This window comes from Antechinus flavipes, chromosome 4 (genome assembly GCF_016432865.1).
Source record: "Antechinus flavipes isolate AdamAnt ecotype Samford, QLD, Australia chromosome 4, AdamAnt_v2, whole genome shotgun sequence".
In the NCBI taxonomy this organism is placed as follows: Eukaryota; Metazoa; Chordata; class Mammalia; order Dasyuromorphia; family Dasyuridae; genus Antechinus; species Antechinus flavipes.
The window spans coordinates 50,655,453-50,727,541 of NC_067401.1; the positions used below are offsets into that span (position 1 = coordinate 50,655,453).

Here is a 72,089-nt window from a genome sequence, read left to right on the forward strand (position 1 = left end):
GAAGAGAAAAAAATCTGAAAATGAGATTTTTCTGAGGCTGTGGCTGCCTGAATTATTATAGATTCTGTTTGAAACTGTCAATAGCCATATATACACATAAGCATTTCACACAATAAATTAGGATTTTAAGTGTTTACACTAATACAATGGGATGTTGATAAGATGGAATAAAAGTTTATTGTTTTTTTACTGAGACACTTGGATCTAAGTGATTTGCCCAGGGTCACACAGCCAGGAAGTATTAAGTATCTAAGGTCACATTTGACCTCAGGTCCTCCTGATTTCAGGGCTGGTGCTCTATCCACTACACCAACTAGTTGCTCCCCCCCCCCCCCCACAAACTCTTAACCAATTGATGTGGTTGTAGCTTTGCCTAGTTTAAATGGACAAATAGTTTCAGCTAAGAAAAATTCCACATCCTCATGCTTCCCACATTTGAGTAAGAAATGGATAATAATAATAACCATTATAAAAAAGGAAATAAAATTACATGGCAACAAACAAAACACATTTTTGTTTAAGAACTTTAATGTCACAAAATATCTGAAAGCCAAAGGCCAAGAGATTTCTCAGGACAATAGGTAGATAATTGTTGGAATGCCTGGAGAAGAGATTGCATTTTTCAGTTGTAAATTGAAGGAATGTGATGAGGGATATGGAGTGACTTTCTGGTCTTGACAATGCAGATATATCACTATGGAAATGTGCCACGTCCTTTGGGACAGTGTTCCAGCTCTATCCAAAACAGGTTAAAGAAAAGCTGCATGGAACGCAATAGTGTTGATCATGTAGGAAGATAAAAGTGTCCTCTTAAGAATTCAGATTTCTTTACAGTTTCTGGGAAAGTGAAAAATTTTGTAAGAAAGGAATCAATTTATCCTTTGAGATAGATTTTTTCAAACTGACATAAGTGCCAGGAAAAACAGCTAACATAAGAATTTAAGATCTGGTCATATATATATAGACAGTCTATCCTGAAATACTATATGCCTTTCTTCTGTAACTTAAAATATATATATATATATATATATATATATATATATATATATATATATATATATATACATATATATACATATATATATATTCTTTCCCATGGCTTCTACTGAAAGAGATTTTTCTCTTTTGCATGTCTACATGGAACAAGTTAAAAGCACAAGAAAATAAAATAAAAGCACAAGAAAATAAAAAAGAAACTTGGCTGATAATCCACAAACAAAACAAAACAAAAACGTCAGCATAAATACTATGGGGGGAAAAAAGAATGCCAGAAACAATCATGGTAGTCCTCTTCTTGGAACTGTGACTTACTAAGTAGTGGACAAGTTATTTAAATCCTCCAGAGATTTGATTTCCCCATGTGTAAAATAAGTGGAATGGACTAAATTAAGATTAAATGAGGGAAAATTAGCAATTTTAAGAAATCCTAGAAGAAATTATATGAGGCTGCTTGCTGCCTGGTAATCATAGCTACTGGGAAGGTTGGAGTCAGTGTAGCACTTGAGTTTACAAATTCTCTGATTTCACTAAATCCAGCACCAACAAGATTAACTCAAGGGCAGGTTAGGCAAGAGATAAATGATCCACCTGCCTGCCTAAGGAGGTGTGAACCAGACCAGGGTGGAAATGGAGCCTGAGCAGACCAAAGCTTTCTTACAAGTCGGTAGTGGGATTGGAAGGAGGGAAGAAGAAAGAAAGAAATGGAGAGAGAGAGACAGAGACAGAGAGTCAGACAAAAGAAAGAAGGATATGAAGATCACTTTTCATTTTTGCCTGAGGTCCTCAAAATCTTCAGGAGATTACTAATGATCCAGAAGAAGCTTTCCCATTGATTTATTATTTTCTTAAGAAAATAACCCCAAACGTGAGTATTTCAGAAAAGGTAAGGCCAGATTAAAACTTTGGTTTTTGAGCCGATATTTTCTCCAAAACAATGAGCCCCTCCTTGGACATGAAGTAAAGGATAAGTAATGTTATAGACATTTAAAAAAGTTTTCTGGAGGAAAGGTACAGAAAGAAGTAGGGATATTCCCTAAATAACTTATGTATGAGATAAAGTCTTTACAGAAGGGGAACTCCCTAGAACTTGTCCTAGAACTAGAGGCAGTGAGCTGACTCAATGGATGGAGAACTGGGCTTGAAGGTAGACCCAAGTTCAAATTTAGCACCAGAGCTACCTAACTGTGCCATCTTGGGCAAGGAGTTTAATCTCTTGTCTGCTTCAGTTTCCCCAACTGTAAAATGGGGATGATAGCAGCATTTTTTCCCAAAGATTTTGAAAGTCAAATGAGATAAGAATTAGAAAGCACTTAGCACAGAGTCTGGTATACCATAGGCACTATGTAAATGTTTATTCCTTTCCCTGCAACTGTTTTCTAACTGACTGAACTTAACAATACCCAACAGTCAGAGAGCACAGTAGTTCCTGAAGGTCCAGTATGGAGGAGAGGGAATATTTACAAGACCTGAAACAACACATCCAAGTTTAGCATTTCTCGTACCTGTTACTTATTATATTCACAACTGTTGGCTTCTCTGTGGACAGGTTCTTCCTTCCTCTTTTCCCGTGTGAGGACTACTAGGGGAGTAGAACTATGCTTTCTTTGCCAAAGTTGGTCTTCACAATTCTCAAAATACTGATTTTTCCATGTTGAACAGCACTAGATCCAACTATCCACGTATGTCTGTATAGCTCAGAACACATTTCCACACTGGAAATTCACCACTCTCACTTCTCATGGGCTACTAAGTATTTATCCACACTGCATATGCCCTCAATAATCAATCAACATTTATTAAGTGCCTACTGTGCGCCAGGTATTATATTAGGAACTGTGGATACCAAAAAAAAAAAAAAGGCAAAAGATAACCCCTTCCTTTAAGAAGTTTATAATCTAATAAGGGAGTCTACCAGCAAATAAACACACAATGCTAGATATACATAAGATAAGTAGGAGATAATTAAGAGAAGAAGGGCACTAGAATTAATAGATAATGGGGAAAGCTTCCAGTATAAGAGATTTTAGTTGGGGCTTAAAGGAAGCTAAGGAGGTGGAAGAGATAGGCAGAGGGGGATGGGAGTGGGGTGTGTGTCTGATGGCAATGACATCTCTACCTCTTGCGAAACTTCTCTCCTGCTTTACTTGACTCAAGAAAGTATTCTTGTACACGGTAATACATCATTAACGTGCCTCAGGGCCAGATCTCATACCAACCTGTCAACAAAAAAATCCAGGCAAATCTAGGGGAGGGAGTAGGGGGGAATTGGAACACAAGATTTTACAAGGGCTAATGTTGAAGAATTGTCCACACATGTATTTTGAACAATAAAAAGCTTTGATTAAAAAAAAAAAAAAGAAAAAGAAAATCCAGGCAAAAAAAGGTCCTAATATTCTTTATAACCTGCCTATAAAGAAGGAGGAATAAATCTTCCCAGATGTGGAAAACTCCAGTGACTAACTTCTCTAGGACTTTTGACTCTTTGCAAAGATATCCTAGTGAGGTTTCATGTGATATAAGGGGGGTTTTATGCAACAAGATATATTAATTAGTTACTGGGAAACTGTGATAGTTGTGTGGTAACATTATGCAGAGCATTACTGTATTTCTGACTTTTTTAATGGCAGTATTAGAAGGCACTTAAATATATGTAGCTCAGAACAACAGGAGTTTGTTTTTAAAGCTCTTTTGGGTTAAGGCAGAGAGAGAATAAAAGAAGGAACACTGGACTGGGGTGGGGTTGGAGGTGGGAGTGGATGGCACAATGATTATAGATGACTGCTGTTAGAACTACCCGAATCTTACTCGCTTTTATTTCTCTCTAAGGAGAAAATCTCTTAAAAGACCAAATAAAAATGAATAATAGATAGCTGAAACACAAGATAAGTAGACAGAGAATATGAATACACTTAGTTGCTCTCATTCAAGTCAGCAGGCCCATAGACCAGGGATTGGAAGGTGTGATTACTGAATCCCTGTTGATTTACTTTGAAAAATCAGGGAGTCAAGTACTGTAGGAATGGAGAAAGGCAAATTTCCAATTTTCCCCCAAAAGATAGAAAACAGAATATGTAAATTCGAAGTCTATGAGCTTGATTCAATTCCTGGCAAAATTCTGGAATATTTAAAAAGATGATTAGTGAAGTTCTAGAAGAGGAAGCAATGATTGTTTAAGGACAGGTCTTTACAGATTAATTTCATTTCTTTTTTTGATGAGCAATCCCTGACTCACAAGAATACTTCGAGTATAGTTTACTTAGACGTTAGCTGCACATTTCAGGAAATCTCTTATCAAACCTTTATAGGCCAGATGAAGCCATGTGGGTTATGAGATACCACAAGTAGACCACTGAATCTTAGGTAGAGTCCTGGGCTTGGAGTCAGGAGTCTTTGCGGTCAGATCTGCCTCCCACACTTGCTGGAGGGGAGGCTAATTAGAAAGAAGACACCAGAACTGCTCCTCCAAACTGTTTATGCTGCTGATCTTGATCTTTTCCTTGGGCTGCTTCCTCAACCAGCCTAACCTGCTAGGATACTTGCCACCTGCCCCTCTGGGAGCATCCTGTACCTTGTCCTGTTATACTCTCATTTGTCCTGTACTTACATGTTGCTGTCTTATCTGACTTTTGAGATAGATTATGAGCTCCCACTGCCTAATAATGTCTAATGAAAAGCCAGCAGGCAGTGGATAAACTTTTATTGTAAATATTTTCATTAATGGCAAGAATTTGCTCTTCTATTTTGCATCTGGACTCCTGGAACTATGTCTTCCTTGTAAGCCCACTCTGTTTTAAAAGGATCTCTATAAAGGCATTCTCTATGAGAAAATGTGGAGTAGTGGATAGACAGCCTGCCTCTGGGGTCACACAAACAGCATCCAACTGCCTCTTGTGACAAATTGGCCATATGATCTTAGGATGATCTCTGAAATCTGTTTGTGTTCTAGGCAACTTGTTAAAATTAAGTTACAATAACAGAATATTTTTGTTCTATAAGAAATGATCAGCAGGATGATTTCAGAAAGGCCTGGAGAGACTTACATGAGCTGATGCTAAGTGAAGGGAGTAGAACTAAGGGAACATTGTACACAACAAGAAGAAGATCAGATGATGATCAATTCTGACGGACATGGCTTTTTTAAACAATGGGGTGATTCAGGTCAATTCCAATAGACTTGTGATGGACAGAGCCATATGCATAGAAAGAGGATCATGGGGATTGAATGTGAATCATAACATATTATTTTCTATTTCTTTTATTTTTTAAATAACTTTTTATTGACAGAACCCATGTTAGGGTAATTTTTTACAGCATTATCCCTTGCACTCACTTCTGTTACGATTTATCCCCTCCCTCCCTCCACCCCCTCCCCCAGATGGCAAGCAGTCTTATACATGTTAAATAGGTTACAGTATATCCTAGATACAATATATGTGTGCAGAACCGAACAGTTCTCTTGTTGCACAGGGAGAATTGGATTCAGAAGGTATAAATAACCCAGGAAGAAAAACAAAAATGCAAACAGTACATTCATTTCCCAGTGTTCTTTCTTTGGGTGTAGCTGCTTCTGTCCATCCTTGATCAATTGAAACTGAGTTAGATCTCTTTATCAAAGAGATCCATTTCCATCAGAATACATCCTCAAACAGTATTGTTATTGAGGTGTATAATGATCTCCTGGTTCTGCTCATTTCACTTAGCATCAGTTCATGTAAGTCTCACCAGTCCTCTCTGTATTCATCCTGCTGGTCATTCCTTACAGAACAATAATATTCCATAATGTTCATATACCACAATTTACTCAACCATTATCCAGTTGATGGGCATCCATTCATTTTCCAGCTTCTAGCCACCACAAACAGGGCTGCCACAAACATTTTGGCACATACAGGTCCCTTTCCCTTCTTTAGTATCTCTTTGCGGTATAAGCCCAGTAGAAACATTGCTGGATCAAAGGGTATGCACAGTTTGATAACTTTTTGAGCATAGTTCCAAATTGCTCTCCAGAATGGCTGGATGTGTTCACAATTCCACCAAAAATGTAGATTTCCCACATCCCCTCCAACATTCCGCATTATCTTTCCCTGTCATTCTAGCCAATCTGACAAGTGTGTAGTGGTATCTCAGAGTTGTCTTAATTTGCCTTTGTCTGATTAATAATGATTTGGAGCATAGTTTGATATGTCTATAAATAGTTTTAATTTCTTCATCTGAGAATTGTCTGTTCATATCCTTTGACCATTTATCAATTGGAGAATGGCTTGATGTCTTATAAATTAGAGTCAATTTTCTATATATTTTGGAAATGAGGCCTTTATCAGAACCTTTGACTGTAAAAATGTTTTCCCAGTTTATTGTTTCCCTTCTAATCTTGTCTGCATTTGTTTTGCATAACATAGTATTTTCACCTTATTTTGCTGTTGTTTGCTTGCTTCCCCCCTCCCCCCTTTTGAACTGATTTTTCTTGGGTAGCCTGATAAATGTGGAAATAAGCTAAGAAGAATTGCACATGTTTAACCTATATTGAATTATTTGTTGTCCAGGGAAGGAGGGAGATGAGGAGAGAGGGAGAAAAATTTGGAACACAAGGTTTTGCAAGGATGAATGTTGAAAACTATCTTTGCATGTATTTTGAAAATAAAAAAGCTATTATCAAAATATAAAAACATAAAACTAAGTTACAGAGGAGTTCAATTTTCAGAAATGAAGGATGTTTCTATACCTAGAGCTCTTGATTTTGAGGAAATGTAGAAACCAAAAAATTACTATTATTTAGCACATTATATCCAATTATTCTATTTCTTTTTTGTTTAGATTTTAAACCATTAGTTTATTTAACACAATTCATATAAAGACCCAATAAAGCTAGTAGTAATAGCTAGCATTCACATAATCCTTTTCAGTTTGCAAAGACATTATAAATATTTTATTTGAATCCCATAAATAGTGGGTGTTATTATTGTACCCATATATACATTCTCAAGATGAAGAAACTGTGCCTGGAGAGTCAAGTGATTTCCCATTTGGTTCATACATACAACTAGTGTCTAAGAGTAGATTTGAACTCAGGTCTGTCTTACTTTAAGTACTGTAGTATTCTCCACTGTTCCATCCAATTGCCCCAGTTTTCTGTTTTTCTGACCCTAAAAAGGGGACTAAAGTCCATGTACTTGAATCTAAAACTCAAGATTCATGAATAGAAAAAACAGATATAGAATCTGACCAAATCCATACAAGAATCAGCCAGTGAGTGGTATTCCCTTCTTGCTAGCCTTTGCACAATGACCTAGAGTTGTGGACCAGGAGAAACTTTTGATACCCTCAGCGGGGTACCAGGTACCCAGCATCCCCAGACTGGGAGAGGGGGAAGCTTGGGACTGTTTTCCAGCCAATCTTTTACAACTGGGCAAACAGGTACCCCATGGTGCTTGAGAGCTCAGGGAGGATCTCACCCATTGGTCAGACCCTGTGGCAGGTCACACAAACTGAAAGGATGCTGCTTGCTGGACAGCAGTGTTCTGCAGCATCTGAATGGACTCTAGGATACAAACAGTCCCCATAGGACAAGTTAGGCTGGAAATACTCTAGCTGTGGGTTTGGTGCTGTATCTGTGGGCTCTGGTGCAGCAGAGCTCTGTAAAGTCAGCCCAAGGTGGACAGTGGCAGTGGAGTCAGCTTTTGTTATTTAGTCTGCAGCAGGAGGAGAGGGGAGGGAGAGGAATTTGGTCAAACAGTACATTTTGATTACCAGGTTATTTTTTCTCCCAAAAGATCCTCATGGTTCATCTACACGGACTTGACTCTGGTAGCATTTCTGGGAGTAAAGGTTATTATCATGTCCATCTTCAAGAACCCAGTCTTCACCCTGCCAAGAGGCACTGTGCCAGGTCCTCTATTATGGCAGGCATCCTACAGAGGCAACTGGAGATAATTTGATGATGAAAGTGATCGAGTCCAAGGCTTCTATCAGATGAAATCCCCTGCCCTCAGATCACAGTGCTGCCAGCTAAAGATAGGGCATGAAGCTGGCAGGGCCAGGGTGAAGCTAATCTGGGAAGGTGCTCACTTCCACAGCAATCTCCTAGAAAGGTTTCTCATGTATGTGGGCTTGGTGGGGTACAACTTATTAATGGTTTTAAAGACTGTTTTTTTTTTTTTTTGCAGGTCGAGGAGACCAGCTTTCTCAGGTCTGGCCCCTATTCCTCCAGCCACAATCAGCCTATAAGAGATCAAGGGAGGTCTCAACCTAGCCAAGGGCCAGCCCCTTTTTTCCCCATCTCCTCCAGAAGTCCCACAATCCATGGGAGCAGCCATCAGGGCTCCTTCTCTTTTGATCCTCTCTTAGATCAGTCTGCTTGGGCTGGGCTGGGAGTTAACTCTGATGAGATAAAGGACCACCACTCCTTCCTTTCTCTAACTTCTGAAGGGCCCTTGTACATATCATCTGATTTATGTAACCTAAGGACCTTATCATCCAACCTACTTTGGAACTTTCAGAATCCCCAGGCCTTTTTTCTCCTATGTTTCTCCTCCAATTAGAGTGGGAACTCCTAGAGAATAGGTGACTATTTGTATCCCCAGCACTTAGCTTGGCATGTGGTAGTGCTTTTTTATTCATTTATTCATTAACTCATTCACTTTTCTGGGTAATCAATAATTATGTTAATTATAGCTAGCAGGTAATAAAATGGTCACTGGCTTTCCGCTCTTAAAAACAAACCTCAGGGGTCCTCTGAATGTTAAAAAGCCTTTGGAAAAGAGGTTGTACCTAAGGGTAGAAATCAACTTTTTAAAAAATTGTTTTATTTTTTCTCTGTTATATATACATTAAATTTTAAATACATATTTCTGTTTTTTTCCTTTTTCTGAGGCAATGGGGTTAAGTAACTTGCCCAGGATCATAGTTAGGAAGTGTTAAGTGTCTGAGGCCAGATATGAACTCAAGTCCTCCTGACTTCAGGGCTGGTGCTCTATCCACTGCAACCACCTAGATGACTTTAAATACATATTTCTTTATGAATCATGCTAGGAGAGAAAAATCAGGACAAAAGGGGGGAAACCACGAGAGGAAAAAAAAAAAAAGTAGGAAAAAAAGTAACTAGCATGTGTTCATTTACATTCAATCTTCATAGTTCTCTTTCTGGATGCATAGAATTTTCTATCCAAAGTTTATTGGGATTGCCTTGGATCACTGAAGCACTGAGAAGAGCCAAGTCTTTCATAATTGATCATTGCACAATCCTGCTATTACTGTGTACAATACCTTCCTGGTTCTGCTTGTTTTACTCAGCATTAGTTTGGTAAATCTTTCCAAGCCTTTCTAAAATCAGCCTGTTCATCACTTTTTATAGAATACTATTCCATTACTTTTATATACCATAACTTGCTCAGCCATTCCCTAACTGATGGACACCCACTCATTTTCTAATTCTTGGCTACCACAAACATTTTTTGTACATGTGGGCCCCTTTTTTATGATTTCCTTGAGATGCAGATCCAATAATAGCACTGTTGGATCAAAGGATATGCACAATTTTATAACTCTATGGGCAGTTCCAAATTGCTCTCCAGGACCATTGGATCATTTCATAACTACACCAACAACTTAGTGTTTCAGTTTTCCTCACATCTTCCTTCAACATTTATCATCTTTTGCTGTTGTCTTAGCCAGTCTAAGAATTATAAAGTGGTACTTCAGGGTTTTCTTAATGTTCATTTCTCTAATCAATAGTGATTTAGAGCATTTTTTCATGACTATAGATGGCTTTAATTTCACCATCTGAAAATTCTCTGTTCATATCCTTTGGCCATTTATCAACTGGGGAAACTCATTCATTCTTTTATTATTATTATAGCTTTTTATTTACAAGATATATGCACGGGTAATTTTTCAGCATTGACCCTTGCAAAACCTTCTATTCCAACTTTTCCCCTCCTTCCCCCAAAAGGCAGGTAGACCAAAACATGTTAAATATGTTAAAGTATATGTTAAATACAATATACGTATACATATATCCATAGTTATTTTGCTGCACAAAATAGAAATAAGGTAAAATTAACCTGAGAAGGAAATAAAAAATGCAAGCGGACAAAAACAGAGGGATTAGAAGTGCTGTGTAGTGATTCACACTCATTTCCCAGAGTTCTTTCTCTGGGTGTAGCTGGTTCTCTTCATTATTGAACAAGTGGAACTGATTTGGTTCATCTCATTGTAACTCATTCATTCTTGGTGAAGTCCTGCTGGCCTGGAGCATCCAATGCTGGCGATATAATAGTCATTGGTTTCAAACTTCCACATAGAGACATGTCTGTGGAGATGTGATGCTCCTGCTGATTGATTCTCCATTTATGTCATGACTCTTGGCTGTGAGTTCCCTTTCAAGCCGTTTGGTACTCTCTAAATCTGTTATTTTTTTTTTTAATACAACTATTTAACATACTTGATTTCCTTTGTAATCCTATGTACTTTATTTTGTGCATTTAAAAAACATTATTCTGAGATGGGGCCCAGAATGAACATTTCCTTTTTAGCCTTCCTCTCTCTCCCTCTTTCTCTCCCTCCACCAAGAGCTTTTGAGACGTTTCAAACTGGATGCCTTGTAGCAATCTCCAATGCAACATGTCCAGAGCAGAGCTCATTAGTTTCCCCCCTACTTTCCAGGGCAGCCAGGTTTCCAACCCCAGTGTCATCCTTTCTTCTTCCTTCTCACTCATCCCTTTTACCCCTTCAGGTGCCAAATCCTGCCGTTTTTACCTTTACAACATCCCTCTTACCCGGATCCCCCTCTCTTTATTCACACTCAAATACCAGCTTCCCTTCTAGACTACTGAAATAAGCTTCCAATTGGTCTGTCCCCAAATATAGGTGCCAAGCCCCAGTCTGACCACGTGTCACTCCTCCCCATTCAAAAAGCTCCAGGGACGGCCGTTACTTCCAAGCCCAGAGCATGAAATGCTCTCTTTGGGAGCAGGAGCCCTCCCCCGTCGGAAGCTCCCCCCCAGCCACGCCGCGGTCCCGGGCTCCCAGAAGCCATTCCCTGCGCCTCCCCTCTCCAGGATTTGCCCCCCACCCCCTGGCTCCGTCCCTTTTCCTCGGCATCCTCCCAGACTCAGACCAAGTGCCCTATTCTGCGGCACTCCCAAATGCTCGTGTTTTCTCCTCCCGAATGTCTTTCCTTCGACTCTAACCTCGGACACTCACTAACTGTATGTACCCCGTGCGCCTCAGTTTCCTGGTCTGTAAAACGGGCAGAAGTTGACGACGAGCCACTGCAGTGTCTTTGCAGCGGGACCGCGGGTGGGGTCGGGAAGAATCGGACTGGGATCAGGTCTTGCATGCACCTAAGGGCACGTAGAGGTTTTCCCCGTTAAGGCGCGAGCTCCTCCGGCGCAGGGGCTGCTCCTTAGGGGTCCGAGCACGAAGTCCGGCACCTCGGAAGCGCTTTATCCGGGGGCCCACGCAGAGTCCCCCTCCTCAGGGCTTCCCCCGCCACGCTTCTTTTCTGAACATCACCAATGCAAACTTCCCTTTGGTGCGGAGCTGGGGCTTACCGGTGATTCCTTGTAGGGAAACTCCCGTGGCCCGCTGGTGTGGACATTAAAGCGACTTCAAGTTCGGAGCGGGAGGAGGCGTCTGGAGGTTGAGGTGAGTTGGGCGCTGGGACTTGCTCTTCCGTCTCCTGTCTTTACTCAGCGAAGGAGTCCACGCGCGTGGAAGTGGTAGAGAGCAGTAAGCGGGGATCACGTGGCGGGGCCGTGGGGAGACTCGTGTGAGTGTGCGTGTGGACGTGTGAGCTGCTCTGGGCGGGGGTGGGGGTAGGGAGGGGGTGCGGAGGTGGGGGGTGCAGAGAAGGCGGAGCGGCCGGGAAGCTCCGCCCCCTGTGCGCATGCTCCCGCCCCGGGCACATTATAAGGCCGTAGTGAGAAGCTCCGCTGGCAGAGTAGAACGGGCGCTGCGGAGGGGAGAGGGCGCCGGGGCCTCGGGGCTGCTGCCGCCGGGGGAGGGAACGAGCGACGTGACGTGACGTGACGTGACCCGAGCCTGGAGCTGAGCCCAACAGAGCGCGAGCCCTCCCCGCCCACCCGCGCCCACGCTCCCTCCAGATCCGCGCACATAACGGTTAGTTGGGTAACGGCCACCTCGGAAGCGGTCCTTCGGTCCGCGCGCGCGCGCGTGCCCCTCGACTCCGTTCGGCGTCTCTTTTGCCCCTCCCCGCAGCCTGGAGCGGACTGGGGGGTTCTGAGAGCGGGGAGCCGAGTGCCCGCTCCCCGAAGGAGGGAGATATAGGAAATGGTGTGTGGGGAAATGCACGCAGCTTCCCCCCCCCTCCCGCTACCGCTCACAAAGGGTGTTAGGGGGATGCAGGCTAAACGGGCACCTGTAGAGTGGCGGGGGACCCGTGGAGAAGTAACGCCCCCTCCCGGGCTGCACCCCACCTTCCCTTTTCCCTCACCCCCCGGAATGTGTGCTAGCATCCTTCATAAAAGCGGGATGGTGCTCCTCCGGCCGGGATCGGGGCTAACCCCGCGCGGGCCTGCCCCACGTGGCGCCCGGGCCGGGTTCCAGGCACTCTCTGCTCCGACGTTTGTAAGTGAATCTCAGCTCGAGTTCGGTGCCGAGGCGAGCTGATGGGGGAAACCTATCGTGTAGTGCAACGCGATGTCTACGAAGGGCTTTTTGTGCCATTCCGCCTCGTGAGCTCGGGGCTTTAAAGATGAAAGAATCCGACGGTTCGCTTTACGGCGGGGGAAACCGAGACCCTTAGGGTCGAAGTGGTCACTCGGCCAGTAAACGACCTGAGGTATATTTGGACGGGCGGCCTCTTGGCGCTGGTCATCTTTGCACATCAAGGGAACGTGACTCCCTGGGCATCCTGGGAATGAGTGACCAAGGGATCACTCTAAACTGGGCAGCATTGTAAAGTCCGCTGGTCGGCGCGCCCCGATCGGTGCGTGGGCTGCAGTTTTGTAGTTTGCACCGCATGTTTCTGCTGGCCTGGAGCCGGGGTCATCCTAGACCTAGTGGCTCCGTTGGGGGCATTTTTTGGCAAAGATACTGCAGAGGTTGGCCATTTCCTTCACGTTTTACTGGTGAGGAAACTGAGGCCACTTGCCCGGGGTCCACTAGGACTCCCTGCCCACTGTGCCACCCAGCTTTTATACGACTATAATTTCTAAGTACCACATGATTATAATTTCTAAATACCTGCCCACATAAAAAGGATGGGCCCACTTAATGAGGACTTGACTGTATTGGGATTTGAGTCAGACCTACGTCTTGAACTTGCTATAGAACCCTTTTCCTTAATAGAAATTGTAGCTTTTTGCACATTGTAGTTACTGCCCATTCTAGTGAGGTGAGGTATTTGCCGTGCTAGTTGAGTTTAACAGCTAGGGGAATTCTTATTGCTGTGTAATTTAGCTAAAAGTCAGTTAACCCTATTAATGAAAATGAAACTTTTTAAAGTTCCTATTTTCCTTTCTTTGGGACATAGTTCTGAACTTTATTCCACCACCCTTTCTTAATTACCATTTTCCATAAGCTACACTGTGTGGCTTTTTGTTCAGGATTGTTTGTGCTTGAGGAATAATACCATTTTAATAGCATAGTTTTGGGGTAATAGTGATTGAGGTCAAACTCCAGTTGATTGCTGCAATTTAGTAATAATGGACAGGGCTTTAAATTCTGTATTTTTAGATAGGTTTTAGTATAGCTAATATTAAGTCATGAGGGTGGGACAACCTGGGAGCTTAGGTTAAGGTAAATGTAACTTTACATGCCTTCAGATAGGTTAATAAGGTTTCAAAATCTAGTTAGTTACACTTTTGCTATAATCAGCTTATCTCGACCTCAAAAATACCTGGAGAAAGATTTAAAATGTCTTGACATGTGAGGATAAACTCTAAATGGCATAGTAGATAAGGTGCTGGACTTGGAATTAGGAAGAGATGGGTTCAAAATCTTTCTATTCATTACTTAGGTGGTGAGTAAATTGGTTAAGTAAGTTACTTTTAATTAAATTATTTTATTAAATTATCTTGATTAAGATAATAATACTTGTGGTAGTAGTAATAATAGTAATAGTAGTAGTAGTAGTAATAACAGCCATGATAGGATTTGTGAGGCTTAAGTGAGAATGCCAATATAAGGTGCTTTGCTAATTTTTAAGTGTACATAATTTTAAACACAAGCTTCTTGTTAGTAGCAATATTCATTTCTTTTAGCCAATATATATGTGTGTGTGTGGGTGTATAAATAATTTTAATCAGAATAATAATGGAATTGAGTCTCAAATCTTGAATATACTTAAGGATAAACTCAGTCCAAATTCAAAATTTACAAATGAGGAAATAGACCCCATCCCCATCCCTGACTTCTATTTAAAATTTCCTTTCTTACTAGATCAAGTTAGTAAACATCTTCATTCAGAAAATATTATCTGCCTTTAGCACACAGTTTCCCTGTGAGCTCCTAGAAGTGTTTTGGATGTGCCTTAATGTGATAGTTCACTTTAAAAAGTTCATTTAGAGCTTTATGTGGACATTCTAAGTCACTTGGCCTTTGAAAGCTTGAAATACTCCCAAGGATATCCAAAATGTGTAAGGATGGGGTAGGTCTTTTTTCCCTTTCTTTCTTTCTTTTTTCTTTTATAAACTGCTGATCTTTTAAGTACCTTTTGCAGGCCTTGAGGGGGCCTAGGGAGAAGGATAGGGCTGAAGACCGATATTTTCATCATAGTACATTCTGTCTTATTTTTAATCTAAAAGCGGAACCTCCTAGCAATTGTAATTATTAAGAAGCAAAATTTAGCAGTCTCTATTTTACCTTATTTCCTTTTCTACTTCATTAAGTTCCATCCAGCTCATAGTAGCTCCTTCTTCGCTCTTGTCCTTGTAAAGTTAGCTCTGGGCTGTGATGCAACCCTGAAAAGTTTGACTTGCTGTGTCATTTAGGAGCGGTACAGGTTTGTTATACAAATATTCATTGGTTTATGTGGAAGGTTATGAATCTGGCTGATATGAAGGTGGTTTGGGCTGGAAAGGCTTCTACAGGTATGGTATGGTGACTCATTTGTGTATTTGCCCTCTGAGGACTCTCGTGCCTTTGGTGAGGTGTTTATTACCAAAAGACAGCCATCCCAGCTCCTCCCCAAGGTGAAATATTTGGCCACAGAATTTTATGAAGATGATTTCTAAAGTGCAGAGGGTTATGCCTGGGAAGAGGAAAGTAGGAAATACTCATGCCAGTGAAATCATGCACCTCCTGAAGTTAACAATCATTTATCTGGTAGGAGTGTGTATTTATTCCTGCAAGTTAGTCAAAATAAATAAAACTTTAGCCTACTTCTATTCTAAGGAAGGCTTTTAGGTGAAGCTTATTTGGTAAAAGTCAGTAGATACATATGAATGATTTTAATTTATTATTTTTCTGAAGAAGATTTTTCAGTTTGGAGAATGACATTGCTCTGGGAAAATTAATTTACTCCACACATTTTATAAGCAATCTTAGAAGAAAAGAAATATTCTTTGTGGAGGTGAAGTGTAAGCACCCCACTGTGCTTTTTTAGAGTAGGGTGGCTTTATTTCAGTCAGTTGTGTTTCTGTGATATTGCTGTCTGTATTTATCTATGTTCCCTGGAAAACATCCAGAGGGAAAGTGAATTCAACAGGCTTTTTTTTTTAAGTTTCCAAGAATATTAAATGAGTTTGTCTAAATTTCTAGGTACAGTTCCAATAAAGAAAGTACATACTGATTTTTATTAATATTGGCAAAATCTAGGTGTCCTATTGTTAGCATTTTAAAATGAGAAATTATACTATTTATATAAGAAACCATATAAATTTGGTACCTCTTTATCAAAGAATGCCTTAATTTCTCTCTCTGTGTGTGTGTGTGTGTGTGTGTGTGTGTGTGTGAGAGAGAGAGAGAGAGAGAGATTGAGACTGAGATTGAGACTGAGACTTGGCCTCTCACCATTACCCTGGCTGGAAATAGAATGGCTCCTTCTGGGTTTGATTTGACTGGCCATCAGCATGGAATCTTTTGTCTTTTTGACCTGGGCTGATTTAAGCCCTCCATGGCCACATGGTGGCCTTCTGTCACAGGATCCACAGAATCAGGCTTTTTAAATTCTTCAGCTTAGAACTCTTGAATTTTGGTGATCCACAATCCTCAGCTTCCCCAGTAGTAAGAATTACAGGCTTCTGCCACTGCATCCTGCCAAAGCATGCTTTCTAAAACTAACTTTGTACATTACCACTTGCCCAAAATAATGATTTGTGCCAGCAAAGTCTGGTTTTATTACTCACTCTTTTTACATGGTATTAAAAAAATACACCACTTAATTCTTGTTGATTAATCGGTAACAGGAGTCAGAAATAGAGTGATATTCGAAATTTTCAACTCCATTCAACATTTGTAAACTTTCAATGTGTATAACTAGGACTCCTAAGACCCAAAAAATAAAACTAGGAAAAAATAGGAGGAAAAAACCTTCCCTACCTGCCAACCCTTTTCCTCCCATTGGATTCTGGAGGGAAGTGGAGAGTATTGGAAATGTGGAATTAATTACTTTTTTTTTAGGTTGATGAATAAGATAATATATGTTCATTTCCTTTGTTCTCTAAAATGTTTTCTAGAATTACACAAGAGGATGAGTGACTTGGGAGACATAAATATATTAGATCATTAGAATTCCTTTCTACACAAAACAGGTTGTATTATTATTCTCTGTGTGTGTGGTGTGTGTGTGTGTGTTTCAGTTGGGAAAAAGTGACTTGCTCAAGTCACACAACTAGGAACTGTGAAGTGTCTGAGATCATATTTGACTTCAGGTCCTCCTAACTCCAGGGCCAGTGGTCTTTTCACTACACCATCTAGTTGCTCCAGAACAACACATTGTACCTAAATAGAAAAAAAAGATATAATTCCTCATTCATTTGCATAAAAAGAAGTAAACAGTGCCATCTTTGCTCGTGAACTTCTTTTTGGTGATTTTTGATCTACTTAATACACACATACACATATACACATAATACTTCACGTACATAGTAAATAAAGACTTCTTACATGAATGTTTCTTATCCAACTAATAAGACATCTCAGGATTAAGAGGATAGTGACCTTTACTAAAAGACAGGCTGGTACCATTCATTTTTTACAGCATTTTACAGTATAGAGAACACTATAACATTTGTTTCATCTATTTTGTCCTGACAACAAGGATGTGAGATAAACAGAGCATATGTTATTACTCTTTTACAGATGAGAAAACTGAGGACCAAAGAAATTAGTATATACCTCACCTCTGAGGCAGGCAGGCAGATGAAGAAAAGAGTCATAAATTAAGTGATTTGCCTGGTGTCATATTGCTACTAAGTGATGAGTCAGTCCTCATGTATTAAGTGCTGGATTATGTTGCTGGGTATTGATGATTGAAACATAAAAGTGAAATCATCCTTGTGTTCAGTTTAGAAACACATAGAAGACAGTTTGTGTCCCATGACATTTAACTGCATTGAAGGAAACTAGGAAGTCTGAGGTTTATAGATGAGGAAAGATTCCAAGCCAGGGCAGCTGTACAAAAAAGCTGTGTGTACATGCATGTGTGTGTATGGCTGTCTGTCTCGTACTAGTACCAGTTTGATTAGACTCTAAGATAGTAATGTAATAAGTAATAAGGTAGGTTGGCTCCAAGAAAGATGGGAACAAAAGCTAGAAGAAAAGAGGCCTGCAAACTTCTTTTCCTTTCTACTTTGCCATGTTATCTCATATAATTGATGATTTTATTGAGTACAGAATTTGACTGGATTATAAAACTTATACCCTACTTAGAAATCTAGGTCGAAGATGGTGTGTTGAAATGTAAAAAATAAAGACGGATGTTTCCAGGATCAAGTCTAGGATTCTGCCACATGTATCTTATAACACATACTACCTCTTACCTTTATCTACAGTGTATGAAATGTTACATATTTAGAAATACAGCAATATAAGCAATAAACTAAGAAGTGAAAAGGTAGAGAAATTTAGTTCAATCCAGGCAGGCCTTCAGTTTTCAGAAATCTAAAAAGATGACAAAAATACATCATGAGAAGCAGAAACTATTCATAATCAGAAAATGAGACATCCGGACAAAAAAATGTTGCTTTTTTTCCTTTCAGCTTTATTCCTCAAAGTATATGTCTTTTTGATACTAATGGATTTTTAGAAAATAACTTTATAGTGCTGATGGTTTCTCTTTTTGCTTCTTCTAAGCTGGTAAAAAGGATTCTTTAAAAGTTTATTGTTAAATATGAATATACACATCAATAAGCTGGATACAAAAGTAATTCTTGTCTTTTAGGGATTTAAAATTTAGCTATTTGTGATAACACACAGGAAATAATTAGGGAACAATTAATTACAATAAAAAATATGGTCATTTGTAAAACTGTAATATAAACCAGAGGGGAATGAAGAGACAACATGGTAAATATAAGCTGTGTAATATACAACCCTAACTTTTGCATAAGAAATAGCATAAAAATATTAAGAATGTTCATAAATGGAAAAGGAAGTGGAATGCTACTCAGATTGGTAGGAGATAAATCTGATCAGGAAGATTAGTATTCTTAATCTGATTTTAAGTGCCCTTGAGTAATTCTTTTAGGGAGGATGTATGCAAAGATGTTGGCCAAAAATATACAATGGGAAGGATTTCACTTTACTTTGATATTTCATACATTTGTCTCATTCTAATTTCTAGTGGGATAGAATATTAGAATGTTATATAGGGTATGTGAGGGGAATGTGAAAGATCACTAGTAGTATAGTACTTTGATTTACAAGTGAAAGTGATTCAATGTTAAGTGATGCAGCTGAACCAGGAGTCAGAGCCCGTCTCTTAATAGAGACCAAAGGCACAATTCAGTTCTAGTGTTATTAGGGAAGATTATTTTTTGGGGGAAGTGGGGGTTATTTTTGAATCAGATTTTGAAAAAAGTGATTACATCTGTGCATAGGGAAAATTAGTCTGTTAGTGGCATGAGAAATTTATTGGAGATAAGAGCACATATAAGGAAACTAATGCAGAATCCAATAAATGTAATATATGGGTCTAAACTTAAGTGGTGGTATTGGGAACAGAAGAGAGAAGTGCAAGAGATACCAAGATGCAATAGGATTTGATAATTAATTGTACGGGAGAGAAGGAACAGCCAAGATCAATTTCAAAGATTTAAACTTGGAAACTCAATAGGTGACGATTTCATAGATAAAAATAGTTAAATCTGAAAAAGGAGCAGGTTTAGGGGAAAGATGAGTTAGGTTATTAAACTTGTTGAGTTTGAGGTGTAAGTGAAATGTTGGATATGCAGATCTGTAGCTCAGAGAAGTCAAAACTAGGAAGAGGACTTTTATCATAAAGATTGTCAGTAAAATTTTCTTCAGACTCTCTTGCTTGTCCTTTTTAGGATTGAGGATATTTGAGAATATTTAGGTAGATGAGAATGAATCTGTAACGGGAGAGAAATTGGAGGTGGGAGAAGAAATGACGGCTGGAATAATATTATTAAAGACATAAGTGAGAAGTAATTAGTCTACTAAGCACATAACAAGGCTCTCTTCTTCAAGGAAGTGGGGAGAGGATGCTGCTGTGCTAAGGTTTGAGCAATAACGGGAAGAGAGCCAGCCAATCAATAGTGTCACCTGTTGACCAACAGAGGCAATTGTCTGGCCCAGTATCTCTTCACCTTTGGAGGGAATCGTAGTTGTAAACATGTCCTCTTCACCCTTTTTCCTTTTCATTGTTTACAGTTCACAGATTGTCTAAATTGGAATTTGTTCATTTGTACCTATGTCCTATTGAATTTTGAAATTTCTTAACCCAGATAATGGAAGAAAAAAAATCTGTTGCCCTTTCCCCTTCTGTTTTTAAACAAAATATTTTAATAAAATGTTATCAAAGAAAAGGAATGGGTAAAATGTTTTGCATAACATGTATAACTTATATCAAATTGATTATCCCTGAGAGGGAGCAGATAAGGAAGAGAGAGAAAATTTAGAATCCAAATTTTTTTTTAATGTTAAAAACGGTCTTTATATGTAAGTGGGGAAAAATAAAATATTTTAAAAAGGAAAAGTAAAGGAACACTATAACTGTTGAGGTGAAAATCAATACAATCAGTTCTGTCATCTTCTAAAACCCTTGGAAATAATAATTGTCCTTCCGTAGCTCTGAGTAGTTCTCTTCTGCCTCATCTTTTAATTGACTTCACAAATGATTTCTCATTCAGCTTATTTGTTTTTCTGTTTTAATTATTACTATTGAAAAATAATATGCTTAGTATTTTCTTTTCCAAATGTAGAGGATTTCAGCTTGTAGACTAGCCTCAGGGCCTAGAGTTAACATTTCTGGGGAGAGAAAGGCTATCAGAATTCCCCAAGACCAATTTATAAATGAGCTTTTAGAACTCAGCTTTTTGTAAAATGAGAACCTTTAGTTGAAGTAACGGATTTTTATCTGACCACCTATAAATAATGAGTCTTGAATATTCAAAAGTTGGCCCTATATATTAGAACAGAGACTTCCTTTTCCCCAAGGCTCACATTGTTCAGTGAACATTGGTAGCATCTAAGGCCGAAATGTTTTCACATCTCAGGATTGAAGGGAGCTCTGAGGTCATCTATTCCACCTCATTTCCACAAAGGAATGCATGCTATAACATACTCAGCATATGGTAATTCAGCCTCTGTATGCATAACTTTAATGAGGAATAACCCAACCCTGGAGGCAGGCCTTTCCACTCGAGAAAGCCTCTAATTGTTAGCAGATTTTGTTGACTTTAAGCCAGACTTGGGGCCAAACAGAACCAGTCTGATCCGTGGTCTGCAGGATGGGTCCTCAAATACTTGAAGAGAGCTAGCCTATCTCTTAAAGGTGATTATTAGATTAAACATACTCAGTTTCAACAGAATTATATATGCAGGGAAAGGAACACTAAGGTTGTTGCCTTCTTGGTTACTAAGTTGTCAGGTCCTTAAGCTTTTTTTGACAATTGGTAAAACCTGTGGACCTTGTTCTTGTAAGAATGTTTTAAAATACATCAAATAAAATACTTAAGATTAAGTTAAGAATCCCTATTTTATTAAATGTACATTCACAGGTGTAATAAAATCTGTGTAAGCCAAATTCCTTTGGGTTATTATACATTTTTTCCCCAGATTTTGCAGTATCCTGAGATTTGATAAAGTAGGTTGAACTCATCGGGGAAAAGGTAGTATTTGGAGGACTCTCCATCAACATGGAACCTCTTTTCCACCTGGAATATGTTAGGTCTCATCTGTCACAGTGGTGAATTTCTTTGACCATCCCCCTGTCAGCTGCCAACCTGACAAACAGTGACATCCTAGGTTCTTGATTGGGCCAGCTGAAGATTTCTCTTTTTTGGTGAGGCAATTGGGGTTAAGTGACTTGTTCAGGATCATACAGACAAGAAGTGTTAAGTCTCTGGAATCAAATTTGAACTCAGGTCCTCTTGCCTTCAGAGCTGGTGCTCTATCCACTGTGCCACCTAGCTGCCTGGAGGTGAAGATTTCTCAAAAGTCTATAAGATAGAGTAGGTCAGACCCTAAGTCTAAATCCCACATGATACCTATTCTTGGAGGTTTATAGGGCAGAAAGGGTCAGAACCTAGGCCTAAGCTTCAGCAAGTAGACAGCACAGCTGACCATTGGTCAATGGTTACTTTTCAGTCCATCCAATAAACCCAAGCCTTTTTCTATTTAACCAAATTTACTATTTTGGTTCCCTAGGCCACACACAATGCTGGGAGATGGGAGCTGAGAGGCTTTGGGCCTCTCCTTTCACAGACCAAATAAATGCTTCCCCTTTGTATCTAAAAATGCCTCTGAGTAGTTTATTTAGGTGAGGGGTCTAGCACCCATCCCACACATTCTCCATACCTTTCAGTCACTTGAGGGTGGTAACAATATGGTCCATTGCTGATTGTTGCTTGTGAAAGCCCACTTGTTCTTGAGTATACTTAATTTTGAATGCTCTTAGTGATTGATTAGATGACCCTCATAAAGATTTTATACAGAAAGGACGCACTCAGATTGGTGGTGGTTGATATTTTCTCAGCTAACCTTTTTGGGGTAACTATCTTTTAGGGACCCCCCATACCTTTGGCATTGTCATCTTCAGTTACCTCATAACTTAGTCCCTCAGTGACTATCATTTTCTTGCCTCCAACATAGATCTCCTCTGTTTCAAATCTAAAGCTAGCTGCTTTTCCTGCTTTTGATTTTTTTAAGGCTATTTCCACTTGTCAAGATTGCCGGTGATGTTGGGCTTTGTGGTGATGTTGACCGGTGTGGTCCCCGCCTCTGGGGAGACTGGTAGGGCCAAGGCTAATAACCCTTTTCAGTCTCATGCTAGATTGGTTAATTTCTCTACTTCCTATTCCTTATTTCTCCACTTCTTAAGCAATTTAGCAAATACTTTCACTTTGCTCCTCCTATGCACAATAGGGCAAGTCTCCCGTTGGTGTCATACTGACTGTCTCAAATGAGACTAAGTGTGACCGTGAAGAGCTTTGGATTTTGAATTAGAGCATGGCTACTACCCCTACCTACATGCTGCCCACAGCTGGAAATTACAGCTGGCCTGGAGACACCCACTGAGACTGTCCCTGTTAGCAACTGTTCTCTTCATCTTGTGAGTAGCAATGTTAGTTACAGTTATCTTTGTGTGGGCTGCTGCTTTTTTATCCAAGCTCCTCTATGCTATACATGTGTTCTACTATTCTTGATGGAAAAAAAGTTTCATGTAATTTTTGCATATCTTTTCCATTTCTCTAATATTTTTGTTCTTTTCTAGTTTTTATTCTTGAATACCCTCGAGATGACTTTGTAGATTTGCATATCTTTCTCTGATTTCTTCAGATTAGTCTTAAAATGAATTACTTCACTGCTCTGTAACATGATTGTATCTGACTCTTTGGGACCTCTTTTGAGGTTTACTTGACAAATATGCAGAAATAGTTTGCCATGTTCTTCTCTGTCTCATTTTATAAATGAGGAAACTGAGGCAAACAGGATTGAAGTGACTTGCCTAAGATTACACAGTTGACAAATATATCTAAGGTGGATTTGAACTCAATTTTTCCTGATTCTAGGCCTGGCACTCAATTTACTGTGCTACCTAAGTATCTCTTATAAAATGATAGTTTTTAACTGACTATCATCCTTCTTTGTAAGATTTTAGAAATGAATTTATATTCTAACTTGTTGGGTGTGGCAGCCTTCTCTGTAAGTCAAATGTCTAACTGACTTAAGGGACAAAGAAGCCCTTCTATGGGTCTCCTTTTCCCTCCATTCTAACTAAAACACACAGAGGACATTTTGTTATTTTTAGTTTTACTCACTAGTCTCAGCTCATCCCAATAATATTTTTATAAGACCATGCCATACTTTTATATTCATACTCTTATTACCTGGCCTTATCTCCATTTTCTACATATTTCTTTGTGAATCTTAATTGGTTGTTGTGTTCCTTGTGTATCTACATTAGTCTCTTCAGATAACTCCCCTTTTTCTTACTGAAATTAATTACTCTTCTATCTTTAGAATTTCATTCTTTAATTTATTATAATTTCTGGCTAACTTCTTCTTCTGGAATTTTGTTTTATTTCTGCCTGCTTTTCCTCTGAACCCTTAAAAGTTTTATTTCTTAAAATCTATGGTTTATGACTAGCTTTCTTCTCCTCTGTCACAAACTCTAGGAGGAAGTGGACACTTCTTAAAGTTCCCAGTAATTTTGAAACCAGCAGCCAGGCCTCTCTTCATGAGCTTCAAATCCAGAACAAAATTTCCCCTTGTTTATTTTGAAGGGTAAAATTATTTTCAGGGCAAGTCGAGACATTATTAGTTGCTCTGTTTTTGACAAGAATAATTTCAGCTGGTAGAGATACTTCAAATTTTCCATAACATCATGCCTCTGTGCCAGACTTGTAATCTATTTTTTCCTTTTTGTAAAGTTCTATAGAATACATCTCTAAGAAAAATCTCTTATGCTTCTTTCCAGATTGAGATTTTACCCAAATACTCTTCATTCAGAGAGGGTGTTTAGGACTAGAATTCTCTGACTCCTAGTCAGTTTCTAACTCAATTTAAACCAGCAAAATTTTTGATAGCCTTAAGGTTTTTCCATAGTTGACATTAATTTTAATTATTCCAAAATAACCATATTCTTTGATTTTTGTCTAGTACAGAAATCAATTTATATATGAGTATACTTTTTTCTTTTGCTGACCTAACAAGAACTTGCAATTTTGTATTGATCAATCTTTGTCCTTTGAGATCAGAAGGCTTATGATCTGTTTAATGGATCACCTGCTTAATTATAATTTGTGCTTAATTATAAAAAGGTAGAAGAGCGAACATGGTAGCTAACATTCATATGCCACTTTAAGGTTTGCAAAACATTTTGCATAGCATATCAGGAGAATTTCCTGACATCCCAGTGAAGGAAAGTCAGGTAATAGAATATGAATATAAAAGTGTGGCATGTACTTCTCATTTATGAGGTAGGAAGAAGGTGAAAGTCAAGAAACTACTTTTTCAGGATCATACAGATAAACAATGTCTAAGGCAGAATTCAGGATTCCAGGTCCCTTTTTCTATAGGCCACTTAATCTTTATATGGTGAAATGAGGCCATGAAGGAACACTTTTTCTGTGTCATGTATACAAGACAAACATTACATCAGATTATGGCTTTCTAGAGATTATATAGATGATAAATCTTTGGAATTTATAGAATTATTAATGATTTAAATTTTGTCATGAGAGGTAACTTGCTGGTTATCACAATATTTTAAAATTCTGTTTCATGGCAGTCACTGTTTCTGTATTTAGCTCATCAGGTTCTTAGATCATAAACCCAATCTGTATTAATCCGACCATACTTAAAATCTGATAGTGATAGAAGATGGCAGATTAGTTCACAATATCTTTAATGCCCATAAATAGTTAACTTTATAACTAAAACATTGAAAGTTTTTTTTTAACAGTCTTGAAACTAGAACCTTATAGTTAACAACTTAGGTCCTATTGCTGTATTTTGTTAATTATCTGGCTTGGAAAGTTTTAAAAATCCTATTAACATTGGAAGCTTGCATAATTTTCTTCTATATAAGCATTTAAAATTTTTTTTCTATGAAGTCTCAAATTTAGTTTCAAGTTATTGAAAGGTCATGTGGTTTTATTTTTGTTCAAATTTTTTCATTATCACAGTTGAAAAAGTAAATGGAGGTCTGTGACTCATGTTTTGAAAAGTAAGAGTTCTTAGAACATTTTTTAAAAGAAAAAAGTATAAACTTCGTGAATAACTGTTTGCCTTAGCAATTTATGCATATTTTATTTTTCAGAAACTACATTGATATTAGTAGGAAAAGGACAAGGCAGGAAAATAGACCTCTGAAGTGAAGAATGAGAACCTGTGATTCTCCAGTACCTGTCATTAAACTTCTCTTGACTAACAAGGTTTCCTAACAAGTATTTATTTAGCACCTGCTATATGCTAAGCACTATGGTAGGATCCTTTTCTGTCCCCTTCCTACCATAAAAGATTATCAGGTCTTATTCTGATGACCCAGCATTATCTTCACTGAAATGGTTAAAAGTAGATTAGGTTTAACATTATGGTTGATACACTACTTTCCTCCCAAGAATCTGGAAGGGAGAATGTTGTTAGAAATTTAAACTGTTCTTCTCCCCTTCTCCTCTTCTCCCCTTTCTTCCCCCATGTAAGGAGAGTAGGGATCTGGATGACAGTGCATGTGGCCAGACTACCCTCATGCCAGCTGCTTTTTTCTTTAACCAGAGAATATTAATTCACAGATGGAACAATATCATTTCAATGTTTGGGAACTAAAGTGGGCCAAAGCAGGGCTCTGGAGAATAAAGATTCCAAAGGAGTTCTTTGCAAGGTCTGAATTCAGGATTGAGTTCCATCTAGCAGATCTGTTGACCCTCTCTTCAGCTGTGGGTCATAAATGCAGAGCAGAGAGAAATGGTTGTGAGTATTGTCCCTTACTCTATATACACTGAGCTGGAAGCAAACAGTAACCATGTGGTTCTGATTCCAAGAGCAAAGCAGCAACTTAGTTCTAGTTTCTGGCCTAGCACATAAGCCTGCAGTGTAAATAAACCCGGCAGGAGTTCCAATACAAAGGGTGGCAGGCAACTTCAGTTGCTCTACACACAGAGCCTCCCAATGAGCTAATAATGTTCAAGTCTAGCTAGACTACTGAAACTTCTTTTTTTTAAATAGTGGAAGAAATATTTTAAAGTTTTTATTTTCAAAATATATGTATAGTTTTTGTTGTGTTCAAATTTTTTCTTCCTTCCTTTCCCCCACTCCCTAAGATGGCAAGTAATACGATATTTGTTAAACAGGTGCAGTTCTTCTATATGTATTTCCACAATTATGCTATACAAGAAAAAGCAGATCAAAAAGGAAAAAAGAAAGAAAAACAAAATGCAAACAAACAACAGAAAGTGAAAATATTATATTGTGATCCACACTCAGTTCCCACAGCCCTCTCCGTGTATGCAGATGCCTTCATCACAAAGTCTATTGGAATTGACTTGAATCACCTTGCTGCTGAAAAGAGCCACTTCCATCAAAATTGATCATCATATAATCTTGTGATGATCAATGTTCCCTTGGTTCTATTCACTTCACTTAGCATCAGTTCATATAAGTCTTTACAGGCTTTTCTGAAATCAACCTGCTGATCGTTTCTTATAGAATAGTATTCCACAATTATTTATATATCATAACTTATTCAACTATTCTTCAATTGATGGGCATCTACTCAGTTTCCAGTTCCTTGCCTCTACAAAAAGGGCTGCTACAAGCATTTTTGCACTTGTAGTCTACTGATATTTCAAACCCAGGATAAGAGATCTAAATCTGGGTCAAGAACTTGAAGAGCTTAGATCAGGAGGGCAGGGGAATTGACTTCATTCCAGATCAAACCAGTTTGGGAAGACAGAAAGTTTGCAGGTCCTTTCCCCTTATTCTCCCACACCTGAGGTGTGAAAGCAGAAAAACTGCATGAGGACAGACAGTCAGACCAAATAGCCTTACAAGAATTCAGAAGGCAGCACTATCATAAAGCCCCAAGTCAAGGAGTGAACTGGAAAAATGAACAAATTAAAAAAAGAATCCCACCATAAAGAGATTATGGCAACAAGGAAGCACACAGAAGATAATGACTTGAAAACATTTATAAAGACTCAAAGAAAAGTGCAGCATGGATACAAATCCAACAAGGATTTCTAAGTTATTTGAAAAGTTTTTTTTTAAAAGTTAAAACCAAGTGAGAGCAGCAATAAAGGAAAAAAGTGGGAAAAGAAGTGATCTAGAGAAGAAATTTAAGAATAGCTTAGAAAACATTTAAATTTTCAACTAAAGTAACTTTTTGAAAAGTAGAATTGGCCAAATGGAAGCTAATAATTTCATAAATAACAAAGATTAGTAAAGCAAGTTGAAAGGACTGAAAAAATTTAACTATTTCTAGCTGACTTGAAAAATATATTAAGAAGAGATAATTGAAGAATCATTTTATTTCAAAACAAAAAAAAAAGGGACAGATAGATGGTGCAGTGGATAGAGAAACATCCTGGATTCAGGAGGACCTAAGTTCAAATCTGCCTCAGGCAGTTAACACACTTGTTGTCTGTGTGATCCTGGGCAAGATCCTGGGCAAGTTACTTAACCCCAATTGCCTCTCATAACAAAGTCATTTATTATGTGAAAGCCATGAGCTAAAAAAAGGAACCAAATATTTCATGAAATCATAGAAGAAAACTTACCCAGATAACATAATTAGAAATGAAAAAATGCAGTAGTCACCTTCTGAAAGAGCCTTCTTAATGGAAATTTCCAGAAATATAGCCAAAATTAGAGCTTCCTGGTGAAGAAAAAAAGACTGGGAAGAGAGTAGGGGTGGCAATTTTAGAAGAGCCACAGTCAGGATCACACATTTAACAGACATCTCTATAAAGAAATAGGAGAGATTGAACTGTGGATATTCCATGTGGCAAAGGATCTAGACTTTAAACCACAATAATTTAATCAACAAAACTCAGTATAATGCTATGGGAAGAAAGTGCATCTTTAATCAAATAGAGGACTTCCAAGAATTACTGATGAAAAGACCAAAACTGAGTAGAAAAATTTGACACATAAACAAAAGTGACAAAAGAAGCACAAAATATAATATATTATACTTTGTTATATATATTATACTTGGACTTAAGGTACCAACTTTTTTTTTTTTGCTGAGGCAATTGGGGTTAAGTGACTTGCCCAGGGTCACACAGCTGGGAAGTGTTAAGTGTCTGAGGTCACATTTGAACTCAGGTCCTCCTGACTTTAGGGCTGGTGCTCTATCCACTGCACCACCTAGCTGCCTCTTCCAACTCCCAAACTATACTATAAAATTGTAATTGTCAAAACAGATTGATATGGGTAAGAAATATGTTTAATCAGGTTAGTACAATAGATTATATACATTACACAGAATCAAATAAACATAGTAACCTAGTATTTGATAACCCAAATGTCCTAGCATTTTGGAGCTAGAACTTAATATTCAACAAAAACTATTGGAAAAATTTGAAAAGTAGTCTGGCAGAAACTAAGTGTAAACATATCTCTCACAGGTCAAATGGGTATATGATTTGGATATAAAAGGGTGACATAAACAAATTGGCAGAAGAATGGTAGAAATTACGTGTTTGATCTATGGGTAAGAAATTTTTTTTGACAGTTTCACAGGTTAAAAAGCATATTTTTTGATTACATAAAATTCAAAAGTTTTTACACAAACCATCAATGCAACTTAAATTAGAAGAGAAGAAAATTTTGGAGAAAATTTTGCATCAAATTTCTGTGATGAAGATCTCATTTTTACAATTATATAGGAAACTGGGTCAAATTTATAAGAAGGTGACTCAAAGGGTATGTTTGGTGGAGTAATAAAAGGAGAAAGCTTTCTGGAATAAGTGGCATTCTAATTGAGCTTTGCAGGATGATAGGAATTTGAGGGAGGTAGGGTTGCTTGGAGGGGGGGAGAAGGATTAGCATGATGGGAGGAAAGGATGTAAGGATTCTGCATAGAATATAATTTTAATATGAATGCAGAATTTGTATGTGGACATTTTGGCTTTAGAGGGACAATTAAGATTGGAAAGAGAAATTTACTTGTAAGAATCTTAACTGAAGAATTGGAAGAAATGTGTCAGATCTAATTATGTTTTCAAAAAGTTTGACCCTTAAGGTGAAGTGATGGGATAATTTCTAGATAGGATAAAAAAAGTTGGGAAAAGCTTTTACATTTGAAAAAAAATGAGTAGATGAATGTGAAAGGGCCAATGGAAAGGGAGAGTTGAAATATGAATGGTTATGAGGCTTTATAATAACACCTTTATATTATCACTTCAAAGTTTATAATGCTTCTTTTTTTGGAGAGGGATAGATTTCATAGTATTTAAATTATCTTAACAAAAAAGCAAAATGTTTTACCAAAAACTTTTTTTTTCAGAATAAGTAAATATAAATGGTTTTTCTTATATTCTGTACCAGGAATAACAGAAAGGTATGAAATGATTATTTGAGGCTGTAATGGTATCAGAGATGGTAGGGGCAAGAGTATGGTTTTTCAGAAATTAAAGATGCTGGCATTCTACAAGTATTTTTTCCCCCAGTTATATGTAAAGACAGTTTTCAACATTTCATTTTTGTAAGATTATGAGTTCTAAATATTTCTTCCTCCCCTAAGACTGTGCAATCTGACATAGGTTATACCTATACAGTCATATTAAACATTTTCATATTAGTCATCTTTTGAAAGAAAAATCAGAACAAAAGGGAAGAAGGATGAGAAAAAAAAATTGTAAAAAATGGAAAAGAGTATGTTTCAACCTGCATTCAGTCTCCATAGTTCTTTCTCTGGATATGGATAGCATAATCCATCATAAGTCTTTTGAAATTGTCATAAATCATTATATTGCTAACAGCCAAGTCTGTCAAAATTGTTCATTTAACAATGTTGCAGTTACTGTATACAGTGTTCTCCTGGTTCTGCTCACTTACCTCTGCATCATTTTATATAAGTCTTTGACATCAGCCTGCTCATTGTTTCTTAAAATACAATATTATTTCAATATGTTCATATATCACAATTTGTTCAGTCATTCCCTAATTGATGAGGATTCCCTTAATTCTTTGCCACAACAAAAAGACCTGCTATAAATAGTTTTGTATGTATGGGCCCTTTTCCCTCTTTTATGATCTCTTTGGGATACAGACCTAGTAGTGGTATTGCTGGATCATAGGGTATGCACAATTTGTTTGCCCTTTGGGTATAGTTCTAAATTGCTTTCCAGAATGGTTGGATCTCATAACTTCATCAACAGTGTAATACTCCTTTTCTTGAACAATTCTATGAAGAGGTTAGGTTGAAGTATTATTATTTAGCAATTCACTTAATTCCTGGGCCTCAGATTTCTCATCTTTAAAATGAAAAGTTTGAAATAGTTGCCCTCTAACATTCTTTCCAGCTATAAATGTGTTATTTTTATGATCCATTTTATAGGTGAAGAAATAGCATTAAAGAGATAAACTGAGTCATATAGATAGTATTAGAATCCATGTTCAAGCTCAGTACTAAATTGTGACTGGTGTAACATTTTCTAGGCAAATTTTCTCAGCTTACTTCATGAAACCCTGTTTCAAATTCTGAACATTATTGATTGCTTTGTATAGTGAAAATAAAGCTGATTTGAGAGCAAAATCTGAATTGAAATTTTGGACACACTGGTAATCTGAGGCCTTGGACAAATCACTTAACCTGAGCATTGGTAGAGGTGTTCTTTTTTTTCCATCTATAAAAAGTTTGGGCTAGATGAATTCTGGGGTTTGTTCCTTTATCCCCTAAATTAAAAAAGTTTATTTACTCTCTCAATTCTTCTTGAAAATGTTAAATTTTTGATGGAACTCTTAATTCTTTTTCTATGTTTGAAAAAATGTTAGCATTGCATCACCATAGCGATTTTCAGATAAATTTACTTTTTTTTTATGTTTTACTGAAAAACTTGTATTTATGCTTCAAAATTCAAACTTGGCTTCTGGTCTTTCCATCATTATCAATCATCAGAAATGCTTGAGAGCCCTCTATTTTATTAAAAATCCATTTTCTCCCTTTAGGATTATACTGAGTTTTTCAGTAGTTTAAGTTACTCTTGATTGCAAGCCTAGCTCTTTTGCCTTTTGGAATATTTTTTCCCAAGGTCCCAACTTTTTTGTAGTAGAATCTACTAAGTCTTGTGATCCTGATTATTCTCCCTTGATATTTGAACAACTTTATGCATAATTGTAGTGTTTTTTCCCCTCTTGATATGAAAGCTTTGGTTTTGATTATGAAGTTCTAAATTCAGAATGCAGTTGATGAATTCTTCCTAGCCTCACTCTATCCACCTCCTCTGCTATCTGATAGATCTGAGTAGTCTTTACCTCTGAAACATTGTTTAGGCTTTTATTTCCGATGGGTTTTTAAAAATAATTTTTAAAAATTCTTAAATTATCTCTCCTTAATCAGTTTTCTGGTTCAGTGGTTTTTAATGTTATTATATATTGTCTTCTATTGTATTTTTTAAAATGTTATTTTGTTATTTTTTGCTGTCTTTTGCATTTCTCTTTGATCTATTTAAGTTTACATTCTCAATTAAATTATAGGTATTTGTGTTTATGTGGAAAATTCATTTTTGCCTTTTGAGTTTCTCTTTGCAGTTGTTACATAATTCTTTGTTGAATAGATCTATTACCAGTTTATGTTATGTGACCTCAAAAGTCCTGCACAATTCTTTGACACCTCTAACTAATGAACTTACTATCCTGCTCACCACATTGGCTTTTCTTTTTATCTCTCCTTGCTGTCTCAGCAAACAACATTTCTTTATATCTTACTGAAAAAAATTGAGGCTTTTCCTTTCTTTCTGTCATATCACCCAGGTGCCTTCTCTCATCCAATCTTTTTTGCCAAGACAAATGGGCTATGTGTACAAGTGAGCTATTCTCCAACAGATTGTTCCTTCTGTCATCTTTATTCTCCCTTCTCTGTACTTTCTTTTCTCTACTGGCTGCTTCCCTCTTGCCAAAAACATGCCCTAGTATTCCTCATTTTACCCAAATCTTCAGTTGATCACTTCCCACCTGCCATTATCCCATTTTTTTTCTCTCTTTTGTGACCACACTTGAGAAGGCTGCCTATAGTAGGTGTTTTAAATTCCTTTACTCTCTCCTTAAGTTTTTATAATTTGGATTTCAACTTTATTGTTTATCCCAAACCACAAGACTAGTGTCATAATTCTGGTGTAAGGTGATGAGGTGGATCAATGCACTAGCATTGACTTTTCTTTAGTGTTCATATCGCCTTCTGGTTCACTGTTTTCATAGAAGAGCCTATAGTCTCTCTTTGGATTTCTTTGTCTATTAGTGCAAATTCTAGGGGTTTGCTGGAATAGATATGTTGGAGGTAGGTAAACTGCTTCCCATAAAAGCAAACATCTTTATTAGAAAGCCTTTTAACATCCTTTCCAATCCTAAATCTCTGATCCTGATGAAATATATTTACAATTGTTAGGTTTATTACTAGACTAATAGGTTTTTTGCTTAGGTTTTATATTTTTTATTTTAACTAAAACAGCAGATTTTGTATCTCAATTGTAATGTCTCATCCTCATCTAAATAGAAATATGGGGGGGGGGGTAGGGAAGGAGAAAGGTTATTTTTCTTGAATCATTAAATCACAATCCTTCGGGTATACGACTTCAAAGAAAGGTCTTAAAAGTATTTAGCAAGTCAATGAGGAAAGGTATTGGGAACTCCCTAGTGGTAGCTCACATTCTATCCTTTTTGAGATTATGCAGGTTAAAGTATAACAACATATGTTCCCTAGTTATCTATGAGGCTGTTTGGTTATTTAGATAATAGTAACTAAAACCTACTTACTGCTACCTGTGAAACAAATTTAGATTTTTGAATTGCAAATAGGTGATAGATTTTGCTTTCATTTAAAATCAACATTTAAAAAATTTGTCTTACAAAGTATGGATTTTAAAATGCTTTAAGTATTTTAGAAAGTACATTATAGTATTTTCCAAATAACAGTTCTTAGTATTATCATTTAACTTTCCTGTGAGTTTCAAGACATGAAGCAGTTTGTACAAGCTTATTATAGCAGAGCCAGAATTAGAACTTTTGAGTCTCATCATTAATATTATGATCAAATTAATGGCTTTTACAGCCCTTGGATTTTTGCCAGCTAAGTATGATAAAAAGCTCTATTTTCTTTCCTCTGTCTGGCAATTCTGCTTGCCTTCCTACAAAGATATATGTACTATTTACTTTTAGTCTGTAACTTAAGGGGGGGAGTAAAAAAACTAGGATGGGGCTAAGTTTTAGAAATTAACTTGGGTTGAGTAGTATTAGATTTTGTGAAGCTAGTGCAAAGGCCACTTGTAGAGACAACCAGCTGTGTCAGCTACTTTTGAAATGGAAACTCTCCAGTAAAACAGTTTTTCTATTAGAAAAAAACTTAATCAAAAAGATTTAAAAGTTTCCAAGTAAACCTCAGACTTTGCACTGTATTTCCCACATTATAGAAACAAGTTTTTAAATTTATTGATTCTGGACCCTATTCTGTCTTTATTAAAGTTCAGAAACAGGTCATCCTTATCACTTTGGGAAACATCACATAAAGGTCTTTGTGTTAGACTTGGGTGGAGGAGGATAAACATAAAAAACATAATGAAGACTGTTCCCAGCGTTCTTGGCTCTTCTGTAACTAGTTTGGGGGTGGAGGGGGGCAAATACAGAGAAGTGACTAGCTTTGCAGTCAGTTATTTGGAGAGTTAGTTCAGTCTCTTTTTTTTATACAGAGCCAAATAACTGCATTAAAAAGGAAAACAATTCAGAAAAATTTGGAGATGTATCATGTCTTACTTTTACTTATTTTACTTACACTTTTAGGGTACATAGAGTAACCAAAAAAATCCCAAACCCAGAGTTTTCTTTCACAAGGTGAAATGAGCTTTTTTTTTTCTTGTTATTATTATTTTATTTTATTTTATTTTTTGGAGGCAATTGAGGTTAAGTAACTTGTCCAGTGTCACACAGCTAGGATAGTATCTGAGATCAGATTTGAACTCAAGGTCTTCCTGAGTACAGGGTTGGTTCGCTATCCACTGCGCCACTTAGCTGCCCCGGAAATGCGTTTTCTTTTCATCACTTTTAGCCTAAATACTATGAGGCACTCATAGATAAGTTAAATAGCAGGACTAATAGGAACAGGACAATATAGGACAAAATCTTAACTTTTAATCCACTTGAGCCTTTGGATTTTAGCACGCTAGTAGTATCTATATTCCCTTTTCTCAGAGTGATTATTAAATGAGTTATGAAAAGGGTTTTAGTCTAGAAATTTTTCAAATGGCTTATTTGTTCTTTTAAAAATTTATTCTTTTTGAACTTAAATACAAAAAAGGGAAAAAGGCATTTCCATGTATGTAGCATAACATAAAAAGAGGATTCAATATTTACAGTTTAAAAAACCCAGTTATGTAATAAATGCTATACACTGTTTTTAAAACTATCCTGCTTTTCTGCACTTCCTTTTGTTCTGTGCTATACATTTATTTTTTTTCTACCTCCCCACCCTTTTCTAGAGAAAGTTACCATTTGAGTTTGACATGGGAGGGGGTGTCTGTGTGTGAGTACTCATGTATGCATTTTAACTATAAAACCATACTATATATACCTTGGTTTATTAATTCTCTGGAGGTGAATAATATCTTTCTTCATAGATTTTTTTGTAGTTGATTTGAGCATTTTTAATACTCAGCTTTTTTACATGTCATTTACAGTTGTTTAAAGCATATTGTTTGTTACTGTATACAATGTTCTCTTGGGTCTGTTCATTTCACTCTTCATTATTTCATGTTTCCTTCATTTAATTTTTTTCTTAATAGTGTTTTATTTTTCTAACTACATGTAAAAAAAATTTCACCTTTCACATTTGTAAAATTTTGAGTTCCATTTTTCCTCCTCCTTTATTTCCCTTTCTAAGACAGCAAGCAATCTGATATAGACTAATCGGGTAAAATTATTTTAAACATTTCTATATTAGTTGTGAAAGAAAAATCACAACAAAAGAGAAAAACAATGAGGAAGAAATGGCAAATTCCCCTACCTCAAAAAAGATGAAAATAGTTTATTTCAATCCATTTTTAGAGAGCCTCCATAGCTTTCTCTCTGGATGCAAGTGGTATTTTCCATCCCAAATCTCTTCAATTTATTTTTCTTCTCTTACTGCTATGTTAGCATTTCTAAATATAGTATTAAACAATATTGGTAATAATGGGCATCCTTATTTCAATCATGATCTTATTGAGAAAGGCTTCTGCTCATCCTCATTACATATAATGCTTGCTGATAATTTTAGATTTGATGTGTTCCAGTAAAATTTTATAAAATTTTAAAATGGCAGTTTTGCATTAATGACATGATAATGATATGTCTTATTCTCTGCCTTGAGAACTTTAAATAGATGCAGCCAAATTTCTTGTTAGACTGTGATAGAATTGTGCTTGAATTTTAAAGGTTTCAATTTTTTTAAGCTATTTTCTGAATTCACTTGATAATTTTGACATGTTTAAAGAAAGAAGTTTTAAATACAGAAAAGTATTAGGATGAAAAAATGTGTTTTGTTTAGACTCAGTCTTAAATACTAATAGTATGGTTTTTTAAAATCAAATTGCAACAAATCAGTTTTCAGTTAATCCCAAAGTTTAATCATGTATTAGTTTTTTCAAAACATTTTAAAATGTTAGAGAGCTTTGCTTTATGTTTATTCGATGATGAATTAGCCTTGATTGCTTGTAAAACTGGGGCTTAGAATGTTTTAAATTAACATTTTAGGGAGAAGACAGATTTCTTTAGTAGAATTGTAAGACACAGTTCCAGTGTTATATAATATGAAGTTGAATTTTTAGTGGATTTCAAGGAAGGCCTTGAGGGAATTGTGGCAAAGGCATTTTCCAGGGTTGAAAGGGCTCCTGAAGAATGGGAAAAAGCAGTTTGAAGAAGGAATGAACATGGCTGACAAGGGCCCTTGCTTAAATTGGAAGTTCCAGGAGGAACTTACCAATCATTAGAAGGAGATAAGATTGGGGAGGAGGGGAACAAGGAAGGTTTACTTTGGAAGTAGCTCTAGAGGGGAGAGTAAGAGAAGGCATGAGCCCTGGAGCAGCAGTAGAATTGCTTGGCTAAGCTCCTTAAAGGGGCTAGTCTTGGCCATGAACTTTGGTACCATTGCTGGCATGTGTCTCCTGGTTCTCCACTCCTTTGCTCCTTCTCTTCCAGGCTATATGATCACTTACCTGTGCTGTGGTCTAGCTTCACAATGAGTATCCCTGATTCTTCCAGGCCACTCTTTATCCAGCTACCCAAAGAATTTTGGAAAATAGCTAGGTCCAGGATGAATACAGAGAGGCTTGGAGAGACTTACATGAACTGATGCTAAGTGAAATGAGCAGAACCAGGAGATCATTATATACCTCAACAACGATACTGCCTGAGGATGTATTCTGATGGAAGTGGATTTCTTCGACAAAGAGAAGATCTAACTCAGTTTCAATTGCTCAATGAGGGACAGAAGCATCTACACCCAAAGAAAGAATACTAGGAAATGAATGTAAACTGTTTGTATTTTTGTTTTTCTTCCCGGGTTATTTATACCTTCTGAATCCAATTTTTCCTGTACAACAAGAGAACTGTTTGGTTCTGCACACATGTATTGTATCTAGGATATACTGTGACATATTTAACATGTATAGGACTGCTTGCCATCTGGGAAGGGGGTGGAGGGAGAGAGGGGACAAGTCGGAACAGAATTAAGTACAAGGGATAATGTTGTAAAAAATTACCCTGGTATGGGTTCTGCCAATAAAAAGTTATAATTATGGAAAAAAAAAAGAAAATAGCTAGGTCATGGGCTTTTGAGCAGGAAATTTTTTCAAAATCATTTGTAGTTCCCCATTACCTATCAGATAAAATACAAAATCTTTTTGACATTAAAGATTCTTTACTGTCTGGCTCCAGTTTAACATCTTCAGCTTTATCTCAATTTACGTCTTTTCATGAACTTTCTATTCTAATCAAACAGGTCTTCTGTTGTATCCCGTCTGTAACATTTCATTTCCGCTGTCATTCTTTTGCCACATGAATTTCCTCATGTCTAGAATGTACTTTGTCCTCACCTCTATGTCTTCAAAAGTAAAATTGTGCTACCATCTTCTATTTGAGCCCTTTCCTGAAACATAATTTACTTTTCCCACCCCCAACTTACTAGTCCACCATCCCTCTTGAAGTGACTTGGTTTTTTTATTTTTATTTTTTATGTACAAGTAAGTTTTATTTCAAAGACTAATTTTTTTTGCTTTTTTTATACCCTGTTGCTTTTTGCAAAATAGGTACATACACTTGTTAAATTGAATTTATTTCTGCACAAACCAGAATATTTGCTTTTTTCTGATTCCCTACTTTACTGCCTCTGCACATTTGGGCAAATTGTTCCTTCTTCCTAAAGTGTACTGCTTTCACCTCTCAGCCTGTTGAAAACGCCAAGGCTTGATTCAGGGATCATTTTTTATATGTAGCCTTTCTCTGTCAGTCCTTTTAGATCACTATAATTGTTATTTATCAGATATTCTATTGTACTTCATCAGCCCTTTCTTTGCAGTTAATCATATTTTACCTTGTACCATATTTTATATAATTAAGAATCTTCAAAAAAAAAAAGAATCTTCTTTAGATTTTAAGCTCTTTGAGGTCAAAAGACTAATTTTTAATCAGGATCCTTGCAGAAGTTGGATTTTAAGCTGTCTTGAGAAAAGTCGAGAAATTCAGGAGGCATAAGTAAAGGAAGAACATATCTGGAAGTTCAGTGATGCTGAATGGGGGAATCAAAGAGATTAAGTATTCTAAACTCTTGAAATATCTTAATTTAAGACTTATCATTGTTTTTTATAGTTCACTGATTTGTTTTATATGCTTTAGAGACAGTCTTGTTTAGCATTATTTAAGGCAGGATACAAATGGCAGCATGGATCATTCATCTCATACTGGGTTGGGGTAGCTTAGCCTTTTAACAGTGGAGATAAACCTTGACAACAACACAAATAGGTATTTGGGTCTAAGAATCTGGATTGGCCTGTGTACTTGTCTTAATTGCTTGTGATGTTACATAACTTGGTTCTGTAAAATCGGCTTCTTTGGAAGAACATAATTGGACTGAAACGTTTATGAAAGTTTGCCAAAAGAGGAACTGCTGACAGAGTTTAACTTAACTTGAATAACTACAGCTATACAACCTTGGCCAAATCTCTCCCTAATAGGTTTAGTTCTGTCTTATTAAAATAAAATGCCTCTCCTGTTCCTGAGATGGTAGGGGCTGCTTGATCTTTTATTTTAAAGGAATATTACTTCTAGTTCTTTTGCTCCTGGGTCCAGTTTCAATTCTAGTGGTGAAATGTAGAGGCTATTTTCTAATTTAATGTTAAACATGCTTTCTTGCCAAATACTGTCACTTAAATTTATATAGGCTCAGAGATTTTGAGCTCAACAACACCTTGGAGATTAACACAGGAGAAAACATTTTTCCCCATTCATTTCCTCAAATGGACTTTCTCTAAGGCTTGTTTCCTTCATACCTCCAGAAAATTCATATTTCTGCATTAGAAATGAAATATAAATAAAACTATGAACTATGGTCCTAATTATTAATGTATGGTTGGGAGAAGTTTGCTTCTTTTTAAATTTATCTGTTTTGGCCATAACAGTGAAACTGGGATTCATATAGTTTCAGAAACAGGGTAATCTGGAATGAGGTTGTCAATTTATGTAGCATTACTAGAATAGGAATAGACTGAGTATGTGGGCTTTTTTTTGGAAGGAGAAATATTTAGATCCCTAGATGCTACTGGAACCTAGAAAAAAAGCACTCAAATATTGATTGAATTGATTGATTGTCTGTAAGAGGAAATTTTCCAGAAGTTTATCCTTTCTCAAATAAAGTCTGTTATTGTTACCTCACAAGCTCTGACCTTGTACAAAATTCAACAAAAATGTTGAATTGAATTAATATCTTCTTTTAATAACTTTTTAATATTGTGGGGTTATTTAGCTCCTAGTTATGTATGCTTTAGCAATTCCTAAATTTATTGTTGGACTGACTATATAGTAAGTATTCTGCCTCAGAATCTTAGCATATATCTCTATGCATGATAGGTGGCACTTAAGAACAAATCTTCATAGGATGTTTCTTACTGGTCCTAAGAGAAAAACTTATCACTGGTCATCTTTGGACTTTTGGATGTTTGTGTGATATTTGTGTCAGCTCAATATTCTCTGAGTTTACTATGGTTAGGACCCTCCTCTCCCCACAATGAGTCTTTCCACCTTGAAGCAAGATTACAGAAAAATAAGGCTTAAATATAACTTGTGTCTGATTTCCCCAAAATGCCTACATAGGAACTCTGTATATGTTGCTACTATAAAAAAATGTATGGCACAAAGGTAGAGATGATTTCATTTTTTTTCTATTTAGATTCCCTATTACTCTATATAATGCCTCTGATATATTAGGCTCTTAATAAATACTTGTCAGCTAATTGAGTGACTCAGAGTCCATGAACAAATACAGGAAAATAAAGCTCTAAAATAATAGCCCATAAGGCTTGTGCAGGAAGGTAAAATCTCTTCATTGGACTGCTAGACAAATCATTATTCATTCATTTGCATCACCTGAACAATCATAGAAATGGCATAGATGGTTGGTAAAGTTTAGCTCTTTTGACCCCATGTGCCTTTAGTCTCCCCAGTGATAGACAGTTAGTTCCCTTAAACTACATATGGCTGAGCAAACTTTCTACCTTAAAGTCTTTACCTTCAAATCTAAGAGTTTATTTGGGGGGAACTTGAACACAGAATTATCTGTTTGACTAATCTTCAAGTCAGGAAATATACATTGTAAGCTGGTCACTGACCTGGTGATTCAAATACAAAATAAAATCATCCTTTCTCTCAGAGAGCTTCCATTCTACTTGGGGAGCAGTAGCAGCACAGCTTGAATAAATACAGTATATATTTAAAGGTGGTAGAGGAGTTATACTGTGAAAGCTGGGATCTGTCTTAATAGATAGAAGTAAAGAGGTTACATATTCCAGACCTTGAGGATAGCCTGTACAAAAGCATGGAGGTGAGATTTGGATGTTATTTATTGAAAATCACTAATAAAGCCAATTTTATTGGAATAGAAGGGAGTAATATATAGGTATTGTGAAATGAAAAGACTAATAATGGTCTTATATACACAGTTGGTTTATGCTTCTAAAGGGATATGATCATCTTTTTTCTTTAAACTTGTTAAAAAATTTTATGGGGAATAATACCTTGACTTTCTAAGAAATCTTTAATAATATGAAGATTATACTTGTAAAATATTACTGATTATATCAGTGCTTACTCTATAACTGATTGGTGAACATTATTGCTCTTATCTACCTGCCTACGGGTAGTTTATCTAAGTAGCAACTAGGACACTTAGAAAAGTAAGTGTTGGGGAAAGCTTACTTGCTAAATAGTGTTTTAATTATGTATTTTGCAGATCTTTGGAATTGAACTGAATTTTGAAATTTGTCTTCAAATAAAATGGCACCAGCAGTTGGAGGTCCAATGGGGTACACCCCACCAGAAGGTGGCTGGGGATGGGTCGTAGTTATTGGAGCTTTCATCTCTATTGGCTTCTCTTATGCATTTGCCAAATCAATTACTGTATTCTTCAAAGAGATTGAAATCATTTTCAATGCTACTTCCAGTGAAGTCTCATGGATATCTTCCATCATGTTGGCTGTCACATATGGAGGAGGTGAGTACCCAGGCCACAGAAGGCCCTAATTTACCTGTTTGGTTAGGGAAGATTCCTGGTTAGATAGTGATGTATTTGAAACAATATTTGTATGACTGGTGCTTTATTTACAGTGATTTGCTAGAAGAACTGTGTGCTATTTTGAACTTTTTAAAGTCTAATCCAAAATACAGTGCTAATATAGAAATTGGAGAGCTTGAAACTGTTAGGAGAGGAAGCCATATTTGGTTGGAGAACTCTAGTTGGAGTGTCACTGCTCTTGAAGCAAAAAATGCTGGTAGCTAATTTCTTCTTACTGTTGCTATCAGCTAGACTTTCTCAAGACAAATTCTAAGTACGAGTTTGTTTTTCCTGATGTTGAAAGAGTTGAAATTCAGGCTCAGTTTTTTGGTTTCCATGAAATGTTTTCAGATAAAAAGTTTTCATGGTAGTACATTATCAAAACTGAATACTATCCTTTTATGTTTCTGATCTCATAAATCTCATAAATATCAGAAGCTTTTCGACAAGACCTCAAACTTAGTTTTTGCTCATTTATCCTACTACATTTTTTGGAGGAATTGTATAAAAGAAGGATTATTACTTTTCATATTGCCATTTCAGAGTAATTTATGAAGCACCAATAAAAGTGGTGCTTGTGCTGCCTCTGGGCATGAAGTGGCATTTTTTTTTAATGTTTAGAAATCAAACTACCATAATCGTTAACTTCTGCAGCAGTTAGTCTTGTAGCAAAGCCCTGGCGGATCTACTGCAGACTTTTATGAGATTTGATAAAGTAAATCCTCTTCATTTTATTCAAGATTAAACTTCTGTTACCTTATTTTTGGGAGTAAACCAACATTTCAAATTCTATAACAAAGTTCAGATGTTTTGCTCCAGATGTTAATAATGTAAAAGTCGCTATTATCTTTTGAGATGTATATTGCTTAATTTTTGAAGTTGAGTAATATGACCTAAAGATAGTCATTCCCATGTAGTTACTTGGTTGTGCCTATAATTAATACTACTAAGCTCATGTCTGATCTGGCAGAAAACTTAAAATCCATTTGCATTTTGCATCAAAAGCAGCTGACATCTATGGTCTAATTGCACAAGAAATCTCCCTCTGGAAAACAGTTCCTTCTTTGTATTTGTCCTGTTAGTGAAGTGAAGTGACTAGCATATTTCTCTGAATGAGTATTATAAAGTATAAAGGTCTAGAAATTATAACCCTTTTATTTAAAGAAAAAAAAAGCTTATTTTTTTTTTGCCATCCTTCTCCTTAGCTAATGAACCTGATAAACAAATTTTCCTAATGAGACTTTGTTTCACTTAGTGTTCCATGTGTTAATTTTTTGAATGGTGTATCCTTTTTATAGTTGTCATGACATTTGAGTTTGAGTATTTCTTTTGGGCTTTATGAAGAGGCCCTAATTGTTTTTTCCTTCTCAGTAATTTGAACCAGAGACAGACCCTGTCAATACACTTTTAGTAGATGTATTGCTTCTTGGGAAGTGTTGTTAAGAGAATGAAATACTTTATAGAATGATTATCTTGGTGAGAGAGAATATTGCCTTTCAACATAGGCACCTGAGCTCAAAGAATAGCAGGAGAGAAAAGTGAATTTATATTCCATATGGCTCTCGCTGTTTTCTTCCCTAGGTCCCATTAGCAGTATCCTGGTGAACAAGTATGGCAGCCGGCCAGTGATGATGCTTGGTGGCTTCCTATCAGGATGTGGTTTGATTGCTGCTTCATTTTGTAACACTGTGCAAGAACTGTACCTTTGTATTGGCGTCATTGGCGGTAGGTTGGGGTAGTCCACATGCTGTAATTCCTAGCGTTGGTTGTTCAGCAGCCAACTATCTGCCAATATTTTTAAGAAGGGTCTTTTGACATGGATACGATGAAACTTTAATGAAAGAAAAATAAAATGCTCACATCAACCTTACAAGAATGATGTGCCCGGCATCCAGAGAGTTGTTACAAGGGGAGCCTCATTTCATTTTTTGACTTTGGTAGATCAAGGGAATATTGTAGATGAAGATTTTAGCAAAATATTTGCAAAAATGCCTTGTAAATCTCTTTTGAACAAGATGGAACAATATAGGCTTGATAAAACTCAGAAATGTTTGAAAGATTGATTCCAAAGAATAGTCCTAATTGATATCAACTTAGAGGGATTTCTCTCTAATGGAGTGTCCTAGGGCACTATCTTTGGCCTTGTTAAATGATGCTGGAAAATATTTTTACTAATATTGTGGATGAAGGAAATTATTAATTGATAGTTGTGTAATGTCTCAAAATTTTTCAAACATTATGTTCTTTTTATCATTTGTATTTAATCCTGCAGACATCCTCATCTAAAAGATTTAGAGCATGTGCTTAGCATAGTAAGCCTGAATTAATGCTTGTTAATTGGTTGATAAAGTAGTATTTTATATAGCTGGAGATGTTAAAGTTAATTGGTTTTTCTCTCTTCCCTCTTCCCTCACCTCCAGGTCTCGGACTCTCCTTCAACTTAAATCCAGCTTTAACCATGATTGGCAAATATTTCTTCAAAAAGCGGCCATTGGCAAATGGGTTGGCCATGGCAGGGAGTCCTGTGTTTCTCTCTACCCTGGCACCCGTAAATCAGATTTTCTTTGGTATCTTTGGCTGGAGGGGCAGTTTCTTAATTCTTGGTGGTTTGCTACTTAATTGCTGTGTGGCCGGATCTCTTATGCGACCCATAGGACCCAAACCAGGAACATCAAAAGAAATATCTAAAGAATCCCTGCAGGAAATAGGGAAGTTGGATTCAAAGAAAGGTGCTGGTGATGCAAATACAGATCTTATTGTTGGAAACAGTAAGCAGAAGAAACGTTCTTTCTTTCAAATGATTAATAAGTTCCTAGATTTTTCCCTTTTCAAGCATAGAGGCTTTTTACTATACCTCTCGGGCAATGTGATCATGTTTTTTGGATTGTTTGCTCCCTTAGTTTTTCTTAGTAATTATGCCAAGAGTCAGAATATATCTAAAGAGTCTGCTGCTTTTCTGCTCTCCATTTTAGCTTTTGTTGACATGGTAGCCAGACCCTCTATGGGACTTGTAGCCAACACAAAGTGGGTGAGACCTCGAGTGCAATATTATTTTGCTCTCTCAATAATTTGTAATGGAATTTGCCACCTATTGGCACCCTTAAGCACCACTTATGTGGGATTTTGTGTCTATGCGGGATTCTTTGGATTTGCATTTGGCTGGCTCAGCTCAGTATTGTTTGAAACACTAATGGACCTTGTTGGAACCCAGAGATTCTCCAGTGCCGTGGGTTTGGTGACAATTATGGAGTGCTGTCCTGTCCTCCTGGGGCCACCGATTTTAGGTATAGTATGTCTTGTTTTTAAATATGATATGCATAAATACTTATAAACCCCTAACTTCTATAAAGCACTAACTCTACCTAAATTGTGAGTAGATGGAGAATTGTTTTAACTTTACTTTAAAGCTTAAGTAGAATTTCCTCTAAAGTAAGAAAGTGAAATTATTATTAGCTTCATAATAATCCTTTGGGATAATTTGAATTACATTACTTGACAGAATCAGAATTCAAAAAAAATCTTGATAGATTACACCATCATGCTGAATCTAATGAGATAAAATTCAATGTGTATGAATGTAGATTTAAGTGGATATCAAAAAAAAGAAAAAAGAAATAACTTTACAAATACAGGATGAGAGACACAAGCCATTTGTCCAAAAGAGATCTAGGTGTGTTGGTAGCCCAAGCTTATTATGAGTTAACAGTATGTTAAGGCATCCAAAAAAAGCTAAAGCAGTCTTGGGCTGCATTAAGAAATGAATAATGATCCCTTATTGTCAACTAAGACTGCATCTGGAATGCTGTATTCAGTTCTGAAAGACATTGGTAATCCGGAGAATGTTTAAAGGTGGACACCACACAGACTGGATTCACATAAGGATCAGCAGAAGGAGCTGAGAAGAGGGGAGTTGCTTAGCAGAAGACTCAGGAGGGAGACATTTTAAATGTCTTCTAATATTTGAAGGGCTGTCATTTAATAATCAATTGATCAATAAACATTTATTAAACAATTACTGTGTACCAATTTGATGATAGGATACAAAGATAAAAAACGAAACAATTCTTGCCCTCAAGGAGTGGCAGGTATTTTCTACCAAGAAGGAGATAGATAATATGTATTTTAATATTTACAAATCATGTATAAAATAAATACAGAATAATTTGATGGTTGGACAGCATTGGAAAGGATTAGACTTATTCTATTTGTCCTTAAAGGAAAGAACTAGGAGTAATGGCTAGAAAGTCACAAGGGAAATATTTAGATAGGCTTCTAGGAAAACTATGCTAACAATTAAAGCTGTTTGTGAAAGTTGGGGTGAGTTGCTTTTAGAAATAGTAAGTTCTCATTAAGTTACTTAATATAGAGGCTGAATATTATAATGAGGATTGCTTTTGGGTGTGGCTCAGATAGATGGCCTATGATAAGGTTTCGATCTCATAAATTCTGAGACTTTGTAAAAATATATAACTAAAGGGAAAAACTTGATCTTTCTGAGAATGCTTCATGCCTGTAGAGCTATTTTGGCTTTAATGTTGGGAAAGTGAGTAAGTACTAAAAGAGGAAATAATACTAGACTTATTAATTCGTATTAATTTAATTGACAAATTAAAGCCTCTGGCTTTTGTTTATTTTACTGACAAGAAGAATGCACTATAAATATTTTTCTTCCTAAGTCTTAACTTCTTATTCTTTAAAATGAGATTGTGGGGCTGATGACCTCAGTTCCATATCTTTCATTCTAAAGCTTCCAGAAATAAGAAACCTGTAGAATCTATCTCAAGTCTAGGTGACCCATGCGGTCTTCAGTGATCCATGGCTCCTAATTGAATCTTACTGCCTCGAAGATTGTAGTTTGTAACTTTGAAATATATAGAAGAACCCAAGTTTGGTGTTAGCGTCTTGGGAGGTGGGGAAGGTCTCATCTTGCTAACCAAGGAGTGTCTCTTTCTCTTTGGCTTGCTTCAGGTCGTCTCAATGACATGTATGGAAACTACAAATACACGTACTGGGCCTGTGGCATCATCCTGATCATCTCAGGCATCTACCTCTTTATTGGCATGGGTATCAATTACCGCCTTTTGGCAAGAGAGCAGAAAGCAGAAGAGGAACTGAAAAAGGAAGGTAAAGAAGAGGAGACCAACGTAGATAATATTGAGAAGCAGAAAGAAGCTAATAAAGCCTTGGGGTCGGCCCAGCAGAGCTCCTTAGAAGGCGCCAAAGAGGAAGAAAATCGTATTTAAAGGACTGCAGCACTGTCGAGGTGGGGAGATAGAGAGGAGAGCTGAAAATGGTCTCCTGGCTGACTGGTACCAGTGGTGCTTAATCCAGAAAAGGATATTTCTGTGCAAAATTGTACCAGGTGTTCATGAAAATTTTCAGTTTTGAGGGCTTTCCTTTTATATTTAATATCATTACAAATTAAATCTGCCATATTTTGGAGGAGAGCAAGGATGAGGGAAGGAACTAGTTTTTATATAGTGGATTTTAATAGTGACTTGAAGATACTTATGTGCCTTAAATGTTTGTTTGTAGACCTCCTCATAAAGCCTTAACTTTTACAAAAGTTTAACTTTATTTTGACTTTAAAATTATCTCAATTCTTAAAAAATCAGGCAGCAAACATACTTGGAAGAAAAATACACAAAACCCCATGGGATGATTAAGGCAGCAATTTTGAGTGTTGATCCTAGTCTGAAACTGTTCCTTGGTACTTTGTCATGTCACATAGTGTTCCTCAGGCACATTATCCCAGGGATTTGTGTTGGAAGGACAGCTTTGAAGTTCTTTAACTGTTAAAATTTTTCCTTGTAATTTTTTGCTTCCCATCCACATTTTCTAACTATATCTGTCATTCAGAATATAGTTGTAAAAACATATTTTTTCATTATTTTTTATTATTATTATTATTATTTTCCTCTGGTAGAAGTTAAATGTCCACGGGAATTTTTTAAAAACACTATTATTAAAATTCATTCTTTTGTTTTTTTAGAAGTGTAAAGTGGGTAATTTTAACTCTTTTCTGTACTTTAATCCCACTTTTGAAATCATTTGGTATTATTTCCCTTTTTTTTTTTTAATGTTATAAAGTAGAGTGGTTTTATTTTTTAAATAAGTCTCTGTCTTTGGATTGCCTTAGTAAACATCCTGCATTCTATTAAATGTAGAGTGGCATTTGAAGGAATGACTGAATTGAGCTCAGGTTTCTCATCTTCTCTTCCCCTCTGCCCACACACACACTCTTACCTACCCTCCAAAAAACCCACCAGTTAAACTTAGTGTGACTATGGGAAGCATTTTTTCTGGCAACCTTACTTTTCCTTTCTTCACCCTGGTTGCCTTTTACTCTGCTCTGAGCTTGAAGTGTGTGTAAGGTTTTATTTTGTTTGAAAGTTTTTCCATGTTTGTATACTAAACCAGGCCAGAGGAATTTGTGCATGCAGACTATTCAGGAGAAGATGGGAAAGAATTTGTGGCTGTTAATACTCAGTGAAGACTTTCACCATTTTCCTCATTAGACCTTAAAGTGAATTAAGATAATCAGTCAAACAATTTAATTTCTTTTCCCAATAGAAATCTGAAGAATTTGTGAGCCTATTTATTATTCACTTCAAGATAGAGAATTGTTGTCTGAGGAGATAAGGGATGAGGGAAAGGGAAGATCAAGGGAAAGAGTTTGCCCTAATATCTCTTATGCCCTATTCTTATGATAAAAAGCCATTCAGTGAATAGAATTAACTTGGAATAAATGACATAGTGAAAGTGTCGATTCAAAACTTTGTTTTAAAAAAGCTAACTTTTCCAAATAAATATTTTTTTAATTAATTCACCTAACTCTGATTTATGTATAGGAACCTGAGTTTTCTTTTTTAATAGCCAAGTTCCCAGCGTCACTTGCTAATATTAAACCAAATCATGCCTGCTTTGATGTGCCTTGGAAGTTTGTTTATGTGGTTGGTGTCCTTCATTTTCTTCATTCTTTGGTCTCCTTACTTTAAGGCAAGCAGACAAAAGGTTGGGTTTTTTGTGGTGTTTTTTTTTTTTTCTCTTAACTTCCCCTCTTACTTCAACAACTTTCAGATCACTTAGCCTTCAAGGAAGGATGCAGAACTCTTCAAGTAAAATGTGTTTGTATGGTCCATCTTCCCACCCCCAGAAATTGTGTTTAGAAACACAATTTAATTGATCAAAAAGTGTATGATATAATTTTTGTTAGACTTCATTTAAAAAATCAAGAGGTTAGGGGGAGAGGAAGCTGTATGCAAAGAGGTACTTAATATATTCTGCAAGCCGAGATAAGAGATGTATGACTAGATGTAAAAGTGACAGTGGCAATATATGTCCATAGCATCTCATAACAAAACGGGCTGTGGAGATCAGCCTATCACACAGGCCCCCAAAGTTAGGGGGTTTGCCCTATGGCTGGCAGCCAGCATGTGAGCTCTCAATCCAGTCTTTCTATTGTGCCTCCACTCAAGTCATCTTTGCATTTCACAGACGATTGCTTGCTGCTTTCAGAGAACAAGATGTTTAAGCACAGTCTCTAGTTTGTCTGTTTCATCCTTTTTTTTTTCATTCCTACGTTTCTTCATAAACTATATTTTAAAAAGCAGATTTGCTTGTAGTTGCAGTGCTAATCTAAAGAGAAATCCCAGGAGCCTCTCTTTGGTTCTCATCTCCATGCCTAAGGTGGGGATCCAGTTACCAATCATGCCTGTTAAATGCCAGTAAAGTTTGTAAACTTAAAAAAAAAGAACAAAAGTAAAGTTGAAATTAGTCAAGGATAGAATCATTCATTTAAGGAAAAATTCTTAAAGGATTTTGGGAAAATCTGTCATTTTATTTCACTGAATGAATAACTATTTCAATTTTCTTTATTCTAGCTTAAAACAACAACCAAAAAAAAGTTTCAAGCTTTGTTGATGAATTATTCTGAATTCTACAGAAATTTGGTATTTTCTAATAAATTCAGCATGAGAAAATTACCAATACAAATTACTAGGTTGTACAAGAAAATTCTTTAGGAAAAGATAAAGAAATTATGAAAAATCCAGAGATATTCTTATTGAGTGACCATTCCTGAAATGTTTAAGCTTGACCAGTATTAAATGGTGTAATGTGAATAATTCTCTGTTTAGTCTTGATGGCTGACTGGGTTACTAGTTATATGTGTACTGTATTTATATAAATATGTATTTTTATCATTGTTGTCTTCCTAAATTTTACAAAAGGAAAAGGACATTGTGGGTTAGGGTATTTGCTTTTTAAAGCCATTTAATGTTTTGTATGAAACAGTGTTTTATTGTATTGAATTTTGAACTTGTAAACTAGGTATTGATTTTATGTTTTAGTTAAAAGTATGTAGGTTTTTTTTCTCCCTTAGTAAATGGTTCACACAATACAATAAACTTAGCAATAATTAGTACATGTGTTGTATCCATTTTTTTTCAATGCTAAATGATGCCTTCATAATAAGGACCTAGCTTAGGTTGTTATCAGCCAGGCTTACCATGCTCAAGCGTGGGCATCTGACATCCAGCCTTAGTAATGCTAGCACAACAGCCCAAACGAGAGGTCACAATGTGATAAACTGAGTCATGTACCACAAGGTCTTCACTGATCTTTTGCTAGGCTTAGGATAATGGTCGAGCAGGAAAGGATCTTAGGATCTTAATCAAGACCAACCTCTTTCATTTTATCAATGGGAAATCGGGGCCAGTACAATTTATGTGACTTGTTCATGGTCCTCATGGTCACAAAAGTAATAGAGTAGAGCCTGCATTTTGAGCCCAGATCTCCTGACTCCCAGCTACAGTGCACTTTCCACAGTCCTGTGCAGTCGCATTGGGCTACTACTCAGAGAGCTGTTGACATGACTTCTCTCCTTCTGCCTACCCAAAGTCATCATAATCAAGTTACAGCCATAGTCACTCAAAAGAGGAGGAAGAATAAATATTCCACCTAGGGAGTGTTCAGAGAATTTTATAGCTCTCAAAAAATTTAATAAAATCAAAAGTAGATCTAGCTACCTACTCTTTCTATTTCTAACAAAACCTTCTGAACATAGGTCTTAATGTATTAAATACTAGGCACAAAAGATAGAAACACAAAGAAGGAACCATTCCCTAGCTTCAAGAATCTTACATTCTTGTAGGAGAAGAGGAGAAAACAACAATCAGGAGAATTGGAGTAAAGGAAGCCTTGGCGGTGAGCAGAGAGCACCCCTCTCCAACATATAGGACAGGCTGTACACAGGCATGCACTGTCATGTAAAGAAAATAGGCCAGACTGGGAATCCTGGAAGGGTAGCCATTGTGAAGCGCCCTACCTGTGAGGAAACTTAAGCTTCATAAGCAGATGAGTGATATGGTGAAATCTGCTAGGCCATTGGGGAGTGACTACACTGCCCTTACAGGCAGACTTTTCTCATTAAAAAAAAATTTAAATTAATTTTTTAAAAAATGGATGAAATTTTAATTTTAATAATTGAATTAAAATTAATCATTTTAATAGAAAGTTCAAAGTAAAAAATTTAAATCAGGGCTTCCTAAACTTTCTCCATTCACCACTCCTTTTTGCCCAAGAAATTTTTACATGATTCCAGACATATAGGTATTTAAAATTAGATATACAAATCAAACATTTATTGATAACAAAATGTAAGATGATTCTTTAGTATGCATATAATTTTATTATTTATTAAAGATGAAAGCAAATTTTCATACTAATGGAATAGATGTACTCATTTATTTTTACATAAAGAATGAAATCTTGCCAAATATTTGATACTGCAGGTCATAGATAGTAAAAGGTTTCTGCATATTCTGTTGCCAAATTTTTTGCAACCCTTACTTTCAATTACATCATGCTGTATGGAGTCGAAATCCATAGTTTGAGAAGCTTTGGTTTAAATAATCAAATGCCTGCCCTCTTTGGCTCCAGAACTCTATGCTGGAGGGAATATATTTGGGTACAGTTGTGTCAGGGTGGGCTGATTTATCTATGCTTATACTGATCTCCTTTATTATAAATGTCTTACATTTATAGGAGTCCTCTTAACAGAATAATTGTTGGTTGCCACGGAACAATATCATCAGTTTCCTAATGAGCTAGTTTGTGCTTATAAAATAACAATATTAAACATTTTAAAGTACCTACTGGTCCTAAGACTCTTAAGAACAAAAATACATTTTATCTTATACTTCTGCAAGGAAGAATATGCTACATGTATGTAGATGGATAAAGACAAGGCAGTTTGAAGAGGAAAAACAACTTGGGGAAAGGAGATGGAGACGGGCTTGAGAGGAAGAAAATAGGGATGCGATACCTGAGCTGGTCCCCTAAGAAGTGCAAAAAGGATTCCGAGTACATCCCTGACCCTTGGAATGGCCTGTGGCGGCCAGGTATATGAGAGATTTTCATGCCAAAGTATAGCTGGGCTAGAATAGAATGCCTAAAGGGAAGTACAGTAAGTTGGAACCAGATGTGAGAACTTGTAACTGTTAAAATAAATAGTTTTCATTTTAGCCTAAAGACAGTAAATGCTGCTGAGGATTTTTGAACCAGAGTGACATGGTCAAATCTGTGCTTTAGGAAGACTTTGTCATATGTGGGTAATGAATTAGAGGCAGGAACAGATTGAAAGCAGAGAGACCTAAGTAAGTTTTTTACAGACATAACCAAAACCAAATGAAGGCTAGACATTTTCTCTGATTCTCATGACCTCTCAAACTTTTCCAAAATAGGAATTACGTGCAGGAGACAACGCGGTTTCAACTGACTTCACTGGGACAAAAACTCAAAACTAGGTAAAAGCTAGATGAATGAACAACAAAAAAAACAAAAATAAGGAGGATAATTCCTAATTGCTCATTCTGCCTTTCACCCCATTGCCTACCCTGTTTTGGTAGGAGGACTGCATAAACCAACCCATTGGCTTCCAACTAGACTGTCCTATAATCCACTTCTTCCTCAGTGTCTTAAACCCAAAAGGCAGAAGTTTGGTCAGGCTACAGCAAAAGTGCTCTGAAGAAAATCAGCTAAAGAACTGAAGAACAGGAGAAACTGGGTTAAGGAATGTGTAGCTCTATGGTACTCCACAAAGTCTGAGGGAAAGCCCAACACCCAGTTAGGGTCAGTTTTGTTTATTTCCTTTGTCCTGAAGTAAACAAGAAAAAAGACCTTGAAATAAGCAGACAAACTTCCCCAACAGGGAAGAGATTAATAATAGAAAATATGACCTTCCGCATCAGCCAAAGATTGTAAAAATCAACAAAAAAGGAAAATGACAAATGCTGGAGGGGGTGTGGGAGAAATGGGTATTTTAATGGCTTGCAGCTTTAAACTGATCCAACCATTTTGGATAGCAGTTTGGAATTTTACCCAAGAAGCTATTAAACTGCTTACCCTTTGACTCAGTAATATTGCTACTAGATCTGGTCCACAAAGAGATCCAAAAAAGGGAAAACAGACCCACATTCTTCATGGTGGCAAAGAATTGGAAACTGAGGGAGTGTTACCATCAGGGACTAGCTGAACAAGTTATGGGATGTGAATGGGATAGAATACTCCACAATAGTGTTAGAAGAAATGATGAAGAGGATTCCTGTATTGATAAAGTGACAAAAGTGTGCAAAATCAGAACAATTTACATAATTATAAATTCTAAGGTTAATCAACTTTAAAAGACTTTGGAACTCTGATCTAGCAATCTAATAATCTAATAACATGATAATCTGATCTTTAATAACCAACTACAGCTGCAAAGGACTCAGGATGAAGCATATTGCCCACTCCAGAGAGAGAATTGACTCAGTTCAGATTGAAGCGTATTTTTTCCTCTTTTTTCTGGTGGTGGGCTAGTGGTCTAATATGGCTAATGTTGTCATTTGTTTTGTGTGATTACACATACTTGTAATACATTTTTTTTCTTGCTTTCTTAAGGAGGGGTAGCAGGAATAGTAGAAAGGGAGAGAATTTGGAATGGAAAATAAACTTTTTAATGAATTTAAATTTTTAAAGGATGCATTCCAGAGTGGTCTGCCCTGCAAACAAATGTCCTTAACAACAAATGAAAAATGATGGATATCGAAGTTTTTTAAAGTGTTCAAAACAATCATAGAAATAAAACCACATTGGAAGAAATTAGTTGCTTCTCAAATATCTGTAACAAAAATATAAGGATAAACAAATACTACAACCAAGGACAATAAAAATATCAAGATTCTTCATTTAACCTCTTGTTTCAGTTTCCTCAATTATAAAATGGGATTATAAAAACAATCTTACAAGGTTGTTATAATCAAATGAGTTAATATAAATAAAGAGCTTGGTGCCTGGTACATATTAGGCTCTAGGTAAATGTTTATTCTCTTCCCCTCCTGAACTCACACGATGAAAGAAGAGCAAAAGCAGAAATCAAAGTGGAAATTAAGGTGGACGTCCAGATCACATGGCCAACAAGGTGGTAGATTAGACAAATGTCTAATCTCTGGAATCTTTCCAAAATGGAAATCATGTGCAACTTCATCTGTCTCCATGGTTTAGGGCACAGACTCCAAAAGTAGATTATAAAAAGTTAATGCCTTAGCTCACTCTACCCATCTCCCCACCGATGACACCCAAAGTGAGGCTATGTGGAAACTATGAATTCATTCCCCAGCCTGGAAGAAGTCTGAGATGCTTTTGCAATTGAGCTCCCAAGGAAATACCACTTGGGGGAAGGAATCACAAAATGATTAGGAGAAGTTAAGGGGACTGAAATTGCCAAAGATCTCAGGAAGAAAAGACCTTGAAATAAGCAAGTAAATCACTAAGAAAAATATTAAGGACACAAAAAAATAAGATTTTTTTAAAGCCTCTAGATCTAAAGAAAACAGGCAGCTGAATAAATACTAGAAAATATAGGAAAGAAAGACATTTTTTATCAGACTGAGGATCCCCTAGAATGGGAAGAGAACCACAATATATACTGTTTCTAGGGGTTTCAAGCAAGAAATAAGAATTGTCAAAGAATTCATGGCCTGTTATACAAAAATCATGATGGCAATTCTCACCAAAGAAACAAAAGAGAACTATTGAGAATGCAAATATAGGGAAATAAAGGATAATCTAGATCAGGGGTCCTCAAACTATGGCCGCGGGTCAGATGCAGTAGCTGAGGACAATTATCCCTCTCACCCAGGGCTATGAAGTTTATTTAAAGGCCCACAAAACAAAGTTTTTGTTTTTACTAGAGTCCGGCCCTCCAACAGTCTGAGGGACAGTGAACTGGCTGCCTATTTAAAAAGTTTGAGGATCCCTGATCTAGATGAAAAGAAGAAACCCACCAACAAAAATCTTAAAAGAAAATGTGCTCAGCTTGTGTAATATTCTCTAAAATATATTGTTCTTGGGGGGCTTCTGGAGGCAGCTTTAGTTTCAGTTCAGTGTAATAATCACCTCAAATGCAGCCAGGAGTTAAAGTCCAAATCCTTTATTGTCTCCTTCCTTGGGGCTGTTAGCTTTCTCTCCTTGGTTCCAAGAGCTCCTGCCGCTAGTCCTTTGCCTCTGCCAGCTTCAGCCTCCAGCCAGCACAAAGGAATGAATCTGTCTCCGCCTCCGAGAGTGGGCTTGTCTCTTAGTGGGCTCGTCTTTTAGTGGGCTCCTCCTTATATATGCTTTCTTAAAGGGTGAATCTAGAGAACTGTTAAGCACCCTGCTAAACAACCATTGTCTCTATCAATTCCACTGACTTAGCACCTTGTAAGAATTCTAACAAGCATTTAATCAAACCATACTGATCTTGAAGACAGGATGTAAAGAGATAATCATAGGTCTCCCAGAAGAACCTGAAAACCACAATGCAAGAAATAATACAAGAAAAATTTTAAATACGGAAAATGAAATACCAATTGAAGGAACTGATATATTGCCTTCAGGAAAACAAAATAATCCAATATCCTAGATTCATTGTGATTAAGTGGAGCAATTCAATAAAGAAACAAATTCTGCAAGTGACAGAGAGAATTAATTTCAGATGGAAAAGGAAAGAAAATTTGAATAATAAGACTTCCGTACCCACAGAATATGTTTCAAAGAGCAACTCACCTGCTCTGCAAATCTGAGCTTAACTATAAATGAAAAAAAGGTGGATGCTCAATAATAAGCATTTGAAACATTTTTAGGCCTGGACAAAGACAAAGAAATGCTGGAAGAGTTAATAAATATAGCCTTCGGGTGAACTAGTGTTCTGTAGGACTATTACAAAATGTTGGGATATATGAAAGATTGGGAGGGAAAGGGAGGATATAGGGCCATTGCTTTGGTGGTAAGAGGGTATCTGACTGATAAATGCTCTTGGGGGTGAAGATAGATTTTCTGTAAAGAGATGGGGACATTTTGGGTGTGGTCTGAGGGACTTGGTCCTTTAAAAGACCACCCATCCTACCTCAGGAGGGAAGGAATTGGAATTCCTGAGGGTAACTGGTACTTGAGGAAGTAGGAAGGCATGGACCTAGGGAGGTTTTGAAGAAAACAAACAATAACACCATGATAACCAAAGGGAGGAGGTAGATCAGTATTTTGGAGTTGAGAGGAAGTGTATCATGGGACAAAGTCTTCTTTGATAGCTACAAGAAATAAGGCACAATGGAAAAAAGGAATCTAGAGGGAAGAAGCCAGAATGAATCTTTTGGAAGTTTTTGTTGCAAGTGGAATACAGAGAATGATGAGACAACAAAATGATAAGGGCCATGAACTAGAGAGTGGGGTTCTAGAATAGTTAAAAGAAGGAAATGGAGAAGGAGAGAAATTCTCTCTGGAAAAGGACACACATACAAAAATGAAATTAAGAAAACTAATGATCTAACATATATAGGACTGCTTGCCATCTTGGGGAGGGGGTGGAGGGAGGGAGGGGAAAAAAAAAATCGAAACATAAGCGAGTGCAAGGGATAATGTTGTAAAAAATTACCCTGGCATGGATTCTGTCAATATAAAGTTATTATTAAATAAAATTAAATTAAAATTTAAAAAAAAGAAAACTAATGAACAGGACTAGTTGAAGGAAGGAGAAGAAGCAATAGAACTCGATAACCTAGTACTTAATCAACTGGAAAACAAATTACTTATGACAAAACTCCCTATTGGACAAAAACTTCTAGGAAAATAAAAGTACTTTAGCAGAAATTTGGCTTAAAGCAAAACCTTACACTATATTCTACAATCTATTCTAAATGGATATGAAACCTTAAAATTAAATACTATTTAAAAAATTACAGTAGAAGATCATATACCTCATAGAGCTAAGAGATACAATTTTTAACTAAATGGGATAGAAGCAATTACTAAATATAAAATAGGTTCTATTCGGTTTGCTCATGTATACTTACTGTATATCTAATTTATACTTTAATATATTTAACATCTACTGGTCATCCTGCCATCTAGGGGAGGGAGTGAAAGGAAGGGAGGGGAAAATTGGAACAAAGGGTTTGGCAATTGTCAATGCTGTAAAATTACCCATACATATAACTTGTAAATAAAAAGCTATGGGAAAAATAAATAAATAATAAAATAAAATAGGTTATATTGCATGAAATATTCAATACAACCAAAATTAGGATACCTAGATAAGAAGGGAAATAATCTCCCTCCAATGTACATTCAAATGGAGGAGAAAACATATGTACAAGATACAGATTCATCATCAGATTCTTCAAGTCAGTCAATATTTTTTGAGGACTGTTATGTATGTATGTAAAGAGTAGCTGGAAAATATCTGTGAGAGCAAGCCATTGGCAAATTAACCAGCATAGGTCTCGTATTGAAGGTAGGATATGCCCAAAGAGATCTTAGAGGAGGGAAAGGGACCCACATGTGCAAACATGTTTATAGCAGCCCTTTTTGTAGTGGCAAGAAACTGAGGGGATGCACATCAGTTGGTGAACAGCTGAATAAGTTATGGTATATGAATGTTACAGAATATTATTGTTCTATAAGAAATGATCAGCAGGATGATTTCAGAGAGGCCTGAAGGGACTTACATGCACTAATGTGGAGTGAAATGAACAGAATCAGGAAATCATCATACACAGCAACAAGATTATACAGTGATCAATTCTGATAGATGTGGCTCTCTCCAATAACGAGATGATTGATTGATGCCAGTTCCAAGGATCTCATGAGGAAGAGAACCATCTACACCAAGAGAGAAGACTGTGGGAACTGAGTGTGTTCACAATATAACATTCTCACTCTTTTTGATATTGTTTTCTTGCATTTTATTTTTTCTCATTTTTTTCCTTTTTGATCTGAAATTTCTTTGTGCAACAAGATTATTGTATAAATATAGATATACATATATTGAATTTAACACCTTTTTAACCATGTTTAATATATATTGAATTACTTGTCATTTAGGGGAGGGGGTGGAGGGAAAGGGGGAAATTAGAACACAAGATTTTGCAAGAGTAAATGTTGAAAAATTCTCCATGCATATGATTTGAAAATAAAAAGCTTTCATTAAAAAAAAAAAAAAAAAAAAAAAAAAAAACAAAGGTAGGATATGAACCTTCTTGAAAGAAGCAATGAAAACCGAGAAGTGATGAGGAAAGAGTGCATTCTAGTTATGGAGGACACATAGTACAAAGGTGTGGAGATAAGAGATGAAATATCATGCTGGATCAGAGTCTATATTGATTGTGGAAAAACAGGTAGACGTTGAAGCTCAGGGGTCATGTGGTCCAACCGATGTTTTAGAAAATTTAATCAACAAATGTTTAGAAAGCACCTATTATGTGCCAGGCACTGTGCTAAGTGCTGGGGGTGCAAAAGTAGGATAAAGACAATTCCGTTCCTTAGCTTAAAAAGGCCAAGGTCTCCCATTGCATGCAGAGCCATCCCCAGTTGTCCTGATCAATAACTGGCCACCGGACTCAGAACAGAAAGTGACTTTGCCTAGCCCTCCCTCACTTAATCAGGTTCACTTTGTATGCATGGCCCTTCCTCCCTGATGTCAAGGTCCCCTTGGAGAACAAAGGACAAACAGCAACAAGTTCACATACTCAAGGAGCTTACACTCTAATGCAAGAGCAAATGTGCAAACAACTCCATACAAAGTAAACCGTCTGCAGAAAAGAAATAGATTCTAGTACTAATAAGGTACTAGACTTAAGAGCGCAGGAGGAAGGCTTCCAGTAAAAGGTTAGATTTTGTTTGTGACTTAAAGGAAGTCAGGAAGGTCAGTATCAGAGAAGAGTGAGAGTCTTCCAGGCATAGAAGACGACCAGAGCTGAGGGATGGAGTATCTTGGTGGTGGAACATCCCTTGTCACTGGGATGAAAAATATATGTTGGAAAATAAAGTTTCCTTGGCAGAAGACTGGATTGGAGTAGGGAGAGAGTTAGACATAAGGTAAAATATAAAATGAAGAATAGCAAGAGAGGTAATGAATAGAAACTAGTGAAGTCAGGAAGACCTAAATTTGAATCCTGGCTCAGATCTTTAATAGCTGGGTGACATTGGGCAAGTCACGTATTCTCTGGGACTGACTCATCTACTTCCTCTATGAAATGGATGGGAGAGGGGGCAATAACTGTTATTTTTCTCTAAGTTTTTTTTTATATTCTAAATCTATTGATTAACTATGAAAGGTTTGGTTCTTCTCAGTAGTTCAGTGATCCAAAGGAATCCCAATAGTTTTTGGAGAAAAAAAATGCTATCTGCAATCAAAGAAACTAAGGAGGCTGAATGTAAATCAGCACACGCTAAGTTCACTTCTTTTTTCTGTTTGTTTTTTTTTTTTTCATCTCTTGTGTGGTTTTTCCCATTTGCTCTGATTTTTCTCTTCCAACATAATTCGTAAAACAAAGTATTAGAAATAAACTTAAAAATAAAATAAATTCTAAGTCTATAATTTTGTAATACTAAGTGTTTACAAAAGGCCCAAATAGTTGATGAACTCAAAGCATGGAAAAGTTTGCTGGCTCTATATACTTCTAATAGGCCAACAACGTCATTAAACCAGAAGACAATGACTTATCTTTTTGTTGGCTTAGTTTTGTTCCTGTCCCTTTTCCCCTTTCACTTCATCTTCTTGGGATAAACAAGAGAGTTTTGGGAACTGAGAAACTGGGAACCCTTATCCCAAAGCCTCTTTACCATTTACTGAAAGAGTAGCATCTATACAGATGCTGACTCAAAATTAGTTTGACAAATAAAAAATGAAGTCAAGTTATATGGGGAAACCTTGGCCTTTTGAAGCTAAGGGACTATCTTTATAATTTACACTGAGGACCAGGAGACCATACATGGAGACTGTCCCTGCTACTGGCTGCTGTTCTCTATTTGTCAGTGACAATAGAGTTTGTTAATGTTCCCTCTGCAGATCACTGATCTTTATCTGAACTTCCCTGAATTATATATATTTTTAAAGCAGCCATAGCAAAAAGTCTCCATTTCCTAAGCTAAAAGGGCAAAAACAGAGCCAACATTCTCCTATAAAGAACAGGTAGCCCCCAAATGAGACTCCAGCTAAAGGCAAAAGCTGAAAACTATAATATTGTGACCTGAAGATACCAAAAGTAGCCATCAAAATATCATCAAAGAGCATCCAACAAGACCAAACAAGAACAATGCTTGGCAGAGACGATGGCCGTACATGATACTCGTTATTGTTGAATTGTTTCTCTCATGTCCAACTCTTTGTGACCTTATTTGGGATTTTCCTAGCATATAATGGAGGGAATTGCAATTTCCTTCTCTAGTGCATGTTATTGATGAGCAAACAGAGTTACCCAGGGTCACAGCTGGATTTGATTTCAAATTCTTCTGACTCCAGAGCTGGTGTTTTACCCACTGTGCCACCTAGCTGCCACACATGAGACGAGAAGGGAGCCAGGATGGCAGAGCAAGAAGAAATCTAAGCATTAGTTGCTTCCCCATACATGCCCGTTTTATATTTGTCCATTCTTTTCACTAATAGTTTTGTAAAAGAGAGTGTCCAGATTGTTGGAGTGAAAGATTTGATTGCTAATTTTCTTACTATCTAGTAATTACCCCCCCACAGTGAATCTGTACTCCAGCATCTGGCTTTTTTTTGGCTCTCGACTCTTTAGATATTATCATTATAAAGACTAGGTCCAATCCAGTCTGGCTTTGGGATTATGCTATCTTGGGTCATGTTTCAGATCCTGTTGCTCTTTGCATCAGTGTGCTCTTCTGCTTACAGCCAGCCATGAAAAAGCTGCTAGCTGTGTTTTAGGGTAGACTCCAGCAGTGAGCTTCAAAAATCATGCACTTCTTGTGGCAGCAGAAACAGGCTTTTTTATTGTTGTTGAGGCATTTGGGGTTGAATGACTTGCCCAAGGTCACACAGCTAAGAGGTATTAAGTGTCTAAGGCCCTGGTCAATGCTCTATCCACTGTGCTATCCAGCTGCCCCTTCCCCAGATTCTTTCACCTGATCAGCAAAGTTTGTCCCCCAGTTTTCAGTTGGTCCTGAACTTTCACTCTCCCAGCCTGAGTCTTCATGGAATCCCACTGTCTAGGAGCCCTACCTCCCATTCCCTACTCCTATCCCTCCTTAATTGTATTTTGTTTCTGACCAAACCACCCTTAACTAACCCTCCTTTTTCTTTCCCCTTTTTCTTCCTACTTCCCTATAAATTTCTGTACCCAACTGAGTGTATAGTTATTCCCTCTTTGAGTCAAAACTGATGAGATGAAGTTTCAGACAATGCTCATCCTCCTCCCTTTTTTCCCTTTATTGTGCCTCTTCATGTGATCTAATTTACCCCATTTTACCTTCCCTTTCTTCTTCTCCCAGTACAATATTTTTCCTTCCCCTTAAAGTCTTTTTCATTAACATTATCACATCAGAGTCAATTTATACACACACCATCTGTCTAGGTAATCCCCCTCTAACTGCACTAATAAAAGGTACAGTTTTCAAGAGTTACAAGTATCATTTTCCCATATAAGGATATAAATAGTTTAACCTTTAAATGATAATTTTTTCCCTTTCCTATTTACCTTTTTATGCTTCTCTTGAGTCCTGTGTTTGTAGATCAAATTTTTGTTTAGTTCTTATCTTTTCAATAGAAATGATTGAAAGTTCACTACTTCATTGAATATCCACTTCCTCCCTGAAAGATGTTGCTGGATAGTTGATTCTTGGTTGTAATCCAAGGTCCTTTGCCTTCTGAAATATTCCACACTCTCTTTTCCCAATTTGTTGTAGACATTGCCACATTCTAGGTAATTTTGACTTTGACTCCTCAATACTTGAATTGTGTTTTTTTTTTTTTTTTTGCAGTCTACAGTATTTCCCCCAGATTATAGTTCTAGAGTTTTGTAATGATGTTTCTTGAGGTTTTCCTTATGAGATCTTTTTCTGGAGGTGACTGCTAGAACCAGAGGGCAAAGTAGTCATTGAAAAAATCTAATATATCAGGAGTTTTCCTTGATGATCTTTTGAAGAATGCTATCCAGGCTCTTTTTTTTCGGTCATGGAATTCAAGATAGTCCAATTGTTTCTAAACTTTCTCTCTTAGATCTATTTTCCAGGTCAGCTATTTTTCCACTGAGGTATTTTACATTCTTCCATTTTTTCCTCATCCTTTTTAGTTTGTTTAACTGATTTTTGATGTCTCATAAAGTCATTAGCTTCCATTTGCCCAGTTATAGTTTTTAATATGTGAGTTTCTTCTGTTAGAATTAATCAAATGGAAAAGAATATACGAAAGCTACTTTTAAAGGTGATGACTTCTTCAGTGGATTTTTTTTTTTTTTGCATGTGGCCAATTGTGTTTTTAAAGGATTTTTTTCAGTCACTTTTTGTCCTTCCTTTTTCAAGTTGTTGATTCCTTCTTGCATACTTCTCATTTCTTTTCCCATTTTTCTTCTACCTCTGTTATTTGACTTTTAAAATCCTTTATGACCAATAAAGCTCTTTGGACTTGAGACTAGTTCAGGTTCCCTTTTGAGATTTTGTATGTAGGCCTTTTGTTTTCATTTGAGGTGGTGTTTTGGTCCTCCCTGTCACCACAGTAATTTTCTATGGTCAAGGTCCTTTTCTATTTGTTACTCATTTTCTTTATTTCTTCTCTCTTCTCCTCCCCTTTCCCCAATTTCACAACTCGGGGAGTTCTGCTCCTGGGATTCAGGGGGCTTTGCCCCAAGCTTTTTGTGCAGCTTTTTGAGCACAGAGGCCCTTTGTGTTTGGTGTCTTGCCCACAGATGGGGGTAGCCAGATCTAGTCCCAACTACTGTTGCCTGGTTTCCCATGCTGGCAATTTGCCTTTTGCACTTGGACTGGAGGCTGCTCCACTGTTCTGCTCCTAACGTTTTACTGAGCCAGGATCAATGGTCTCAGTTACTGACCTACTGTGATTAAGACCCTCCCACTGGGATCTGTCTGAGATGGGCTGACCACCTCTTTTAGCCCAGTGAGACTGACTTTTTTTGAAGAAATTTCCAATTTATCTTGAGCTAGAAAATTGTTTTATTCCATCTCTTTGTAGACTAATTCTGGACTCTGTTCAGAGGCTTGGTTTCATGTGATTTTCGAGGGAAACTAAGAATGACCAAGCTTCACTCCACCATCTTGGCTCCATTGGGAGAGGATTCACTGCAATGGAAGCAGGATAGTAAAGGGTTTCACTTTGATGCCATGTGAAAGTCAATTAAAGGAACTAGGGATTTTTAGCCAAAAGAAAAGAAGATTTAGGGGAGAGGTCTTCAAATAGTTTAACAATCATCATGTGAAAAAGAGATGAGAGTTTTTTGCTTAGTCCATAGGGCAAAGCTAAAAAAAATACTGTGAGGTAAAACACTTCCCAACAATGAGTAAATATACAAAAAATGAAATGAATGTAAAGATTCCTTTCTCATTTGAAATCTTTATCCAAAGGCTTCTTAATCACATCATCCCCCAAATATGAGATTTGTTTTGGACTAGATTTAACTTAGGCTAGAAAAGTGTAAACATTTCTTAATATAATAAGGCCATAAAATGCAATAAAAATTTTACTGGTGATGAAGGTCAAATGGGATTACTATAAATGCTAACATTAAAAAGATATTAATTCAGATGAAACAGCTATCTCCTCCTTCTATGCTTTCACAATTGCACATGACTATGCTAGATCCAATAGGAGTTTCCTAAAGGGCAATAAGAAATCTAGTAAAACCTTGGGGAGCAAAGAAGCCAACAGTCTCTTAAAGGACAAGCCCAGTCAAAATAAAACAGTTCTGAGCTTCAAAGTCCCAACCTTCATGATGGGAACTAACATCAGAGATGAGGACATCTTGGATATATCATTTCCATTTAATAGCAGAAGTCTCCTGTATTCTGCCCTTGTTACAAGGACTATCTTGGAATCTCCAACTCATGATGAACACTCCAATATAAAAAAATGAACAAAGTAGAAATAGTCCTATTAAAAATGAAAATCATTCAATGGAAATATTAGGGTAAGTTCATAGTAGGTTTTCTGATATGAATAGCAATTCAAATGACTAGCAACAGCACTAGAAACATCAGGTCCATGAATCAAATAAATCTACTTTCCACACTGTCACTGGTCCCCATTTAATCAAGGCAGGCTAAGAGGCTGGGGACATGAGTTGCTACCAGGGTTCACCCTGTACTATCTTTCAATGTTCACAAGTCCCCCAGTCAAAATCTCCCCATCCTTTGAAGGCCTATTAGAGGAATGATACCAAATTGTGGTCTCTTTAGAAGCCTATGTTAAGAATTTATACCCTTCTATGAAGGTTACACAAAAACAGTCCCAGAACTCAAGATTACTACCAGATCAGTGATAAGTTCATTTTTCCCCCAAAGGAAATTCCTAATCACCAGCATTATAAAATAATAGTTTTGCCTCTCCCATACTATTAAAAACATCTCCCTATAATTCTACCTTTTGTTTCATAGATCCTTTTTAGGAAGTCATCCAAATCATCCTAAGGGATTAAGGATGATATGAATTGTTTCTTTGAATCATATAAAACCTTGAGAGGAATCAAACACCTCAAGGCTTGAGCAACTCTGCGTAGGGGATGGAATAAGGAAATGTTAGTGAAAAGATTGAATTATTTTTAGTCCCACTTACCTTTCAAGTGTGTCATCATAAAGGCCACATCTAAGAAATGAGAAAATCCTCCCAATTCTAGGAACATTGGTTTGTTTGTTTGTTTTTTTAATTAAAGACAACTTCTTTAAAGAGGAGACCCAACTCCGGTAATCAGGGAGGTGATAAGAAAACTATTGTTTTGCGTTTCTTATTTATTTATTCAATATTTTCCCTAGTTAGATTCAAAACAATTTTAAAACTTTAGAGTTCCAGATTCTCTTCCTTATCCCTAATCCTCATTAACAAACCACATGTGAAGTTATACAACATGAAAGGTATTATCCATTCCTGAGATCATTAATATCAGTTGCCTGAGAATAGTACAGAAGATACAGAATCCAGCTGATGAAATGGTAATGAACTCCATATTAAACCTTCTTCATTACAAAACGTGTCCTCTGATCAGGGATAATAATTCTAAAGGATACATAAGAAAAAATATATTTTCTGTCTTCTGTTAGGGCTTTCATGGTGTCTGTGACAGTGAGGGACAACTATCATAGCAATGCCATATCTTGAATGAGTATCAGCTGCAATAAGGGAAACCTCTTGTCCGGAGCCAATAGAATTAATTTGTCTATGAGAAGTAGGTCAAAAATTACAAAGGGTTGTCCCATATTGGTCTTTCAAAGGCAGATGCTTTGATTGACATACTAATCATTGATTAATAGCTCTGTCAGCATTAGTTAAAGGGATCATATGTTTCCATGACCACTGCAACATAGCATCAAAGGCTTCATGTCCTACTGATGACGGATACAATCCCCCAATATCTTTTGTTCTCATGACAGCATCAACTCTTATTCAGATCAAAAAAGGGAATGTGATGTCTTGCATGGGTCCCCATAAGCAGCTGTATGCAGGAAAAGTACTTCCAAAAATTTCTGCATAAAATGGAGCTTTTAATTCTACAATTCTTTTGTCTCCAGGTCCTAGACCCTTATTTTATTAATAAAAACTTTGTTAGCTCTTTCCCTCATCTCTCTCAAATGCCAGCCATCCAGTTTATACATCAACCTACTTGTGTAAGACTTTCCATGATTTCCATAGTTTCAGGGTGCCTTCATTGCTGGATTAATGACCACTGAAGTTGAATTGTAAAAATCTTTCTCATAATAAGCAAAGCTTTTGGTGAATGAGGAAAAATGATTTTAAGATTCTAGCATAGGGAGGGTTGGAAGTAATCAGGAGCAGGAATTATATCCAGAACAAAGACAATCTATTGAGAAAAAATTAGGCTTCTCCCCAAAAAAGAGTGGTATCTTGTCTACTACAACCATTATTTTGAGTCACATCTGGAGACCAGATGTGAGCTACTGATTTATAATAGCCCAGGTCTGGTTCTGGTGACAAAAAGAATGCAGGAGAGAGTAAAGTTAAACTGCTGCCTGCCTCAGTGAATTGTTTGTGAATATCTGGGATAAACTGTAGCAAAAGAGGAATAAAAAGAACAGTTCCTGTATAGGAAAAGTAATAGAGGAATAGAGATTCTTGTGGCTCCCTCTCCTCCACACTGACCATATCTTTATAACCCGTTCATTCCAAGCTCCCATTTGGAATACTTTATTTTTAATTAAAGCTTTTTATTTTCAAAACATTTATAGATAATTTTCAACATTCACCTTTGCAAAAACCTTGTGTTCCCAATTTTTTCCTCCCTTCCCCTATCCCTTTCCTAATTGGCAAGTAATCCAAAATATATTAAATATGTGCAATTCTTCTATACATAATATTTCCACAGTTTACATGCTGCACAAAAAAAAATCAGATCAAAAAGGAAAAAAAAATTAGAAAAAAAACAAAATGCAAGCAAACAACAACAAAAAAGGGAAAATGATATATTGTGATCCATACTCAGTTCCCACAGTCCTCCCTCTGGGTGCAGATGGCTCTCTCCATCACAAGATCATTGAAACGGATCTGAATCACCTCACTGTTAAAAAGAGCCATATCTATTAGAATTGATCATCATATAATTGTCATGTTTAATGATCTCCTGGTTCTGCTCATTTCACTCAGCATCAGTTCATGTAAGTCTCTCCAGGCCTTTCTGAAATCCTCCTTCTGATCGTTTTTTATAGAATAATAATATTCCATAACATTCATGTACCATAACTTATTCAGCCTTTCTCCGACTGATGGCAGCCACTCAGTTTCTTGCCACCACAAAAAGGACTGCCACGAACATTTTTGCACATGTGGGCCCTTTTCTATTTTTATGATCTCTTTGGGATACAGGCCCAATAGACACACTGCTGGATCAAAGGGCATGCACAGTTTGATAGCCGTTTGGGCATGGTTCCAAATTGCTCTTGGAATACTCTTGACCCTTCCCAGTCTTGACCCTATTTTTATAGCTGTTCATAGGCCAATAGAAGTTAGAGGAAGGAGCTTCCTTAATCCTGTTTTCCTTAGTTTTCTCATTTGTAAAATAAGCTGGAAAAGGAAATGGCAAACTTCTCTAGTATCTCTGCCAAGAAAATCCCAAATGGGGTCACCAAGAGTCAGTCACAATTAAACAACTGAACAACAACAAAACACACGTAGCCTTCTCCACATGGAAAAGTCTACTTCCCTTGGACATAATCCCAGCCCTCCTGGAAGCAGGAAATTTGTAGACTTTGCATGTGTCAGACCCAATACATTCTTTCTCTTGTCTGAAAAATTTGCTATCCTCGGTGCTTTCCACTTCCTTACCGGGATGTAGAAGTAGTAATGGTAGCACCCTGGAGTCCATGGATGTGCAATTCTGTGTCATAGTTTGGTACCAGGGGAGTTGAGCTGCTCCATGAACCCTCCCAAGGTTCCTCCTGCCTGGGTGCCTGGGTCCCTAGTCCTAGTCAAATAATCCTGATCCAGTGGGTTGGGAAGGAGGTATTAACCTTTAGCTTGCCAGCCTACCATACTAGGTTCCAGTGTAGACTCCTACTTGGAATACTCCTTGACCTTTCCCAAACCTATAATACTTCTTTCCTCCACCCCCAGAAACTCCTGTAACTGTTCTTGACAATAAAGGACTTAGTCAAGGACTCCTCCCTCCTATAAACTTTATGAACTTTGTATTTGCTTCAGTACTTCTGGCTCTGCCCTAGTGGGAAATTTTAACAGAGAGTGATGCTTAGACTGAAGAGGGAGAGGGGAGATTGAGCTGAGGTTGGTGTTTAAAAGAAATCTCAGCACTCTCTGGCCTTAGGTTTGGGTTGGAGAAGTGACCCCAAGTCTCTCACAACTCCCACAGAATCAAGAAGGAGCTTACACTGTTTCCTCAGTATTATCAGAGATGACATAAATACTGAGCTGGGAAATTGGGAAACTAGCTTGGGGCCTTGAGAGGCACTTAATTCGTGGTCCTTAGTGCCTATCCAGAAGATGAGGACCAAACATTTTGTGATTTTATCTGGGATCCAAAGATGCTGATTTTTGAGAAGGGACAGTCTAATGCAGGAATTCTTGGCCTTTCTTGGGTCATGAACCCCATTAGGATTCAGCAGTCTGCTAATGGGCAGAACCCTTCTCAGAATATTTTTTAAATGCATAAAATAAAATATACAAAATTACCATCTTAAATACATTCAAGACTCATTGGGACTCCTTGGATTTTCAGATTAAGAACCACTGGTCTGAGGGGAGGAGAAGTCCACTCATTCTGTGATTTAAAGAGTGCTAAAAAGTCCCAGGTTTCCAAATATCAGCCCATTAGGGTCTGTTTGCTTGGAAAACCAAAAGGATCAGCGCTCAGATTGGAAATACAAGATGCTGGAAGTGACTACATGAGAGATGTTTACTGTAGGATACACAGATAGGATCAGATTGAAGAGGTAACTAAGTGGCACAGCAAATAAAGCACTAGCCTTGAAGTCAGCAAAACTTTTGTTTAAATTGGGTCTCAGGCACTTGCCTGCTCTGTGACTCTGAAAGTCACAAAACCTGCCTCAGTTTTCTTATCTGTAAAATACAGATCAAAATAGCACCTAATTCCCAGGGTTGTCCTTGTAAGGATCACATGAGAATATCTGTAAAGTGCTTTGTAAACTTTAAAATATGATGTAACTGCTCTCAATCTTATTATTCAATCAGTGGCTCTGGGTTCTGTTCCTGTTTGCCCCAAAGTGACCATTCCATTCCAGCACAGGCAGCCTTGAGCCTCCTCTTCCTCTGCTCTGATGACCTCTGGAGGCTCCTCCATTCAGCAATGTGTGATGATAAGCAGTAGCTTACGGGGGTCCTCAAACTTTTTAAATAGGGGGCCAGTTCACTCTCCCTCAGACTGTTGGAGGGCCGGACTATAATAAAAACAAAAACTTTGCTTTGTGGGCCTTTAAATAAAGAAACTTCATAGCTCTGGGTGAGGAGGATAAACACCCTCAGCTGCCACATCTGGCCGTAGTTTGAGGACCCCCATACCTGCCCTGTTGAATAACTAGCCTCAAGCTCCCCTCAAAGAAGGGCTATTTCTGCCTTCCCAGGAAGGGTGATGGGAACATACTAGCAGCGAGTGTCCATCTAGGCTGGTCATATGTAGGGCCCCTAAAGAGAGTCATCAGATCCAGACTTAGAGCTAAAAGTCACCCTGAAGATAGTCTAACCCCCTCATCTTACAGAGGAGGAAACTGAGCCAAAAGGAACTTCAAAAGCATTTGTCCAGAGTCACACTGATAGTAGGTGTCTGAAGCAGGGCTTGCATTCAGGGAGAGACCAAGAACCTAAGAAAAACTTCTGACATAAGGATTATGACAGCTCTGGAAGAAAAATTAAGGCCTAAAGATGGATGCTGTATGTTTATGAGAAGAGAAATTATGGATTCAGGCTTTGGAGCCAGTCCAGGAACGGCTAATCTTTTCTAGTTTGGATAAAAAGTCAATGTCTCCAGGAGGTGTCTGTTAATAAGTAAATATTATATTAGAGAACATAGATTTAGCATATTAATTAGCACATTAATATATATGTGTATATACATATATTGTATATTTAATGTAAATTAGCTGCCACTTGAAAAGAACAAGATGTGGAGGAAATCCAATATTGTCAGACGTGGCTTTACGCCCCAGGGACAGAGTACAGGAGATTCATATTCTAGAAAGCCCCCAACATTTTTATCTTCATAAAATCTGGTTAAAAGAGGTCTTAGTGAGGGGGCAGCTAGATGACACAGGGGCTAGAACACTGGTCTGAATTCAAATCCAGCCTCAGACACTAAACACTTACTAGCTATGTGACCCTGGGCAAGTTTTCTAACCCATTGCCTTGCCAAAAATAAGGAGGTGGGGGGGTTAATCTAGTGAATCGTCAGAAGAGGAAGAGGGATGCAGCGATAGGCCTTTTATCTGGCCTGTAGGAGAGTCTCTGAGGTCAGGTCCTCTTTTATAGCCGCTCCCAGCCCCCTAATCACCCCATACACGGTAGTGGGGAGTACTTTCCCTGGAAACTGAGATTATAGATTTTCTATCTGCAGATCTTGCTTTGTTCCCCCTCCTCTATACCACACCCACACAGAGAAGCAAACCTCACCATCCCCACCGCAAAAGGTCATAGTGGCAGATTTTTATAAATGGGCAAGGACTGTTTCACTCACTTTGTCTTGGTGAAAATAGGGAATAACTGCATAGGCCAACTTAACTTATTGGAATCTTAGATTATTGAAAACAAAAAACCTTTTTTGAAAATATATTTTAAAATATTGTAGTTTTATTTTAATCATAGAAATGATAAGTTAGCTTGGGAATGACATCTAGGTCATTTTTTAATATCCATGGGACCTAACTCTTTCTCCCAGTCTCCTTTGGGACTGCCTTTTTAAGCCCCTGCACGGATACCAATTGCTTGGTTCTTCTAGAAGCCCCCAAAACATAGGGCTCAGGTTAACTGTTCCCATTTACCATATTAATAATTCCGCAATAATCATTATTTATAGAATAACTTTTTATCAGAGTCTTTACCATCCACCAGCTGGTTTTCACATTTCTGGCCTCAAGAACCCTGCAAGGCACACCGGCAAGCATTATTACTCCCATTTTGCACATGAAGAAATGGAAAAGTGAGGAAAATTAGCCGATTTGCCCAAAGTCACACAGTTAGGAATAAAAAACTGAAACTAGATATCGGGTCCCCTGCCTAGTTACAGCAGCACACTTGGGGAGGGAAGTCAAGAGAAAAAAAAAGCAGGGGACACTTCCCATCAAGGGAAAATCTGGAAGGGGGGGTCATGTGGTACATATGGGTACTGGGCACCCAGAGGCAAAATTGAGAGGCGTTAATCGCCGAGGGCCAACCCTACTATTTCACAGTTTTATCTAATGCCAGACCTCATGCACTGGAATAGTTGGGAGGAAGAAGACCCAGGCCCACCCCCAAGATGCTGGGACCCAGATCAGTGTCCCAAGGAGCTTAACCTCTGAGGTTTGAAGAACTGCCTGCTACAGTGGAAAGGACCAAGCCCAATAACAGCTCCATGTCATCATGGTACTTCCTCAGCTTCCTCATTTATAAAGTCGGGGGTTGGACTCAATGACCTTTCAGGTTCTCCTTCCAGCTCAAACTCCAGATAGGTAAAAGCAAGGGGCTGGATTAACTGACCTCTAAAGTCTTTTTTAGTTCTAAATCCTATAATCTTATAAGTACAGCCACTGCTTAAAACGTCTCCGTTATCCCCTTGGGGATAATTACTATTCTCAGAAGCATCTTTGGTTCCTATTCCCCTTTTTTCCTTCTTTACCTTTATGGGCCCAAGAGTCCTACAATAATTACTGGAATTTGCAGAGAGGCAGATCAAAACTTTCTTACCATTAGAAAGTCTTCCCAAGTAGAATAAACTGTTTCAGGAGGTAGTGAGCTGCTCATCACTGGAGCTCCTCTGCTGAGGGCTGATAGACTGTAATGGGGGTTGTTTTGGGTGGTGGTAGTCAGTTGTTTTAGTCATGTCCAATTCTCTGTGACTCCATTTGACTTTTTTTTTTTTTGGCAAAGATATTAATGGTTTGTCACTTCCTTCTCTAGCTCATTTTACAGATGAGGAAACTGAGGCAAACAGCTAGTGTCTGAGGCCAGATTTGATCTCAGAAAGATGAGGCTTCCAGACTTCAGGCCCAGCATGCTATTCATGTTGCCTAGCAGGATTACTAATCAGGAACAGGTGACATTTAGTCTGGGAGAGCAGCTCTGGATAAAAAGAAAGAACAGAAAAGGAAGGAGGCCAGACCCTTGGAAAACCCTCTGATATACAGGTGGGTGCCCTTTGTCTTCTTAACTACTTCCAGATGCACATTTTCCTCTCTCCCCTCTCCCCCAGCTCTGGTTCTTATCAAAATATCCAATATCCTGAAAAATCCTCAAAATTGCCTTTTACCTATTTTTAAGAGTGGATAGCCGAGGTGCAGGGAGACATCATTAAGTGTCTGAGCAAGGAAGAAACTGTTCTGCCAGGTCATGAAGCTCTTTGGTCCCATGGTGGTTTGGGGATTTCCTCAATCCTGCTTTTCTGGGTTCCAATTTCCATTTGGTGTTAAAGTTTATAAAACTCCTGCTTCCCAAAAACTCTCTGGGGGAGGCAGTGGAAGGATTAACAACTCCATTTTCAGCAGGGCAAAGAGGAGATGGGATGGCCTTCCCACAGCCATACCACTAAGGGCCTGAGTCACCCTTCAAACCTTGTTTTCCTGGTTTCTTAAGGCAGGCCTTTTTTGCCCAAATCTCTGGGCCTCCCATGGTTTCCTCTGAAAACTTGGTCTATCCCTCCCTGCCTTCCCTGGCACACTTTCCAAGGGCTAAGGTTCAACTAGGCCCGCCCTCTGGGCCTACTGTGCAAAAGGGCTTAATCCCCTCCATCCTTAATGCCCCCAAATCCTCAGCTGAGACGCAGGGACCAGGGGGCAGCTT

General features: G+C 37.3%; 1 protein-coding gene across 1 annotated transcript; it reads left to right on the forward strand.

The window, feature by feature from the left end:
* The first annotated feature begins 5,376 nt into the window (after positions 1-5,376).
* Positions 5,377-49,523, forward strand: SLC16A1 (solute carrier family 16 member 1). Its single transcript, XM_051993006.1, has 5 exons — positions 5,377-12,117; positions 40,778-41,038; positions 42,680-42,823; positions 43,519-44,382; positions 46,067-49,523. The coding sequence occupies exons 2-5, from the start codon at positions 40,822-40,824 to the stop codon at positions 46,339-46,341; spliced, it is 1,500 nt and encodes a 499-aa protein (XP_051848966.1). The 5' UTR covers positions 5,377-12,117; positions 40,778-40,821; the 3' UTR covers positions 46,342-49,523.
* The last annotated feature ends 22,566 nt before the right edge of the window (positions 49,524-72,089 follow it).

What these genes read in the sequence shown, in the direction of transcription:
- SLC16A1 (XM_051993006.1), top strand. Translation starts at nt 40,822, where the DNA reads ATGGCACCAGCAGTTGGAGGTCCAATGGGGTACACCCCACCAGAAGGT. An exon ending in GGCTGTCACATATGGAGGAG is followed by an intron (nt 41,039 to 42,679) that starts GTGAGTACCCAG and finishes TTTCTTCCCTAG; the next exon opens with GTCCCATTAGCAGTATCCTG. An exon ending in CCTGGGGCCACCGATTTTAG is followed by an intron (nt 44,383 to 46,066) that starts GTATAGTATGTC and finishes GGCTTGCTTCAG; the next exon opens with GTCGTCTCAATGACATGTAT.